The 60,948-nt window shown below is 35.0% G+C and overlaps 2 protein-coding genes across 7 annotated transcripts; one reads left to right on the top strand and one right to left on the bottom strand.

Moving 5' to 3' along the window:
- The first annotated feature begins 22,811 nt into the window (after positions 1 to 22,811).
- On the top strand, positions 22,812 to 40,126 carry Ogg1 (8-oxoguanine DNA glycosylase). 2 transcript variants are annotated; one of them, XM_073974871.1, is made up of 6 exons: positions 22,812 to 23,085; positions 23,144 to 23,482; positions 24,005 to 24,122; positions 24,175 to 24,540; positions 24,608 to 24,713; positions 40,013 to 40,126. In XM_073974871.1, the coding sequence occupies exons 1-5, from the start codon at positions 22,919 to 22,921 to the stop codon at positions 24,698 to 24,700; spliced, it is 1,083 nt and encodes a 360-aa protein (XP_073830972.1). In that variant the 5' UTR covers positions 22,812 to 22,918; the 3' UTR covers positions 24,701 to 24,713; positions 40,013 to 40,126. The 2 variants fall into 2 exon arrangements, with proteins under 2 accessions (XP_073830972.1, XP_073830971.1); XM_073974870.1 differs by lacking the exon at positions 40,013 to 40,126 and having other exon boundaries at positions 22,813 to 23,085; positions 24,608 to 24,822.
- On the bottom strand, positions 24,719 to 56,303 carry per (period circadian regulator). Of its 5 annotated transcripts, none has more exons than XM_073974865.1 (13): positions 55,966 to 56,303; positions 40,041 to 40,306; positions 30,389 to 30,472; positions 30,152 to 30,312; positions 29,883 to 30,079; positions 29,389 to 29,809; positions 28,974 to 29,330; positions 27,567 to 28,912; positions 27,335 to 27,496; positions 25,354 to 25,452; positions 25,151 to 25,291; positions 24,933 to 25,090; positions 24,719 to 24,854 (listed from the first exon to the last, which is right to left on the bottom strand). In XM_073974865.1, exons 2-12 carry the CDS (start codon positions 40,130 to 40,132, stop codon positions 25,025 to 25,027), a joined length of 3,126 nt encoding a protein of 1,041 aa, XP_073830966.1. In that variant the 5' UTR covers positions 40,133 to 40,306; positions 55,966 to 56,303; the 3' UTR covers positions 24,719 to 24,854; positions 24,933 to 25,024. The 5 variants fall into 5 exon arrangements, with proteins under 5 accessions (XP_073830966.1, XP_073830970.1, XP_073830967.1 ...); XM_073974869.1 differs by having other exon boundaries at positions 24,933 to 25,084; positions 56,110 to 56,236; XM_073974866.1 differs by having other exon boundaries at positions 56,110 to 56,236.
- Between the last annotated feature and the right edge of the window lie 4,645 nt (positions 56,304 to 60,948).

Raw genomic sequence — 60,948 nt, forward strand, 5'->3', positions numbered from 1 at the left:
TCTAAAACGTTGTTTATAATATTGTTATTTCTATTTTAGATAAATCAAATGGAAAATTTGTGCGGAATATCGATATTGTGGATATTGTGTCTGTTGCAAAAAATTATTGCATTGACAGCTAAATGCCTTTGGTGTATTATAAAAATATTGACCAATATTATTTGGCAAGATTTCCGCAAAGCCTATTCGTGGATATTGAAGATGAAAAAATTATTTGGATTTCATAAGAAATATGTCATTATATGGATGTTTTTTGTATTTCTTATTTATGTAATGCATATATTAGTAATTGTATACTATTTGGGCATATTGTATATCAAAATTCTTTGGTATTTATTTTGGAATTGTTTATTATATTTCCGTTAATACCATCATAATCTGTATGATCTGTTGTTGTTGTATCCATTGCTTTGTTTTTATTGTTATATGAATTTGAGAAATAAAAAAATTGACAAAAATAAAACAGATATTTTTTCTTTTTATTTTCTAGGCTTGTCAGGGATTGTCATTCAAATTAATATGGAATGGATATATACATCTGCGGGCTAACTTCTGGTTTTGATTCTGAAAATCATGAAATCAAATCTACAAAAAGGACACAACAAAAACTTGAAATATTAACGGGAAAAGGTTAAAGCAAGAAACCCGATTCATGTGGAAAACCAAGAAGAATGATTGTATCCCGTACGATGAGAAGAAAACTTTGGGATTTATAAATTGGATCATAATATTCCTTTAAAGGATTGGTATCAAGATGAAATCACATTTCAGTATAAATCTGTAGATGTTGCAATAAAATACGATATATTCCCCAAACTGTCTGAAAATTGATCAATCATTTGGTGTATCGTTGGGACTTTTTACTTCATTTCAAGTTCAAATCACACACGTCAATTACATATTTTCCATATTCCAACATTAAACAAGAGCATCATGTGGACATATGATTTATCATTTGTCTTCGTTCCTCATCACCCAGCCAAGTAATTGTTTGATAGTCGATTTTACGTTCCCACTACTAGTTGTCGTATCATCGCAATCATATGCCACAATACATAACTTATTAACCATCACAGATAGACGTACACTGGCCACCAATTCTAAAGCTTCCATAGTACCATTTTACAGCAGCACAACAACATGGGAAGTATGATATTGCAAGGGATCTCCGGGATAAAAAGAAAGTCAGCCCAAAAGCATAACCACAAATTACATATTTCCCCGTGACCATAAATCAAATTAATTGTTTCCTTTTAAGTACTTTAGCAAGAATTTCCTGAGGATCCAAATTGATATCTATAAAGAGAAGTAGGATAAACCAATGATGCACAAAATAATTAGAGTTGTGCCAAAGGAACTATATGGAACTATCTAGTTCACTTCGCAGTTCCAATGGCCCAAATTTTTTCTTTGGACAAACTGCGTATACTTAATATCACACGTTATATTTCATGATGTTACTCATACGTTTTGGAACTAGTACGAGGAACTAGGAACTAGATTACCCAACTCTAAAAATAATACATACCATGGTAGAATAAAGTAAAGGTAGGCCACAGCTCACAGCTGATTACAATTTTTTTCTTTTTATGGCCTAATGTGTCAAAAGCAGGGTTGACATTTTGTACTGTTTTTGTCATTATGCAATCATAAAGGTAGATGTATCGCTGAATTGTTCCAACAAAAAACTTGTGCTGTAACATATATCTTAAAATTGAAAACAAGGACAAAAAAAGTGTATTCGCTTGGCAAAATAAAATTGTTGATTTTTTTAGCAAAACTTACGAATGAAATTTTTATCAAATATTGATATTAAATTAAATTTGTTCCAAAAGTACGGGAATGTAAAAATTAAAATTTTTGTAAAATTTCTGCTGACATTTATCTGCAAATCGGATGCCAGCAATCACGATGTCAGATTAGCCAAACTTTTCAAGTAGAAAATAAGTGAATGACATTTTTCACTGTCATAAGTTTGGGAAGAACTTTTGCTATTTTTGGAACACTTTACCCACAAGAATATTCTGGAGCCTAGCTAAAGAAATGTTTTTACACTATATGGCACTTTTAACATATAAAAAGTGAAGCTCTAAGTTCCATATGTTTTTGTAATACGGGTTAGCTATGCAGGTACATCTACCATTATTATTGTACCATGCCATTTGACGTTTTAAGCCATGGCTGCAGGGTGGCATTTCTCAGTGATTTTCATACCTGGCCTACCTCTCCTTTATTGTACCATCCCAGCCAACAATTTTTGCCGAGGTCGTACCGAATTCGGATGTATTTTCTGCACAAGTTTCCATTTCTGATGCCGTAATCGCATGCAAAACAGGTCCGAATTTGTGTGAAGCGGTTCGCAGAATTCGGAACGTTTTGTCGAGGGAAATTCGGAAAGAACATTCTAGTTTCTACACGAATTCGTTTAGAATTCGAAAGATTTTCTGATAACACTCTGAAGAAATATTCGAAAATCTGAAGAAAAACGAATTCTTTTCGGAGATTTGTTTCGAGATTCTCAAAATTTTCGGAACAAATTCTAAAAAAATTCTAGATATTTTCTCCGTAAATCGAAAACTATTCTGATGTTTTATTAGATATTCTGAATATTTTCTCCCAAAATTCTCAATGTTTATAAGGATACGATTCGAATTTCTCATCGATTAAATTGGAACTTTATTTAAAATATTTGTTGAACTTTTTATTATTACAATGATGATGAAATAGTATTCGTCGGTGCTGCCCATGGTTCAATTATTAGAAGGTTGGGCAGGTTGATAAAATTTTTAAAAAACAACTCTGAAGCCAGTTTGCTTATAACTTCAAAATTAATAATAACAAATGCAACAATTGTTGTTCATTTGAAATGTTGTCAAAGTTTGTATTGTTTACATTTTGTTTATTTTATTTTGTTTGACTTTATTTGTTATTGTGATTAGACACTTGCGTAAGACTAAAGATTTATAAATTTTTCCGCGCCTCGGTACCGCAGGCCCTCTCTCTTTGGTCTCTTTTTCAGGCTGGTCTATTAGAAAATAAAAATGTTGGTGATGAGTACTTCAGCTGCATTACCAAGTGTTGACAGGTTCACCTAAGCTTTGCATGTTGCACGTATCTTGGTAATTGAACCACGTCTGGTTCTTGGTGTTGGTTCCATTGAAATGTCTTTGTAACACCTTTCGACTTGCAAGCAGTTAACTGACTTGAGAGCAAAACATGCTTCGCACTCGGGAGAAAGCGATTGTGTCTGGGAGAAATTGGCTGTTAAAATGGGAACCACTCATTTACATTTATTAAAATGCTAACATTAAATAAAACACAATATTTAAGAGAGACCTTTATAGTTTGGTACACAAGTTTGTATTACTCCTAGGATTTGCCCTTGAAAATCGGTTATATCGGTTTGCGTTTTGATATAGCCCCCATAGAGCCGTACCTCCCGTTTTTCGGCGTTTTTAGCGAAATGGCTAAAATTTAGTAACTTGGATACTATATCTGTTGGATATATAATATATTTCTGTGCAGAGTTGTCGGTTCAAGTTTTGATATAACCCCAATCATAAGGGTTATTTTAAAACGACGACTTTTAGCATAGTATAGTGCTGCGATAATGGCGTGAACGCGATGTAGTTGGTAAACCAGGTTAAAGCTTTTATGAAAACATAGACAATGTCTTTTGTGGTTTCGCCTGTCCAATCAACCAGATTGGAAGCCATTTATTTATGTCACTTTTTTACTAGGAATAATTGTCTACAAGTAGTCATTTAGTCTATCCTTTATCCGGTTGTATTCGGATGTTGATATGATGATTCAAATCCTCAAAATCGAGAAGATATCGAACTTTCTTTATTATAAATCAACATGTAAGATGGACAATGACAAAGTGAATTTCTCCAATCTGCATCGCAAAATGTTGGCCCTTTAACGTAGGTCCCCTTTTCAGTACATTTCGACTTTGGTTAGTTATTATTATTGTCCAGTTTAGGCTTTTTGGATCAGGGCTCCAGCCGGCTTGTCATCACATTCTCCCATATTAATTATTTCCGAAATGCTCTTGACAACATCACTTTTCAACTGATCACCATCCTCACGCACTGATACTTCGCCAGCGATGGTTACATTTCCATCGGTCATTGACTAGTTCAATTTATCCACTGATGTCATTGAAAGTTTTGTATAATTCATGAGGAATTCGTGTTTGGCCATGCACCCACTATAAAGTATCTCATCATCATTGAAATGCAACCAATTGTTGCAAATTTCACATTGCAACACAATTACTTCTGCTGTACGATCTGGATATGTGTAGGGTCTATGACAATTGCAATAAAGTTCCTGGAAATATTAATTATACAAATTATTCCGATTTGCTGCCACAACCTGTTTCACGCTAAAATTAAGATGCATCTGTTAGAGTTACCCATAGGTTCAGTTGGACAATAGCTGCGAAAATTTCTTTTGGTATACAAGTCAACCAATTCTAGGTTTTCGTGGATAGGTACATGCCAAACAGACGCCAGCACATTTGAGCAAATCATCATGCTTGTCGTTCAACGGCACACTATGTATAGGTGCATACCTTTTCGTCAGATGCTCCTAATAAAGCAGCATATTCTTCTTCCAAGACATCTAAAATTGTGACAATGGATCCGTCCAAAACAGTTTTTCCAACCTCCGGATCTGTGTCTCTTTACGTTTACCATAGCCCTGATATAAAACACAAGACAAATGTATTTTTCCCACCAAGCGGAGATTAAAGCACGTATTGAATTTAGTTTGCGAATTATCAAGTTTTATACAAAAACAACCAAATCTGTTTACATAAATTCAATAAATATTTGAATTCAATACATTTATTTTGTCGTTTGTCAACCATTGTCAAAACTGTTTTGACACAATAGGCGGACCTCAAGAAAAAATTGTAATCATATGTTTGCTGTGACCTTACTTGTAATGATTGTACCATGGGTGCTGCCCACTGAATTGCACATTTATAAAATCATAAAGCACAGTCCTTGCGAACAAATTTTCCATTTGATTTATCTAAAATAGAAATAACAATATTATAAACAACGTTTTAGAAAATGTGAATACAATCTTAAACTTTCATTTATTGAAAAACATGTGCCAATTTCATCACAAAATAACTTGTTCCGTTACGTCTTATTCACTTAACAGCTGCAAAATAACTAAAAAACAAGCAATATCGTGAAGACACAAAAAATCTGTCCCTTTTCTTTAAATCAACTTTCGACGAATGTTCGGCAATTTTGTTCCCGAGAGAGAGAGAGTAACGAATCAAAATTTCCCATTAGAGTATTTGCAGATTACTCGCAACATTTTCGAAAACAAGCGCACGAAAGTGTGCAGAAATTCTTAAACGAAATCTTGCTGAAGATCACTTCAATTTCTGAGGGAAATTTTGAGAATTCCGTACATTTTCTGAACAAACTTTGGAAAACCTCTTAAAAGAATCTAATATCAGAGCGCTCGGCAACAATTGTTTACTGGGATGATACATACTATGTGTCATGGTATAAGTAAAGAGGTAGATTTAAATGAAAAAAATCTATAGAAACCTAGTTTTTCCTGAATTCATAAAACTTCAAAATTAGTAAACAAAAGCTCTGTTCCAGAACTAAAAAGTTTTTTCAATTTTTACCACTTTTACACATTTTGCCTTCCCGTACACAAAATTTATATGAAAATCGTTTACGACTTTTACAACCTTTACGACTTTTACCACTTTATAAAGTACGGGAACAGGCCAAAAAAGGCAACAAGTGGGTTTGTTTACAAAATACCAATTTTGAGCATTTTGTAAAAAATGCGAAAAATGTATGAAGGGCCAAGGTTTCTTCACATAATCGAGTTGTGGATATGATAAAATGTTTGTTTCAATAATAAGCTGAAGGATTTCTTCCATACAAATGCTCTAAAAACAATTATGAAAATCATTGAATTCGATTGTTTTTAAAATTGTTGGCATATTATTCAAACATCACACACACATACAAATATTGTGTATATTGTTTTGACGTTTTAGGAACAGTCGAAAGAAAAAAATTTAAATTGACAGGCAGCTTTAGCTAACCTTTATTATTAAACCATGATATGTGTGACTGTAGTATTTGTGCCATGAATCGACGCTAGAGTACCGCTTTGTTCATTGCTGGCTTAAACCCTCATGGGGCGAGAAAGCAGTGATTTACGCCGCGTAAAAGTTATTAATTGTATTGAAGATAAGTGTTATTTTCAATTAAATTGCAAATTGTTTTTATAATTATTTTCATTGGCAATTAAATAACAAAAACGAACCTGGGACCCCAACAACCAAGTGACACGGTTGCAGGCGTCTTAGCGTTCTAAGCCACCATCAACTTGTCAAAGATTCCGATGACAAATATTGATGATCAAAATCTTCTGATACAGAAGAACAAATAAAATAAAGGTGGAAAAAAGCTGCCTTAGTATTTGTAATAAAGCATTGAAAAATAGGGTTACCAGCCAAGTCGGACTATAGGAAAGGTTTGGAATTAAATGACTAACACATGGCAGAATAATAAAAGGTAGTATCATCTGTCAAATTCAGGTAAATGCAACCCTGTATGTATGTACAAAACAACAATAATACGAATGACAGTCATTAACTAAAACAAAATATTGTTTGTTTTACATTTGTGTTTGTAATCAATTATATATGTACATATCAAATATCCCAACTAATTTTCCCGCTGCTATGGCGATCTAAAGCAACTACTTTTGCCACCATCAACACCTATGCATGCTTTGGAGCAGGAATCCACCACATTACCATGACATTACAAAAAATGCTCCCTTGTTTAAGTCTTTGTATTGGGAACTAATTTTTACTGCATGAACCAGAATTTGCAAGCCACACAGATGAAATTATCATTTGATTTGGAACAAAAAAGATGCCACAATATCCGTATCCGCAGCAGCAATAGCGAGCTTTGAATTGTGTATAGGAAGAAATTTGTCTTTTGATTCAGCGAAAGGAGTTGTCATAATTCAAAAGGATCACTTCAATAGTTGTGCCCCACATAATCCACTGCTGATACAACAAATTTAGCAAGTTTACCCCAAGATTAACAACAGCAGTTGCACCCACCACAACATTGTCCGTGGGTGTCCTATTTCAAGAACTACAAACTCATCTCCACCATTCCTAATCATAACCAAAGCTTTATATATGGAGTGTTTTTTTATTAATAAAACGTATAAGTATATGTAACAAATTGGACATACAACAATTATTCTCAATTTTTTACTTTATCCATTCTGAATCGGTTCCCATGCCGATTGTAGAGCAGCCACACAATATCAGATCATTTGAGCCTCGTTCGATTCTCATCAAGAGCATCAAATCAGAATCATGAGACAGGTGAGTTAGGTAAGTGGACAGCTAAAGAAATGCATCGTGTCATACGGTCCCAATCCACAAGCTGGGAATGTGTTGGGTATCGTGGCATCAATTCGGGCCCAATATGAATTGAGGCGGCTGCTTCGTAGGTGTTCCTCTGCTGCGGTGGATGAAGTTGTCTCCAAGTGTGTTACCTTTGTTATACCTGCGTAACTGCATCATTATGAATGCTATTTAAGTCTCACTTAATAGGCTCGTTGATCTCGCTTATATCTTATGACCTGCCTCTCTTCAGATCATGAAGAGCTCTCCCGACGTGGGAAGCATATTCAGTAGATCGTGTCAGGGATGCTCACGGCGGTAACTCAAGCCAACAAGATATCGATGCAGTACCGGTAAAATCATCGGCTCCTCGCGATAATAGTCCACTGGTGTTGATTTGATTTCATTTGAATATGAGAGAGTATATCTGTTTTTCTTCCCTGTTTGTCCATCAGAAAAAAGGACATTTTAAACAAAACATTTTTGTTTTGTCGTGAAAATAACATATGTATGTACAATGTATGTAAACCTTCATTCAGTGTCAAATTCAGTTTGGCAATGAATGTACTTCAAATTCAAAATTTGAAAAAAAAAAATTAAACAGCTGTTAGCATGAAACTACCTTTCTTCTTGTACCATGTGACTAACATTAAAATAAATAAATAATTCGAATATACAAATTTCGAATGATTTGTGATATAAATGCTAGTCTCCAAGCTTAGCCTTCGTCCACCCACTAAAAAACACCATTCAATATGCCTGATGATCGGTCTAACCACCCGTGAAACGTAGCATAGTGGTGGATTCCTAATTTTTCAATGTACCTATTAGGTCTAAATAGCTCAACTCGAAAGAGAATTAATTCAAAAACCATTTCCTCCAAGAACTCAGGCTCTAGCTATAAATGCAAAGCGAACAATGACTCCAAGCAATGCGATCTCGGCCTTGTAAAGGCCTGCGTACATAAGCTGCTCTGCCTGATTGCCATGCTTTCCTGCTTCATTTTTGACATAATAAAAATAAAAGAATAAAGAAGGCCGAGGAAATTTCGAACTGGGTTGCCCTTTTCTTTTTTATTCTTTTATCAGAAGTAAGCAAGGTAAGCAGGCAAGGCAGCTTATGTACGCAGGCCTTAAGTCCCAATATACATTAGGCGAGTTTACTTGCGGCAATTGTCAGTTTGTAGGTGAGAGAGGGGGCTGAGAGGCAATGTGTTACCATATGCCTCACCTCTCTCTCCATCAAACTGACAATTGCCGCAAGAAAACTTACCTAATGTAAATTGGGATTAAAAAAGTAGTAGTAGTGAAGGAGTGAGCTCTTTACTCTATAGCTGTGTTCCTTTACTTACCTGAGGTTACCATTTTTCCCATTTGTTACCATTTTTAACCTGCAAAGCGTTAGAGAAAAATTAATTATTAAAAATAAACTTTTGTTTCCGTTTCCTGGATTTGCACTTGTCTGAGAAAGTTTTAAGTCCCCGGCCGAAGGCCGTCTATTTAGAAAAAAATGTAATTTAGAAAGTCTTAAATTCCCGACCGAAGGAGGGCTATTGCGAACGAAAATTATAATTTAAAAGAAAATTTGGAACTTTAATGACCTATATCTCGGGAAGTATGGACTTCCCAGAAATGCTATATACATATATTTTTGTGTTGAGGACAACGAGGCCTACCTGTGCTAAAATTTTCAAAAAAATCGGGTGTGCGCGTGTATTCCCGTCTTGTTCCCTAATTTTTACTACTTTTTTAGATATCATAATGGAAAAATTGTTATCGTAGTAAAAATTAGTGGCTTCTTGCAGGTTCTGGAGCAGACCAATATTCAGTTCCATTTTTATTTGGATTATGTGTTTGTTTTTCGTGTCTTTTACACTAAAGTAAATCACGATATGGCATCTTAAAACTCTTGAACGAAGGAGGGATAGTAAAAAACGAGCGATGTTCCTCAAACAAAACAATGGGTTTGGAAGATCGAAATCGCTAGAAAGCAGCAACTGATGGTGACTTTCAAACTACAAACGGCGCGAGGTGGTCGAAAGCACTGATCTAGCGGTGCGAAATTAATAACTTGCAAACGAATTGAGATACGTAACTGAAATTTGGCAAACTCAGCTTGTACCTGTGGGTAATAATGGGCCAAATATGAACAATATCGGCTGATGTTTTGATATAGCACCCATATAACGGTACCTTATGATTTTCGGTATTTTGAGGATTTAAGCCGCAATTTCGTAGCAAATTACCTGTAATTTGGTACTTAGGGTTAGGGTTTGGTACCAAAAATTATGGACATAGGCGCACGTTTTGTTATAGCCCCCATGTAACCGTACCTCCTAATTTAAAGTATTTTGAATTACTTGGCTGCAATTTTGCATTCCGTGTTCTCACTGCGTATAAAATCTTCTTATAAAACATTTTCAACGCGGATTTATGTTTCGATGTAGCCCCTTTTATGGGACCCCCGATTCGTTGAATTTTTACTTGTTATTCCATATTTAATAACATATTTAGCTATAATATGGTATTTTAGTGTCTCCGGGGGTAGAAATCCTCCTTGCAAACATTTCTCAAGATAGGTTCATACTTTGATTTAGCTCCCATACAAATGCACAGCTAAATTTGTATGAATTTCATGCAAAATCCCTTATTTTAAAAGTGCAGTTTGAAGCATTGTGGCGTTTTTTTTATTGGGATAGCGTTTGCAATTACTAATAAAATAGTTGTTTTAAAATATTAAAACAACAACCATGGAATTAAGCCAGACTATTTTGAAAAAACAACATTGCAAACGCTATCCCACTAAAAAAACGCCACAATGCTTCAAATTGAAAACACTGGCACGACGTGTGTTGTTTTTGCTGTAAAGCATACCAACCAAATTTTGGTGTGTGCATTTGTCGAAATTCGAAGACACATACAAGTGGAAGAGGTTTGAATTGTTTTCGCAGACACTTTCGTCGGAGTTGTATGAGGTTGCCAAGGAAAAACTTCTCATTGAACTTTTTTCTTTGCTTACCTTTATACTTCGAGCTGACGATTGATGTTTGGGTATAAAAAGTTTCTTGTTCAAGAAGTTATTGAAAAATAACTTCGGTGGAGAATATCCACAAACAAGAAAGAAGGGAACTGATGAGATCCAGTGGCGTGGATCGAAACTATAGTATTCCCTGCCTTACCCCTTGGCGAACAATGCCAAATCTTTTCCACTAATAAAATAGTTGTTTTAAAATATTAAAACAACAACAATGGGATTAAGCCAGACTATTTTGAAAAAACAAAATTAAAAGTGCAGTCATCAAAAGATTTGCGAATATTTGCGGCCCTATTGTGGTCATTCCGTATTCAGAGAGTCCAATTTCATTCCCCAAAAAATCGAACCCAAGTTCGACCAAGTTTACAAGATGGACTCTATGGAACAAGCGAGTACAACCCATAAAAACACTAAAAAATTGAATGTTTTGAAAATTTATTGCTATATAACTAATTTAAATCACACTCTCTGCTATTAATTAAAAATAAATCTTGTCCACTTTCATTACGAATTTATTTAATATTTAAACAAATAAGAATTCAATTTTATAGCAAAAAATTTTTAAAATCTCATGCAGCAAAATTTCTTGTATTTGATAGTGAATAACTGAGTGAATATTTACAACAACAAAAAAGTAAAAACTACATTTTAGTCAGCAGAGTGTCTGTAATCGATACAATGAAAAATATTTCGCAATTTTATAGTTTGATTTTCTGACATTCGCGCCGCTAGATAAGTGGTTTCGACCAGCTTGCGGCGGGGCAAATTGAACGTTTTATTGAAAATAAACATTTGGTTTCATCCTGTACTTTATTGGAGCAAGTTGAATGTAGTGGTTGAATTTTAAACTTTTTCCACAGAAAGTTTCAAAAATTAAATTTGTGTCGAAAACGTTTTCCGAGAAAAAGTTGTTACCGTAGTTATTTTTGTTTGACGAGACAGAAAATACCAGCTCGAACTTGAACTGCTAAAATAAGTTATTGCAAATGAAATTCTCATATAAAACACAGCAAATGTTGGCATTTTACGTGTACAACATTAACTTCATTTGGTTTCTTTTTTCGATATACATACATCTACCTGTTTTTGTACAGTTTGACCATGGCCCAATTATAAAGGTCCTCTCTCAAAAACAAATGATTTTGATTTGAGCTGTCAAAATTCATATTTGTCATTTGAATTCGCTGTGAGGTAGAGAAATGTCAAACTGTAGAGGAACGGGTAGACCATGGTACAATCTTTTGTGGTTTCGCCTGTCCAATCAACCAGATTGGAAGCCATTTATTTATGTCACTTTTTTACTAGGAATAATTGTCTACAAGTAGTCATTTAGTCTATCCTTTATCCGGTTGTATTCGGATGTTGATATGATGATTCAAATCCTCAAAATCGAGAAGATATCGAACTTTCTTTATTATAAATCAACATGTAAGATGGACAATGACAAAGTGAATTTCTCCAATCTGCATCGCAAAATGTTGGCCCTTTAACGTAGGTCCCCTTTTCAGTACATTTCGACTTTGGTTAGTTATTATTATTGTCCAGTTTAGGCTTTTTGGATCAGGGCTCCAGCCGGCTTGTCATCACATTCTCCCATATTAATTATTTCCGAAATGCTCTTGACAACATCACTTTTCAACTGATCACCATCCTCACGCACTGATACTTCGCCAGCGATGGTTACATTTCCATCGGTCATTGACTAGTTCAATTTATCCACTGATGTCATTGAAAGTTTTGTATAATTCATGAGGAATTCGTGTTTGGCCATGCACCCACTATAAAGTATCTCATCATCATTGAAATGCAACCAATTGTTGCAAATTTCACATTGCAACACAATTCCTTCTGCTGTACGATCTGGATATGTGTAGGGTCTATGACAATTGCAATAAAGTTCCTGGAAATATTAATTATACAAATTATTCCGATTTGCTGCCACAACCTGTTTCACGCTAAAATTTAGATGCATCTGTTAGAGTTACCCATAGGTTCAGTTGGACAATAGCTGCGAAAATTTCTTTTGGTATACAAGTCAACCAATTCTAGGTTTTCGTGGATAGGTACATGCCAAACAGACGCCAGCACATTTGAGCAAATCATCATGCTTTTCGTTCAACGGCACACTATGTATAGGTGCATACCTTTTCGTCAGATGCTCCTAATAAAGCAGCATATTCTTCTTCCAAGACATCTAAAATTGTGACAATGGATCCGTCCAAAACAGTTTTTCCAACCTCCGGATCTGTGTCTCTTTACGTTTACCATAGCCCTGATATAAAACACAAGACAAATGTATTTTTCCCACCAAGCGGAGATTAAAGCACGTATTGAATTTAGTTTGCGAATTATCAAGTTTTATACAAAAACAACCAAATCTGTTTACATAAATTCAATAAATATTTGAATTCAATACATTTATTTTGTCGTTTGTCAACCATTGTCAAAACTGTTTTGACACAATAGGCGGACCTCAAGAAAAAATTGTAATCATATGTTTGCTGTGACCTTACTTGTAATGATTGTACCATGGGTGCTGCCCACTGAATTGCACATTTATAAAATCATAAAGCACAGTCCTTGCGAACAAATTTTCCATTTGATTTATCTAAAATAGAAATAACAATATTATAAACAACGTTTTAGAAAATGTGAATACAATCTTAAACTTTCATTTATTGAAAAACATGTGCCAATTTCATCACAAAATAACTTGTTCCGTTACGTCTTATTCACTTAACAGCTGCAAAATAACTAAAAAACAAGCAATATCGTGAAGACACAAAAAATCTGTCCCTTTTCTTTAAATCAACTTTCGACGAATGTTCGGCAATTTTGTTCCCGAGAGAGAGAGAGTAACGAATCAAAATTTCCCATTAGAGTATTTGCAGATTACTCGCAACATTTTCGAAAACAAGCGCACGAAAGTGTGCAGAAATTCTTAAACGAAATCTTGCTGAAGATCACTTCAATTTCTGAGGGAAATTTTGAGAATTCCGTACATTTTCTGAACAAACTTTGGAAAACCTCTTAAAAGAATCTAATATCAGAGCGCTCGGCAACAATTGTTTACTGGGATGATACATACTATGTGTCATGGTATAAGTAAAGAGGTAGATTTAAATGAAAAAAATCTATAGAAACCTAGTTTTTCCTGAATTCATAAAACTTCAAAATTAGTAAACAAAAGCTCTGTTCCAGAACTAAAAAGTTTTTTCAATTTTTACCACTTTTACACATTTTGCCTTCCCGTACACAAAATTTATATGAAAATCGTTTACGACTTTTACAACCTTTACGACTTTTACCACTTTATAAAGTACGGGAACAGGCCAAAAAAGGCAACAAGTGGGTTTGTTTACAAAATACCAATTTTGAGCATTTTGTAAAAAATGCGAAAAATGTATGAAGGGCCAAGGTTTCTTCACATAATCGAGTTGTGGATATGATAAAATGTTTGTTTCAATAATAAGCTGAAGGATTTCTTCCATACAAATGCTCTAAAAACAATTTTGAAAATCATTGAATTCGATTGTTTTTAAAATTGTTGGCATATTATTCAAACATCACACACACATACAAATATTGTGTATATTGTTTTGACGTTTTAGGAACAGTCGAAAGAAAAAAATTTAAATTGACAGGCAGCTTTAGCTAACCTTTATTATTAAACCATGATATGTGTGACTGTAGTATTTGTGCCATGAATCGACGCTAGAGTACCGCTTTGTTCATTGCTGGCTTAAACCCTCATGGGGCGAGAAAGCAGTGATTTACGCCGCGTAAAAGTTATTAATTGTATTGAAGATAAGTGTTATTTTCAATTAAATTGCAAATTGTTTTTATAATTATTTTCATTGGCAATTAAATAACAAAAACGAACCTGGGACCCCAACAACCAAGTGACACGGTTGCAGGCGTCTTAGCGTTCTAAGCCACCATCAACTTGTCAAAGATTCCGATGACAAATATTGATGATCAAAATCTTCTGATACAGAAGAACAAATAAAATAAAGGTGGAAAAAGGCTGCCTTAGTATTTGTAATAAAGCATTGAAAAATAGGGTTACCAGCCAAGTCGGACTATAGGAAAGGTTTGGAATTAAATGACTAACACATGGCAGAATAATAAAAGGTAGTATCATCTGTCAAATTCAGGTAAATGCAACCCTGTATGTATGTACAAAACAACAATAATACGAATGACAGTCATTAACTAAAACAAAATATTGTTTGTTTTACATTTGTGTTTGTAATCAATTATATATGTACATATCAAATATCCCAACTAATTTTCCCGCTGCTATGGCGATCTAAAGCAACTACTTTTGCCACCATCAACACCTATGCATGCTTTGGAGCAGGAATCCACCACATTACCATGACATTACAAAAAATGCTCCCTTGTTTAAGTCTTTGTATTGGGAACTAATTTTTACTGCATGAACCAGAATTTGCAAGCCACACAGATGAAATTATCATTTGATTTGGAACAAAAAAGATGCCACAATATCCGTATCCGCAGCAGCAATAGCGAGCTTTGAATTGTGTATAGGAAGAAATTTGTCTTTTGATTCAGCGAAAGGAGTTGTCATAATTCAAAAGGATCACTTCAATAGTTGTGCCCCACATAATCCACTGCTGATACAACAAATTTAGCAAGTTTACCCCAAGATTAACAACAGCAGTTGCACCCACCACAACATTGTCCGTGGGTGTCCTATTTCAAGAACTACAAACTCATCTCCACCATTCCTAATCATAACCAAAGCTTTATATATGGAGTGTTTTTTTATTAATAAAACGTATAAGTATATGTAACAAATTGGACATACAACAATTATTCTCAATTTTTTACTTTATCCATTCTGAATCGGTTCCCATGCCGATTGTAGAGCAGCCACACAATATCAGATCATTTGAGCCTCGTTCGATTCTCATCAAGAGCATCAAATCAGAATCATGAGACAGGTGAGTTAGGTAAGTGGACAGCTAAAGAAATGCATCGTGTCATACGGTCCCAATCCACAAGCTGGGAATGTGTTGGGTATCGTGGCATCAATTCGGGCCCAATATGAATTGAGGCGGCTGCTTCGTAGGTGTTCCTCTGCTGCGGTGGATGAAGTTGTCTCCAAGTGTGTTACCTTTGTTATACCTGCGTAACTGCATCATTATGAATGCTATTTAAGTCTCACTTAATAGGCTCGTTGATCTCGCTTATATCTTATGACCTGCCTCTCTTCAGATCATGAAGAGCTCTCCCGACGTGGGAAGCATATTCAGTAGATCGTGTCAGGGATGCTCACGGCGGTAACTCAAGCCAACAAGATATCGATGCAGTACCGGTAAAATCATCGGCTCCTCGCGATAATAGTCCACTGGTGTTGATTTGATTTCATTTGAATATGAGAGAGTATATCTGTTTTTCTTCCCTGTTTGTCCATCAGAAAAAAGGACATTTTAAACAAAACATTTTTGTTTTGTCGTGAAAATAACATATGTATGTACAATGTATGTAAACCTTCATTCAGTGTCAAATTCAGTTTGGCAATGAATGTACTTCAAATTCAAAATTTGAAAAAAAAAAATTAAACAGCTGTTAGCATGAAACTACCTTTCTTCTTGTACCATGTGACTAACATTAAAATAAATAAATAATTCGAATATACAAATTTCGAATGATTTGTGATATAAATGCTAGTCTCCAAGCTTAGCCTTCGTCCACCCACTAAAAAGCACCATTCAATATGCCTGATGATCGGTCTAACCACCCGTGAAACGTAGCATAGTGGTGGATTCCTAATTTTTCAATGTACCTATTAGGTCTAAATAGCTCAACTCGAAAGAGAATTAATTCAAAAACCATTTCCTCCAAGAACTCAGGCTCTAGCTATAAATGCAAAGCGAACAATGACTCCAAGCAATGCGATCTCGGCCTTGTAAAGGCCTGCGTACATAAGCTGCTCTGCCTGATTGCCATGCTTTCCTGCTTCATTTTTGACATAATAAAAATAAAAGAATAAAGAAGGCCGAGGAAATTTCGAACTGGGTTGCCCTTTTCTTTTTTATTCTTTTATCAGAAGTAAGCAAGGTAAGCAGGCAAGGCAGCTTATGTACGCAGGCCTTAAGTCCCAATATACATTAGGCGAGTTTACTTGCGGCAATTGTCAGTTTGTAGGTGAGAGAGGGGGCTGAGAGGCAATGTGTTACCATATGCCTCACCTCTCTCTCCATCAAACTGACAATTGCCGCAAGAAAACTTACCTAATGTAAATTGGGATTAAAAAAGTAGTAGTAGTGAAGGAGTGAGCTCTTTACTCTATAGCTGTGTTCCTTTACTTACCTGAGGTTACCATTTTTCCCATTTGTTACCATTTTTAACCTGCAAAGCGTTAGAGAAAAATTAATTATTAAAAATAAACTTTTGTTTCCGTTTCCTGGATTTGCACTTGTCTGAGAAAGTTTTAAGTCCCCGGCCGAAGGCCGTCTATTTAGAAAAAAATGTAATTTAGAAAGTCTTAAATTCCCGACCGAAGGAGGGCTATTGCGAAAGAAAATTATAATTTAAAAGAAAATTTGGAACTTTAATGACCTATATCTCGGGAAGTATGGACTTCCCAGAAATGCTATATACATATATTTTTGTGTTGAGGACAACGAGGCCTACCTGTGCTAAAATTTTCAAAAAAATCGGGTGTGCGCGTGTATTCCCGTCTTGTTCCCTAATTTTTACTACTTTTTTAGATATCATAATGGAAAAATTGTTATCGTAGTAAAAATTAGTGGCTTCTTGCAGGTTCTGGAGCAGACCAATATTCAGTTCCATTTTTATTTGGATTATGTGTTTGTTTTTCGTGTCTTTTACACTAAAGTAAATCACGATATGGCATCTTAAAACTCTTGAACGAAGGAGGGATAGTAAAAAACGAGCGATGTTCCTCAAACAAAACAATGGGTTTGGAAGATCGAAATCGCTAGAAAGCAGCAACTGATGGTGACTTTCAAACTACAAACGGCGCGAGGTGGTCGAAAGCACTGATCTAGCGGTGCGAAATTAATAACTTGCAAACGAATTGAGATACGTAACTGAAATTTGGCAAACTCAGCTTGTACCTGTGGGTAATAATGGGCCAAATATGAACAATATCGGCTGATGTTTTGATATAGCACCCATATAACGGTACCTTATGATTTTCGGTATTTTGAGGATTTAAGCCGCAATTTCGTAGCAAATTACCTGTAATTTGGTACTTAGGGTTAGGGTTTGGTACCAAAAATTATGGACATAGGCGCACGTTTTGTTATAGCCCCCATGTAACCGTACCTCCTAATTTAAAGTATTTTGAATTACTTGGCTGCAATTTTGCATTCCGTGTTCTCACTGCGTATAAAATCTTCTTATAAAACATTTTCAACGCGGATTTATGTTTCGATGTAGCCCCTTTTATGGGACCCCCGATTCGTTGAATTTTTACTTGTTATTCCATATTTAATAACATATTTAGCTATAATATGGTATTTTAGTGTCTCCGGGGGTAGAAATCCTCCTTGCAAACATTTCTCAAGATAGGTTCATACTTTGATTTAGCTCCCATACAAATGCACAGCTAAATTTGTATGAATTTCATGCAAAATCCCTTATTTTAAAAGTGCAGTTTGAAGCATTGTGGCGTTTTTTTTATTGGGATAGCGTTTGCAATTACTAATAAAATAGTTGTTTTAAAATATTAAAACAACAACCATGGAATTAAGCCAGACTATTTTGAAAAAACAACATTGCAAACGCTATCCCACTAAAAAAACGCCACAATGCTTCAAATTGAAAACACTGGCACGACGTGTGTTGTTTTTGCTGTAAAGCATACCAACCAAATTTTGGTGTGTGCATTTGTCGAAATTCGAAGACACATACAAGTGGAAGAGGTTTGAATTGTTTTCGCAGACACTTTCGTCGGAGTTGTATGAGGTTGCCAAGGAAAAACTTCTCATTGAACTTTTTTCTTTGCTTACCTTTATACTTCGAGCTGACGATTGATGTTTGGGTATAAAAAGTTTCTTGTTGAAGAAGTTATTGAAAAATAACTTCGGTGGAGAATATCCACAAACAAGAAAGAAGGGAACTGATGAGATCCAGTGGCGTGGATCGAAACTATAGTATTCCCTGCCTTACCCCTTGGCGAACAATGCCAAATCTTTTCCACTAATAAAATAGTTGTTTTAAAATATTAAAACAACAACAATGGGATTAAGCCAGACTATTTTGAAAAAACAAAATTAAAAGTGCAGTCATCAAAAGATTTGCGAATATTTGCGGCCCTATTGTGGTCATTCCGTATTCAGAGAGTCCAATTTCATTCCCCAAAAAATCGAACCCAAGTTCGACCAAGTTTACAAGATGGACTCTATGGAACAAGCGAGTACAACCCATAAAAACACTAAAAAATTGAATGTTTTGAAAATTTATTGCTATATAACTAATTTAAATCACACTCTCTGCTATTAATTAAAAATAAATCTTGTCCACTTTCATTACGAATTTATTTAATATTTAAACAAATAAGAATTCAATTTTATAGCAAAAAATTTTTAAAATCTCATGCAGCAAAATTTCTTGTATTTGATAGTGAATAACTGAGTGAATATTTACAACAACAAAAAAGTAAAAACTACATTTTAGTCAGCAGAGTGTCTGTAATCGATACAATGAAAAATATTTCGCAATTTTATAGTTTGATTTTCTGACATTCGCGCCGCTAGATAAGTGGTTTCGACCAGCTTGCGGCGGGGCAAATTGAACGTTTTATTGAAAATAAACATTTGGTTTCATCCTGTACTTTATTGGAGCAAGTTGAATGTAGTGGTTGAATTTTAAACTTTTTCCACAGAAAGTTTCAAAAATTAAATTTGTGTCGAAAACGTTTTCCGAGAAAAAGTTGTTACCGTAGTTATTTTTGTTTGACGAGACAGAAAATACCAGCTCGAACTTGAACTGCTAAAATAAGTTATTGCAAATGAAATTCTCATATAAAACACAGCAAATGTTGGCATTTTACGTGTACAACATTAACTTCATTTGGTTTCTTTTTTCGATATACATACATCTACCTGTTTTTGTACAGTTTGACCATGGCCCAATTATAAAGGTCCTCTCTCAAAAACAAATGATTTTGATTTGAGCTGTCAAAATTCATATTTGTCATTTGAATTCGCTGTGAGGTAGAGAAATGTCAAACTGTAGAGGAACGGGTAGACCATGGTACAATTAGAAAGGTAGATGCCTCAGCCCAGCTGATCGAATCTAAAACGTCAAAAAACTAGGAATTCGCCCATGGTAGAATAAGAAAAGGTAGCAGCAATACACAGCTGACTGAACTGGGTTGTAACGTTAGTGTCAAATTTCATATGACATTTTATACATTTATTTCTATTTCGATGTACATTAGGGACATATATTTTTTGAGAAAAAAATATATCATTCGGAAAAAACGATTTCCCAGAAAGACTTCTTCATATCAATGATATGTAACCTCCTCCAAGTTCAAACGATAAGCCGCGCAGTAAATCACCGCTTGTAGAGGCGATACAACGTTTGTTAATATGTGAGGTATTTTGTTAAAATTTAAAAAAATAAAGCCCAAATAAACATGTGCTTCTTTGATTTCTAAAACAAAACATTGAAACAGCTTCTCCTTTTTCTATGAAATTCCAGCGACCCCAAACTTTTCTGCAAGAATTCTACTTTCTGCTAGAATTTATGCATTTAGTGGAATGATGTGGAAACATAAAAATTGAAAATGTAACGAATTTTTATTCATGTTTTCCAAAATATTCAACCAAATGTGAAAAATTATTATTTTTTAAATTCCAATAATTTATAGACATTTCCTTGTTTTGTTTACAAATACAACTGGCAGTAACGTTACAAACAAAAACAAATTCCTTTGTGGTTGTTGTTCGAGTTGTATTTGTTGTAGTATTAACTTAACCTTGTATTTGTTCTACCATGGAATTCGCCATGAAAAATCAAAACAAAAAACCATATGATTCAATAAGTAAGAGATAGCATGTCTACACTTTATAGACGAACACAAGCGATAAAAAGAGATAACAAGAGATCATTTGGCGAAAATTTTGACAGTTTACATTACAAAAAAAGTTGCTTTGTTGTAGCAATTCGCCGATGCATCTACCTTTCTTAAGCTGTGTTCCTTTACTTACCTGAGGTTACCATTTTTCCCATTTGTTACCATTTTTAACCTGCAAAGCGTTCCTTAACCCCGAAAAGTGGCAAAACTGGAAGCAATTTTTAAGAGAGTGAGAGTGGAGAGAGAGCGAAAATGGCTTTCTCTTCTACCACAGGCTACCAGCAAAATTTCTGAAGGTAAAAAATGGCAGAACTGATTTTTCGACTTTTGTTTGACGATTATTTCACAAATAGGCGATAAACAGAAGAAAAAGTCGAAAGCTGACAAAACTAATGGCCTGTTCCCGTACTTTATAAAGTGGTAAAAGTCGTAAAAGTTGTAAAAGTCGTAAACGATTTTCATATAAATTTTGTGTGCGGGAACGCAAAATTTGTAAAAGTGGTAAAAATTGTAAAAACTTTTTAGTTCTGGAACAGAGCTTAAATTAAAAACTGTGAAATAAAAGACGAAAATTGATTTTTTATGTTTCTTTTTGATATTGCTGCCAGATATACCATTTTTCCGTTCCTTTACTTTTCTGGTAAAAATGTTCATGAGAGAGCAATTTTGAGCAACTTTGACACTTTTCTCTTTTACCACCCTTACCATTAAAAAAGTAAAGGAACAAAGCTTTATTGTACCATGGGGTAGACGTATATCGGAAAAAGACAACAAATCAATTTTATGTTGTACACGTAAAATGTCAAAATTTTTTGTGTTTTGTATTAGAATTTAATTTACAATAACTTATTTTGACAGTCAAAGATCGATCAGCTGGTATTTTCTGTTACTCCAAACAAAAATAACTGCGACAACAACTTTTTCTCGGAAAATTTTATGTATGCATCTACCTTAATTGACAATAAAGAAATTCGCCCCAAACATATTCCGTGTCAGCGAATTTATGAATTTTGACATTTCAAATCTTTGTTTTTGTTTGAATTCGCTTGAGAGAGGACCTGTATAATTGGGCCATGGCTGGTATTTTCTGTTTCGTCAAACAAAAATAGCTACGGTAACAACTTTATCTCGAAAAATATTTTGTATGTACATATGTATCTACCTGAATTGACAGAAAAAAATTCGCCTCAAAAAAATTGTTCGCCTCTGTTTATGAATTTTGACATTTCAAATCTTTGCTTTTCTTTGTAATTGGTAGAGTTCATGGTTTAATAAGAAAGGTTAGCCAAAGCTTTATGTGAATTTAAATTTTTTCATTCGAGTATGCCTAAAACTTCAAAACAATATAAACAAACTGTGTATGTGTGTGTGGTGTTTGAATAATGTGCCAAACAATTTTAAAAACAAACGAATTCAATGATTTTTAAAATTGTTTTTAGACCATTTGTATGGAAGAAATTGGTGAGATTTGCATTGAAACAATCAGTTTATCATATTTACAACTCGATTATGTGGAGAAAACTTAACTCTTCATTCATTTTTCGCGTTTTTTATAAAATGCTCAAAAAATACATTGTAAACAAACCCACTTGTTGCTTTTATTTTGAAGTTTTAGGAATTGAAGAAAAATAAGGGTTCTATAGATTTTTTTCATTTAAATCTACCTCTTTACTTATACCATGGTAGAGTTGGGTAATCTAGTTCCCGGAGCGGATCGATCTTTCTAGTTCCTTTTCCCAAAAGGAACTAGTTCCTTAATATAGTTCCATAGTTCCAAATAGTTCCGAGAGCGATATAGTTCAATGAATCTTTCTCGTTCATCGTTCTTTCTGTTTCCTTCGCTCCAAATAGTTGGTGGCAAAAAATGGTAAAAGTGGTGAACTGCTCTCATATGAATTGTATTCTTTTTAAAGTAAAGGAACGATGTGCAGGTTAAAAATGGTAAGAAATGGTAACCTCAGGCACGTTAAGGAACAGAGCAAGTTTCGAGAACGATATAGTTCCATGAATCTTTCTCTTTCACCGTTCTTTCTGTGTCCTTCGTTTAACAATAGTTCCGAGAGCGAAATATATCGTTCCTTTTGTTTTCCTTGTTTGTTGGAATTGACATAATAAATTTATGTCAATTCCAACAAACAATGCCAATTTAAAATAAGAAAAATTAACGCAACGAAAAAAGATCGACGTAGGTGAGGTGATACATTAAAGGAACGAGGTGAACAAAAGGAACTATATAAAAGAAAGAGCTGGATATAGTTCCAATAGTTCCTCATTCGGAATAGTTCCTTAGAACTAGTTCGTTCCGGAACTACACAACTCTAGTAATTGGGCCATGAACAGACCTACTCATTCATTCATTTAACCGATTGGCGGGGATGCGAATGTTTTCGATTCAATTCAAGAACGTAGTTTGTCTTCCATTTATTGTTATTCCTCTACATTACTATCAACCAAAAAGTATGCATGCCGTGCAAGGAAAAGTTGCGATAGATGAAAACCAATTAAATTTGGATCTGACATTGTTGGGTGGTCAAAGTTTTCGGTAAGTATGATATATCATTATGTGGGCTTCTATATTATGTGAATTTCTATATTTTTAGATGGGAAAAGCTAGACGTAAATGACTGTGGTACGTTATGGAAAGGTGTTGCATACAATTCTTATTGGGAATTAACACAGGATTCCAAAAACATATATTACAAAGTTTTTGCTGACCCACAAGAGAAGAAATATGTTAACGATGTTAACTTCTATAACAATTTACTGAAGTGCTACTTACGACTGGATTTCGATTTAAATGATCATGTTAAAAAGTGGCGTAAAATGCACCCACACTTTGAAGAGCTATCTACTAAACTGAAAGCTGTACGTGTCCTACACCAGGAGCCATTGGAGAATATAGTTTCGTTTATATGCAGTCAGAATAATAACATAAAAAGGTATGTACCTATATTTATTTTTGTTAACAAAAACTAATACTACTGTAAATGTTTAAATCAACACTATAATGCCCATTATACCCGTTAATTACCCTGAGGTTGATTTCAGTTAGATCTCATAAAGTCTTCTGCAAATTACGAAGCTTTTTCTTGTCAGTAGCAGCAATTGCAATAGAACATCATTATATTTTTTCAAGAGAATAAGATATAATTATGAATTTCTTTCAAAAATTCTTTACATTGGGTGTGACATTGTTTTAATGTTTCGGGAGTTTGCCTCAGATGTAGATGGTCGTGCTTCCAAACGGCAACGTGATTTCATATTTCAGCAGTATGTAATTTCTATACAACCTGATTTTTATGTTCGACGCGCACGGACTCAGACATGATAAATATGTAGGTAGGGTCACTACATATTTATCATGTCTGAGTTCGTGCGTGTCGAACATAAAAAACCAGGTTGTATATACATATATATCATTGAGTTAAAAATAAAATCGAACTATAATTATTTCATTCCAGAATATCATCAATGATTCAATGGCTATGCTCCACATATGGACATAAAATTGGACATTTTCATTCCAAAGACGAGTACACGTTTCCATCATTAGAATCCTTAGTGAAACACCAAAAAGAGGTACTGTTTAAAAATATATTTATTTTATATCATTAAAAATGAATTCTTTCAGTTAGAAGCCCAATTACGTTCTGCCAAAATTGGATATCGTGCTAAATTCATAGCTCAATCTGTAGTTAAAATACATGAATTTGGTGGTAGCAAATGGTTCGATAGTCTTCGAAAAATGTCATATTCCGAGGCACGTAATGAATTGGTTAAATTGCCTGGAATTGGTTTTAAAGTAGCTGACTGTATATGCCTGATGTCACTGAATCACTTAGAATCAGTGCCAATTGATACACATATTTTCAAAGTGGCTCAAAGTGCATATATGCCACAATTAAAGAATGTTAAGGCGGTAACTCCAAAGATATATGAAGAAATTGCAGATAACTTTAGAAATATATATGGTCCATATGCTGGATGGACACAGGCGGTAAGGATGATTTGTAACTCTAATATATGAACTTACTTTTTATTTGTAAAAACTTTACTTTTTCTAGGTACTTTTCTGCTCTGAATTACAACAATTTCAAATAGAAACAAAGGCAGAAATTTCACCACAGAAGGCGAAAAAGAAACGCACCAATAAATGAAATAAATTTGGCCGTAAGTACTTTTTTAATAATCTTTGTTTTATTTTCTCTTAAAATACAAATGTTTCCTTAAGTTAAAAATAGCCAACTGTTAACAAAATAGTATATAGTAGAAAACTGCTATTACTACATGTATCCAAAATGTTTTTTAAAACTGCAAGTAAATGAAATGAAAAGAAAAAAATAATATTTTATATATGTAAATTAAACGAAAATTACAAGTGAAACTTACTGCAATCCATCTATGCTGTTTTGTACTTGAGCGACCGTCCAAAGTGCTTGTGACGAGAGATGTCGTTATCTCGTAACGTTACCATTTACAATTTACAGTCCACCATGCTGTGTATCATCTTCTTCAGCATCTTCCATTATTTTCTCTTCAGTCTGTACCTTTAACAATTAAAATTGTTCAAATATTTTGTTTGATTGTGAATTGCTAGCGTTGATTACCTTGAATTTCCTAGCCTCTTTACTGTTTTCATTCTCTTGTGGGCTATCCGATCCATCTGTTGTTTTAATAAATGACGAATAAAACGATGAAAAACTGGAACCATCCATATCATCACTATTACCATTACTATCTGTGTTGGGCTATAAGTAAAGATGTTGTTAGCAAGGATAAATTTTAAACTGTTTGATGTAAAAGTGTTTACCTTAAGTGTATTTTCATTATGCTGATCGGAAACATAGTCACCCATGACCGATACAATAGGAGATCCAGCAATGCCCTTCTTAGAGGAATCTGATGGAGCCTATTAAAAAAAAATTAATAATAATTAGTTTTAGGGCAATAATAAATGGAAATATATTGTGGAATTGTTTACTCTTTCCTATTTTCTGATCATTTGTTTTTAGATTTGTACCCAAAACAGTTAACATATTTGACGTGGAGGCAAAATAGATCCTAACTAAGGAATCCATCGTTCATGTGAGCTAGCCGAATGAAGATACATACATACAACAGGGCACCGTATCTTTAAGAGATATAAACATGTTCATACTTATGGGGCTTTATAACATTCTTCCAGCTTCAATGCCCAATCCACATCTATTGTGAACACTATCGGTGGTGGCAACTTCAGAATCCACTAAAGGAATGTCTTCTATCTATACAAAACATGTAAAGTTCTTGATGTGTGGAAGGGGTTCTATTTATAAAAGAGATGCGGATGGTCTTCCAATATAAGATCTCTAGGAAGTCGTTCATCTTCAGATATTTAGACCTATAGAAACTCTTCTGTCCATAGAATACCTTTAGAAGCTTTTCTGTCTAAATAATACCTTTAGAAGATCTTTTGTTTATAGAATACCATTAGAATGGATTCAGTCTATAGAAGATCTTTGGAAGGTCTTCTGTCTATAGAAGACATTTAGATGGTCGTCTGTCTTTAAAATAACTTTAGGTCTTCTGTCTTTTTTAAATTTTATATCTTGTATTTTATACATATATTATATATTTTATAATTTTTATTTTGTATTTAATGTTTTTTATTTTATTTCATATATTAAGTTTTATATTTTTTATTTTATGTTCTATATTTTATATATTATACTTTATATTATGAATTATATTATTTTTTAATTTCTTTCTTTATTTCATTTTCTTACAGTCTACACTGTGTGTAATTTTTTAAATCATTTTTTATTAACTATATTCTGACACCGCAGTGTGATAGAAACCAAAAAAGAGAAGACACGTGTCTCGCCGTTTTTCCCCTATTTCACCAACTTTCGCGGTTTTAGGCCTCCAAAGTTTGAGGCTTTGATGCCAAAAGGCATAATTTTGTCAGTATCATATCTTCCAAACCGTTAAGAAATTTGACTTACAGAGGCAAAGTTGTAGCCCATGCCCTAAAGAACAAATGTTGTGAACACTTAAAATCCACAAAACATAATCTGCAAGGACAAAATCAGCAAGTTCAAATTTAAAAAAAAAAATTGTCGGGTTGTTTTCTACAGATGTCAAGATTGATCAAGATTGAAGCAAACAACCAACTACAAAAATGTACCTTAGATCTCAATAGACAACTTTCTAGAGAATAGGAGAAACTATTCTTAAAGGTCAAAATAGCAAAACACATTGGCCTTTATCTAGTTTGCTCTGATTCTGGTCCACAGATACTAAACCGTTCAATATTCAAGAAAACAATCAACTACAAAAATGTTGCAAAGATATTAGTAAACAACTTTTTGGAACATACGAACTGTAAGTGAAAGGTTCTTATAGGTCAAAATAGCAAATAACTTTAGAAAATATTCGATTTTTATACTTTTTTCTCCGATTCTCGTCCATAGATACCAAAGAAGACCTATAGAAGACCTTTAGAAGACCTTCTGTCTATAGAAGACCTTTAGAAGATCTTCTGTCTTGAGAAAAACTTCTGTTAATAAAAGACCTTTAGTCATTCATCTGTCAATTCCTTTGTGTATACGTCAAATGAAAACTCATCTGAAATCGGTTGGATTTCATTTGACGTTTGAGCAATGGAATTGACAGTTGAAATCGAGTGGATTTCGTAAATGTAAACATAGTATTAGATGGTCTTCAGTCTATAGAATAACTTTGAAAGGTCTTCTGCCTATCGAAAACAACCCTATACATTTCCATCAGCTCGACTTTAACTCCAAACCTACCATATTCGAACCCGGCTCTGCCTTGACTGACGTTGCCTGTGACGATGGACGTTGTAATTGTACTGGTGTTATTGAATGGAAAGCTCCCTGTTGTTGCTGATGCGGCAGCTGCTGTTGTTGTTGAGACTTGGAGCTATTTGGGACCATCATTAGATTTTGACTCTACAAAAATAAGCAAACATAAAAATCACTTAATGAAGTTTGTGCAAATTTTTTTCTATTTCCTACTTACCGTTCGAAAATCTACTGCCGATCCGATACTTCTTTCCGGTGCCATGGTTATATTGCTGGTCACATTTGAAAATGAAACTGGCTGGTACATCATAGCTGCTGCAGGATGTGTATAAAATAAAGGCGGATGTGGATACATAACACCTGTCATATACTGCAGGGGCAATGTTTGATTTGAAGTACTTGGTATATCGGCAGGATTGCGTTTAGTTTGAACCACGGCTGCTGCAGCAGCAGCTGTGTGGCCGTGTGCGGGGATATAGTAAATAGTGGGGAACATACTGTGCGGGGGAGTAAAACTATTTTGGGCTATGGGCGATGTGTGGGTGGTGTGTGTAGACAGGCCCACCGAAAACGGAGGCCATAAATTAACATTGCGTGTATAATTCAGTCCAGTGGTGTAGGGAATCCTTAGGGCAGAGCTATCCAATGTTGTTTGCCGATTATTAAATACTTTATTATTGTTGTTGGTATTACAGTGATCCACAAAATCACGTTGCATATCCACAAGATTGGTATGCTGTTGTTTTGGTCGATTCGCTTCTCCCTCCCATGAATGGCAACCAACACGTTTTATACCATGCCCTGGTCCACTAAATTCCATTGTTTTATCTGAAGATTTCTTATTCTTCTCCCCACCTCCTCGACCCCGCGACTCCCTGTGTTTCTTTAGCATAAATTTTTCCATTTCATCGTTGTGTTTCTTGAGCAAAGATTCAGTAAGGGTAACAAGGGGAGCACTGCCCGAAGAGGTACCTGTGCCGGTGTTACTGGTGTTTGTAACGCTTCCCATATTTAAATTGCTACCCGAAGTACAATTCCTTGATGATCCACTGCCTCCGCTATCCTCGAAACATTGTATTGGACTGAGGTTACTGCCAGTGTCGGCTGGAATACTGTAGGATTGTTCCATTTTAATGGGATCCGTTTCTACGGGTGCCGTAACGGGCTTGCTGTTAAAAAACCGCTGTAAATTTTCATTGTAATTCAATTGATTGTAAGAAGGAGGCGTCTCAATGGAACTTTTACTGTCATAGTAATCATGATGCGGTGAAATTTCTCCCAACATAACGGAATCTCTTTCGGAAACAGTTAGCTCGTTTTCATTTGGCAAATCTAATTTGAGATCTTGTCGAGCCACTTCATTCATCAGAGGTTCCATAAACGAGGCCAAAGCCTGACAACGTCGGGAAACTTCCTGCTTAACAGTATCACTAGGACGGGAAATAGCTTCGGACAAAAGTTTAAGAATATCCTCCTTTATGCGAGCTATGCGTTGAGTGGCCTCCTCAGAGAGTTTGGGTTTGTTGGATGGAGGTGGATCAAAGACATTCAGATTTTTGGGACCTAAAATAGAAACGTATATAAAAGATATACTTCTTTAAATATTATTACTGCACAAAATTACCTTGGAAAACCCGATGATGTCCTATAACGAACTCTAATTTTCTTGACCATGGATTTACAAAACTGGTCCATTCCGTGTCTAAGAGTACATAACAACCATTCTGCACAAGAAACCTATAGGGTTTACTGCAAAATGAAGCACCGGCTGTTTGACCTTTCTTCATAACTGTCTCGTAGATTTCCTTCAAAACAATGAGATCTTCATGATGATAAAAGTCCAATATGGAACGACCAATAAGGTCCTGTGGCAAATATCCCAAGGCAGAAACTGCCCCATTGTCCACTGTTGAAATACTACCAGTCTTTGTATGGCGTATAGCAAATTTAGGTGTCTTGCGGGAAAGCAATTCATCACATACTGTAAGAAAAACATATTAAAGAAGGTCGGGAGAAAGAAGATTTTTGAATAAAATTACCTTTATAAGCACTTTTTATGGGTGTGGCACAAATAACGAGTAGCATATTAGTGCCACTGGGTAGAGAATTATCTGATCTTGCTTCTTCTGGAGCCTCACGAAATGTTAAACCCAAACGAAATGGCTCATAATTAACCGAACGTCCAACAACACCATAACCACCCGATTTTAAGCCACGATAACGCCTCAACATTACACAGCATGAGCTACGGGCATCTTTAGGTATGCTACTTCTGGACTCGGCAATTGGTATACCCGTTGTTATTTGGCTAGCAAATGTGGCACGATCTTTGGGATGGACAAAATCAATAAATGAACGCCCCAGCCACATATCCCTTGGAAACCCGAGTACATCTGTAATACTTGGTGTGGTATATAAAACAATGCCATCATGCATTGAGATGACACAACAGAAACTATCCTAAAAATGAATATTATAAATTAGACGTTTTCTTCATAAGATATTTTTCTTTTTGCACATCGACAATATTTACCTCTTTGAGTTTTTCGGTTTTACCCGATGTTTCCAATTTACCAGGGGCAGATTCACATGTCTTCTCTGATTTTACACCTTGATTTGTGGTTGCCGATAATGGCGATGGTATGGGCGACTGTAGAGATTTCTCTAATTTTTGTTCATTACTTTCTTTTTCCAAATTTTCTTTATTTTCCTTTTGTCGAATACCTTGACCTAGATGCAAATGGGAAATGGGATATAAGTTAACATTTTGGACAAGAAAGATGAAGGGTGTAAACCACCTACTCATTGTTATATCATTAAGTGCAATTTCCTCATCGGCCTTGGTTTCACTGGTTTTGGCAACATCTTCTTGTGAATCCAATGTATTTCCCACTGTCGATGAACACTTTTGTTTCTTTTTCTTTCTGCCTTTGTCCTTTCCCCTCTTGGTAATGTGAATTTCACTTTGTAAGATTAGAAGAGGATACAGTAGATGATTAGTTTTGAATGAAAAATTAAATCAAAATCTTAAGTTTTAACCTGCTGGTTTGTGTAGATGGTTTGCCGCCATATCCACTGCTTCCGGAAGAATGACTTCCACTAAGACGGGATTTTGAACTGCCACTGTAAAAGATAATTGCAAAATATTACATAAAAGATTTATTAAATGCTCTGTCACAGAGTAAGTAAATGGTTTTTAATGTTTTAAAATCCTATTTTATGCTCTCAGCCTTTAGGATAACGTGGGTATATGGTAAAAACCAAATTTATTTGCAATTCAATTTGAAAAAATTTAATTTTTTTTGCGAGCACGTCTGCCTTTTTTTGGTATACAGGTTGAGAAAAAATGCGTTTTTAAATCCGTTCGCGTTCACAAAATATAGCGCAAAAGTTATAGGGTTTTTTTTATTCTCATATAAAGAAAAAAATATTTAAAAATGTCTTATTTGTTTTTATGAGAAAATGTATGCATAAATCGTTAACAGCATTCCATATCCATACGTAGATGTTTAAATATTTGCAAAAAATATATTTATTTTCGCGGAATATCGAAAAATAATAAAAAAATCTTGAAGTAAATTCAAATTGTCATGCAACAGAGTCCGAACAATTCTTAAAAAAAATTAAACATATCTAGAGAAACTAGATAATGCGTATAAAAATATAAAACCAAATTTATAGAGATTGGGTATATAAATTACATATTATAACAAAAAAGGGATAAACTAATTTTTTAATTAATTTCTCGTTCGAGTCGAGCTTAATGACCTATGATTTTTTTGCAAGTGGAAAAGGAAAGCCTACGATTCGAACCCACACAACAACCACCATTATGTGACATGTTTCGCTGTTGGTAGCAGCTCATCAGACATATCGGCTGTGGAGTGGCTTCTCTGTCATCAAACTTTTCATTTCTCAAATGCAAGTTGTTTACAGTAATGAGATTTTTTTCTCATTCAGCCTGTATGACTTTCCACGACAAACTCCTTTTAGGGCCGCCTTCGGAAGTTATGAGTTTGGTTTGGTCCTTAACAACCCTTAATAATCAGACTCTTTTCACTATTCCAGACAATTCCTTGGCGTTAATCTCTACATCTCCTACACTCACTATCTCTATCCTATCATCCTCATCTCATCAAGCTGCATCAACATTCTATCATCTCATTCATCTTTAATCATCTCAACAACACACCTTCATTATCTATAAATAGTCATCTCCGTCATCTTTAAATAGCCTACACAGGATGAACACAATGGACCAACGGTCTCCGAGTGAAGCAGTCACCTATTCTAATAGAGGGCTGCGCATCCTTAAACCTAACCTAACCTATGAGTTTGGCTCTAAACACTAACACGCCATGAAAACACTTTTTTTCATACCGTCTGCTACTCACGAAAAGGTGGTAAGGCCACTATTTTTGGAAATCGCTTTTTCGGTACAGAATGATAGTAAAAGTCAAAACACGTCGTATGATATAAAGAAAATGGTATTATGTCGGGGTTTTCTATATGTTTTGCCCCTATCGGAAAAGGTCGTAAGTCCACAGGAAAAGTTTTATCTTGAATAAATACTACAGCTAATGTAGTTCAGATATAATGATGGGTACACTGTAGAGTAGCAGCCCACAACTTTGGACGATAATCGAATGATATTTGGCGGAGCCAAAGGACCGAACTTTTACATAAAAATCTGATAATATCTATTTAATAATCTTATTATTATTTTGCAACGAAAATGTATAATTGACAGCTACTTTGCTTAATAAGCGCACTGCTTATGGAAGGTGGACTCTTGGCCTTTTCATTGATGCCAATTGTGATGATGTATGTGTTATAATACCGCGCATACTGGAAAATATGTAAAAATCTAAATTTTTATTGTTTTTTGTCGTATATCTTACTTAAAGTTATACGAGGGGAAATAGAAAACTTTCTGGGCTATGCAGCACGCAGTGTGGCAGGCGTCATTTGACATTTTTTGGAAAGTTTGACAGTTTTGAGCCTAAGCGTACTCAGGACAGTTTGACATACGACCTCGTGTTGGGTTATTTACCGTGGCTTGATTGAGACACCTCAAAAACATGGTTTTTGGACGCTTATACATCATCTTCTGGTGATTGCTGCTGCTTTTTTCGGGTTCATACGCATATTTCCATGATTTGTCACCTGGATCCATATTATAAACGTCTTTAGAAGCACCGCGGTGGTTCACACACGGCTTAATTTTTTCTTGTACAACGGTAGTTTTTAGACGACCCTCAGGAAATTATTTTTTTTTTGCGAGGGTCGGCCACGATTGAATTCATTAAACCAGTTTTTCATAGTACTATAGGATGGTCCTTTATCGCCATACAAAGATTTAATTTGATCGATGCACTCTTGCATTCACAACGTCTAAAGTTGTGAACAATGATCGCAAGATAATCTTCACAAGTAAATTCGATTTTTTTTATAAATTGATTTTTTTAAGTCACTGTAAACAACCCAACACATGGTCGTATGTCAAACTGTCTTGAATACGCTTAAGCTAAAAACTGTCAAACTTACCGAAAAATGCCAAATGACGTCTGGCGACACTGCGTGCCCCTCGTATGTGGTGCTTATATGTAATACGTCCTTTGTGTTTTGCTGATTATATAGGCATTTGAAAAGCAGCCCGTCATAATCTCGATCCGTATGATCATACATTTGTATGTATTTGAATCATATATTTTTAAAACGTTCCATTCGGATATATGGCTGGCACATCTGATATCCAGTGGATTCATTGTAGAAAGTTAAACAAAATCGACCGATGATGAAATGTCTTCATATATGGGATGGACCTATTGAGGGGCCTCCTAGGCGAAATCTGTGGGGGTAGGAATATATTGCTATTGCAGGTAACTAGAGCATTGGCTTGGCTATCAGAATATGCTGATACCCAATGGATTCATTGTAGAAAGTTAAACAAAATCGACCGATGATGAAATGCCTTCATATATGGGATGGACCTATTGAGATGCGGCAACTCTAAGCGGCTGAATGTGTGCTGAAACACGATTTTCGTATGCTTTGACTTTTGACTTACAGCCGGAAGAACATGCAACTTAATGAATTAAGCCAGAAGTCCTCTTATGTGACTAGGCCTTAAGGGTATCAAAATCCACTATTATTCTTCAGAAAGTCCATCAACAACTTTAGTTCATTCCTAAAAAGATTTTCGATCCTCTTATGCTTATCCACTGTGGTGGTGGTCAGTCAGATCCTGACTATAGCCTTTGCTTAGAAGGCTTAGAATTTACATTATGTTAAAGGGTTTTCTGAAATCTCCTTTTCATTATAATAAGTCGAAAATAGACATTATTTTCTCAGAATAAAATTATATGTATGTGTTTTGTTTTTAGATATTGTTTTTTTTTTTTTTAACAATTATTATAAACAATGTGTTGCATTCTGGTGATTTTGTTGCAGATCAGTTATCTTTTTAATAGGAATTTGCCTTTCAATATCATTATATAAAGTCCAACCACCCAGTCATTTTCAATCCCACGGCAGCGGATTCTTTCGTACCGGATTGACCCGAAACCATATGCTTCTACGTAGGTTTTTATGCTGCTACAACAACAACCCAGTCATTTTAATTATGTATTCATTTTTGTTTGTTTTAACTGCATGTAGTTATGACATGGAGGCAACATGGAGACAGAGAGAAGATTGAATTTCGAAAGCAAAGATTGAATTAAGAAATTTAAGTCTGGCTAACATTTTTTAAATACTTACAGATTAAAATTTGTTCTCTACTTAAATGGACAATAACAAAACTATATACAAGGGCTTGCACAAATGAGTAATGGGTCGATTATGCAATGCCACCAAACTTGAGTTGCGTTGTCAATTGTCAGCACAAAAAAAACTATTTTAAAATAATAAGTTCAGTGGAATTATTTTTGATGATGAAGAAAATGTACAGGACATGGCTTCTATTAGAAGAAACTTGAGGGACAAGTCGAATCCATTGGAATTGTCATCTGCCCTGTAACTTGAAGTTGATGTTGGAAAGATCTGTATAATCAGTAAATTATTTTAGGTTTAAGGCGTATTTTCAGCTGAAAAGGATGTCGTAGTTTACATTGTGGAAACGTTAAAGGATGACTTCAAAGTAAGTTACAGATCAACAGCAATATCCCCACTTTTAAAAGTGTGCGCTGCGTTGAGATTTTTTGCGGAGGAATGTTTCCAAAAGTCCCATGACAATTGCATGGCTCAATCTATATTGTCGAACGCATTGAAGGAGGAAAAAAGACAAAACAAAAATAATTTTTATTCAAAAACGAAATTCCCTGGTTTGAACGAAATCCGTTTCAAACAATTTGGAGTCGATTTAGCCGTGTTCGTCCGTCTGTCTGGCTGGTGCACTTCGTAATATTTTGCCCAAACTTATTTTAAGTTTGAAGATAGGCCATATCGGTCCACACCTTCGGGTACATCCCCCACCAAAGTTCTAAATACGATAACTTTCTAAGGGGGCAATCGAATTAGTCCAGACTTTGCGCATCGTATTATTGCTTCCAGATATAGATTGGTCCACTCCTTCGTTTACCTCCCTCACAAAATTCGAAAATGTGAAGTTTAAGACCTCTTCTCGGATCATTATGAAATTTTTTCAGCAGGTTGTCCTTGCGGTCCCCTTTACAGCGGTATATTTTTTTTATAACCTCAGCATTTATCCTAACGAGGGTATTTACACTTTCATACGGGCAAAATGTGCCTCATCGAAATAATGGTTTTAGACCCCTAGTATGTTTGGACGAAATCCATTTCAGACAATTTGGAGTTGATTTAGCCATGTCCGTTCGTCTGTCTGGCTGGCTGGAGCGCACGATAACTCTCGAACGGATCCACCGATATGGCCCAAAATTTGGCTTTCGTAATATTTTGTCCAAACTTAGTTTAAGATATAGATCAGATTCGAATATGGACTATATTCCTCCTTCGCGTAACTCCCACACAAAATTTCGGATAAGTTCACTTTAAGACCTGCTCTCGAATAATTGTAATTTTTGTTGAAGCAACTAGCATTCGCAGCCTCCATTACGACGGAAAAGTTTTTTCAGTGGCAAGTCCATACTTCTTGAGAAAACAGACCGAAAGGTTAAAAAATGGCTGGAGAACTTATCAACCGGTTTGGTTCAAATATTTTGTCCAAACTTAGTTTCAGTTCGATGATGGACAATACCGGTCCACAACATCCAGTACTTCCCCCCAATATTTTAAAAGGCGACCTGACTTAACGCCCAAGGACATAACGCCCAAAATTTAATTTGGGCGTTATGTCTGCCCTAACCCCGGACTTAACGCCCAAAATAAAATTGGGCGTTAAGTCCGACCAAAAAACGGACTTAAAGCCCAAATAAAATGGGACATAACACCAAATTTTTTTTTTGGGCGTTAAGTCCGGGGTCAGGGCGGACATAACGCCCAAAAAATATTTTTTGTTTTTTGATAATTTAATGAATTACTGGTAATATTTTGGGAAGTAGGAATGTTGTAATGCAGAGCCGGTGACAAAATAACGGTTAATTGGATTTTAAGAATGATTTGAGTGATGCGTAAAGTAGCAAACATCATTCAGTTGTTTCTGAACTAGTGACAAGAATGGGTGAAAGCATTGAATTTGAATTTGTTGTAGGCGCGCGCCGCAATTGTAAGTTATTATATACCCCAAGTTAATAAACAATTACACAAATTTAAAACTACATATAAAAATAAGAAGGGGGAGTGCATAAGACGCTATATTTGTTACCAAAACAATTGCAAGGCATTTGTACAACTTATTAACAGATAAGTTTGTATTTCGCCGAAAAAAGATAATGTGCACGCGGATCATGGCGAGCAAGAAAAAATTATGAAGGAATTTCAATTAAAGAATTCTATTAAAAAAGGTGTTTCCAAAACTAGTTTGGAAACTAACAAAATTCGTACCGTTTTTAACGCCGAGTGCAGAAATGCTAAGGACGTTGCGGAACAGGTGGTTTTCAACAAAATGCAAAGACACTTGAGGCGCATAAAAAGTAAATCAATGCCGAAATCTCCACAAAGCCCTCAGGAATTTATTAATTTATTTGCAAATACTGAATACATGAGGCAGTACGGAATGTGCGAGAGCGTGTCAGATGAAGCATTTTATCAGAGAACAGTTTTGGAGAAAGACTTTGCCTACACTTTGTTTTGCTCCACACCAATGGCAAAATGGATCATGACAATCGAACTATCTTGTTGATGCGACTTTTGCTGTGGTTCCATCAAGTGGCTACAAACAACTACTTGTAATATACATTGGATACGAACGTCACGTAAGTTGTTAACTTAAATTTTATTTGGTATATACAATTTAAGCCTTATTGTAAATTACAGATTGAGTCGTAAAGCAAACCTAGGGATGTTGAAAGGGATTGAGCAGAAGTCTAAAACGGTATATTTTAAAAAATCGCGCGCGGTTTTCTTTGGGATTTTCAACAGATAATTAAGCAGCAAGAGTTTCAGAAGTATGTGGATTTGAAACAAATCTTGGACGGTGTTGCAGACATTTCACAACCACCAAAAAAACGAAATCGCGAAAAGAATGAGCAAGTCAAAATTCTTACAAATCAGCTTGCGAATAAACAAATAACAACGAAGATGTTTCTCCAGATGATGACTAATAAGATTAATAATCTCGCCCCAGTGGTTTTAAACCAAACAATTTCCGATGACAGTGAATCCGAAGATGAATGCCCACCTACCCCTCAGGATGGGCTTTTATGCGAAATTTGTTTTAAAAATAAAAAAATGTATGCTATTGCAGCCATGTAGACATGCAAAGATTTGTAAATCTTGTTTCGAGGAAATAAAATAAAAACATGAAGAACAAGGTACCTTAATATTGTGTCCATTCTGCCGACAAATTGTTGGAAAAACCATTGAAATTTTTATTTGATTTCTAATTATATCTCGAAATAAATCTTAAATTGTATATGAACTGGCAAAATCTTTTATTTCGGAAAACGGACATAACGCCCAATGGGCCTTATGTCCGCTATGGAGGAGGACATAACGCCCAATTTCATTTTGGGCGTTAAGTCCTGGGTCAAGGCGGACATAACGCCCAAAATCAATTTTGGGCGTTATGTCCGTTGGGCGTTAAGTCAGGTCGCCACCTTTTAAAAGGTCACTAAAATGGTATGCACGATATTTCTTGAACGGGGCAACCAATTTGGTCCAAACTTTGGCTCTCCTAATATTTTGTCCAAATTTAGTTTAACTTCATAAAAATTGCCCATATCGGTCCTCTCCTTAGAATAACTCCCCCTCAAAAGTTCAACATTTGTGTCTACGTGAAGTTTAGGGTCTGTTCGAAGATCCTTTGGAAATGTGTACCGATGCTGTTCATTGTGGTCCTGTTTACTGCGATATTATGTTTTCCGTGGACAAGTCCATGCTTCCTGGCATACTGGTCCAAAATTTATACGATGACCCACTGAAATGACTAGTCGGCGCGATATCTATCGAAAAGATATGACTCCCAAAATAAGATCCACTTTCAAAATGGACTATGTTCGTCCCTTCCTTTAAGTACCTCCTCCGCAACACTTTTTTTGTCGGCAAGTTCAAAGGTTCCAAAGAGGACACAAAATTCTGAAAAGACCCAAAATACATTCGATCTGTCCGTATATGAAAGTTTCAACTCACATAGGCTGAGGGTATATCTCTGTCGGCAAAGCCGACTGATACTTTTTTACTTGTTTTGGGGCAAGTCCATACCTCCTGAGATAAAAAGCCTAAAAGCTCCAAAAAAACCTTGACGACGCACAGTGGTCCAGAATCGTTTTTCCCAGTCAAAATTCTGTAACTTTTGAACGGATAGAGATATTTTCACAGTTATTTTTTTTGTTAGACAGATAACACAATCAGCTTTCCGGTGAATTATAAGTGGTCAAATTCGGTCTGTTAGTTTCAGAGGAATTCAAGGTCAAAGTTAAACTTTTGAATTTTTTTACTATTTTTCATCAAAATAACAGTGTTTTTGTGTTTTTATATCTTCTTATATATTAAAGATGGTCAAACGCCGAGAAATAAACTATAAAAATACCAAAAAAAAACTAAAAAATTCGAAAAAAAATCTTTAAAACAAAATTTCACAAAATTTCACAAAAAAATACAAAAAAATTAAATTTTTTCAAAAATTAAAATAAAATGCTCCTTGGGTTTTTATAAAACTTATATAACTCATATAAAAACTCGTATACTCTAAAAAATGTTACTTTGTGTAAAAAAGCTGTAATTCATATGGAAAATGGTATGGAAAACACACACATTTTTACCCATGTAATTTCAATAAATTTAAAAAAGTGTTAAACGGACAGAACGGGACGGGAACAAAAGTATATATGGACTGAAAGAGGAGACTCTCGGACATATTTCGGTCAAAACAGAACATTGTTCCAAGTTGTTCCACAAAAGACGAACATTTTTCCCATGTTTGAGAAATACGTCATTTTTGAAAACTTCTGGAGAAAGAAATTGCTATTTTTCGGAAACTATAACATAAAATAGCAATTTCTTTCTCCAGAAGTTTTCAAAAATGACGTATTTCTCAAACATGGGAAAAATGTTCGTCTTTAGGGGCACCCCACGCCCGCTCCTTCCAATATTTTGACCAAATTTTTTGGTTTCCTTAGTTTCAATATGTTTACTATCGAGTCCCATATAGAAATTAAATATCTGCGACAAAACAAAATTTTGATTTTTGGCCAGGAAAATCGTTTCTTGAACCATTGTGCGACGTCAGCACAGCTGACTGATACTATCCTAAATGTTAAATAAGAAATATATTGTAATAACAAGAGAATACCAGAATTCGCCTTCTGCTTAACCTGTCATTTGCATCAGGGTCAACACCAATACATTTCGTATTGAATTTAAGGTCATAGGTCCTATATTCGTTATCAAGTTTTTCAGTTTTGCGTCCAACAGAAGCAGATGGAAAAATTTCTCAAATTGAAAATTGGGATAGCTGAGCATCTTTTTATATATCTCTAGTATTTTACCATTTTTAAAGCAATGAGATACCCACACAATTTCTGTTTTTTCACACAGTTGCAATTAAGAGGTTACCTCTACTTATCACTTTCAAAAAAAAACGAAAAAAATTTATTGGCATATTTTGAAGTACAGGTGGTATAGAGAATGTCGCAAAATTTTCAAGTCGATCGGAGCAAAATTGGCAGAGATATGACCGTTCAAAGTGAAGAACCCGTTGTGGTTTATGAGTAGATGCGCAACTTTAAACGCGTTTTTCTCAAAATGACATTTTTGAAGTCGGTACCAACGATAGCTCGAAAACGAATGAAGCGAGCTTTATATAATTTGGTGAGCTTATTAAATACATAAAATTCTTGTCTTTAAGCGAGACAGGTTTTTTTTTGATTTTTTTAGCGAGACAGATTTTTTTTTGCCGAAACAAAATTTTGAGTTTGACAATTCAATATTTTTTTAAAAATCGATTTTCGTCATTGTATTTCAGTATCTGCTATTCTTTCATTTAAATTAAATTATTTTAATTATATTAAATTATAATTATATTAAATTATAAAATGTGCATCAAGTTTATTTTTTCGATAATGTTTTTATTTTTTAATGCAGAATTTAAAAGTGAATAAAAAATACAAACCTTCTCTGGGATTGACTGTTACTGCAACTGTTGGAATATGCAGAATCGGACACTTTGGTGTTGTGTGTAGATTCAGTAGATTCGCCTTCCATTTTTACTTTGTTGTTAAATTTTTATGCACTTTTATTGATATTACAAAATTATTTAAAAAAAATAATTTATCTTTTCAATTTCTTTGTAATTTTAAAATATTCTCAAAAATAATGTTGTTTTTCTTTTGTGTATATCACTTATTGTTGTGTAATACTTCACTTGATTATCTTTTCCTTTATAAATAAAAGAACAACAATAAATTAATTTTTTATTTTTGTTTATATAACCGTTATTTTATTTATTTTTTATTTTATTAGAACGAATTATTTTTTGTTATTTTTATTCATTGTTTCCGTTGAACATTTATGTTTACACTGAGCGCAGCTATATAAAACAATTTGACTATATCAGACGTGCATGCCGAATGGGATCACGTGTCACTGCCAGTGTTTGATGTTGCACATGTTCTTCTGGGATGTTTTGCGTCGTTATGATTACACACTGTCAATATCATCCACCCACCACCCAATCACCATTATTCCACAATACAAAAACAAATATTACCATTGCCATCGTCACCATTTAACCATCGTTTGCTGTGTCGCCAGCACGACAATGGCCAATGTGCCAAGCCAACCAGCCAGCTGTATTCGAGCAACAGCGCTGCTAAACGTTATACATGTGATGTTATGGAATTCTTCTTTTTGAAGAAGGTATCATCATTACCATCATCATTGATGGCGTTGTTTGGTATTGATTTAGTTTGTTCCAGAAAATGCGAAAAAGTTTTTGTTTTGATATTCATATCCCCCCTCCCTTAAAATGCGAATGTTTTGTGAAAGTTTTATGAATCATTTATGACCACTTCGTTAAATTCTTTGCTCACATTTGCATGAGTTATGTTTATTATTACTGTCGATGAAAACGTTTTTGGGGTTTTGGGAGACACGTTTTGGGATGTTGATGTTTTTTTTTTGTTTTTGTTGAAAATTGTTGAAATACATTTTGTAAGAAAGTTCAAAGTTGAAAACTAAATTTTTTATAAAGTACATGTTTTCTTTGAAATGGAAGATAATTTTGCAGAATGGAGAATTGCAAAGTCCTTAAGAGGCTTTTGTAAGTTTGAAACAGGTTAAATATTGGTGAGAGTCTGGGGATTTTTGAGTGAAATCCGACACATTTTTAAGATGAGGTTTTTGATTTTCTTTATTTTTTGCTGTGGTTATGCTGCTCATCAGCAAAACATTTTAGTATATTTTCAGAGTTTTTTGACTAACGGTTGCAGCCTTAAAAAAGTCAAATTCTGTAAAAACTATGTGCAAAGAAATACTCATAACTTCTTTAACACTGTGCAACATTTTTGAGGTAATCTTGTGCAAACAATTTTAGCTCAGGATTTTTTGAAAGTACAGACCGAAACGACTAGTTGGGTTTTGTTGTGTCAGATCCAGCTTGGATTTTATGGCCCCTCTAAACATTGTTAAATTTTGACTTTTTAAAACAATTCTAAAAAAATATCTGAAACCTATGTTAATCCTCATCTGACCTCTAAAGCAAATTTGTAGATAAGGGTAAGAATAAACAAGTAAAAAAGTATTAGACGGCTTTGCCGACAGAGATATACCCTCAGCCTATCTGAATCGAAACATTAATTTACGTACAGAATTTTGTGGCTTTTTTGGACATTTGAACTTGCCGACAAAATGTGGATTAGGTTTAAAGTTCAAAATGTTGGGGAGGAGGTACTTGAAGGAATGGACCGACATAGTCCATTATGGAAGTTGATCTTACGAGTATTTTGGGGGTTGTATCTTTTCGATTGATATAGCGCCCACTAGTCACTTTAGTGGGCAATCATGAATAAATTTTCCGTGCGGAATTTTTTCCCTTTCCCCAATTTTACAATTTTTAATTTCCATATTTATGTCCAAAAAGGGAATATTTTTATCGATTCGGGGAAAATATTTCATAAATAAGTGATTCTAGTAGGTTTTCAACGTTTTAAAATATTGATTTTAAGGGAATATAATTTTTTAAAAATATTTTCCGTGCGGAAAATTCCGAGGGAAATATTCATGATTGCCCTGTATCAGGGCATCTCATCAGGCATATCTCGCTGTAAACGGGACCATAACGAACAGCATCGGTATACATTTCCCAAGGATCTTCGAACAGACCCTTCGAACTGCACTTAGACATAAAGGTTGAACTTTTGTGGGGGAGGTACCCTAAGGAGAGGACCGATATGGACCATACATCGGTATACATTTCCCAAGGATCTTCGAACAGACCTTTCGAACTGCACTTAGACATAAATGTTGAGGTACCCTAAGGAGAGGACCGATATGGACCATTTTAGAGGTTAAACTAACTTTGAACAAAATATTAGGAGATCAAAAGTTTGGACCTAATTGGTTGCCCCGTTCAAGATATATCGTGCATACCATTTTAGTGACATTTTTTAAATATTGCCCATATCCGAACTGAAACTAAGTTTGGACAAAATATGACGAAGACCAAATTTTGGACCAAATCGGTTGATCCGTTCGAGAGTTATCTTGCGCTCCAACCACTACACACGGTGTCATAGGGGTTTTTTGCATCTTTCAGGCTATTTTCTCAAGAGGTATGGACTTGCCTCTGAAAAAAAACTATTGCCGACGTAAAGGAGGCAGGCAGCATATGCAAGTTGCTTCAACAGAAATCAAAGTGATTCGAGAGCGGGCCTTAAAGTGAATTTAACCGACATTTTGTGTGGGAGGTACCCGGAGGAGTGGATAAACATAGTTCTGATCTATATCTAGCAGACATAGTAGGATGTATAAAGTATGGGCCAAATTGGTCACTCCCATCAAGAGTTATCGTGCGCACAATTTTTCCGAACACTTTTGAACTTTTGTGAGGGAGGTACCTGAAGGAGTGGACCGATATAGCTTATCATCGAACTTAAATTAAGTTTGGGCAAAATATTACGAAATGCAAAGTTTGGTTCGAATCGCTTGATCCGTTCGAGAGTTATCGTGATCACCAGCCAGACAGTCCGACGGACAGATAGCCGGACTCTAAATGCTAAATCGACTCCAAATAGTCTGAAACGAATTTCGTCCAAAAATACTTGAGGTATAAAAACTTTACTTCGATGAGACAAATTTTTTTCGTATCAAAGTGTATATACCCTCGCCAGCCTAAAGGCTGAGGATATAAAAATGTTTGGCTATTGCTTCTGTGGCTTTCTTTAGTGATGGCCGATAATATCGATATGTATAAAAAACTATTTGTCGATATTGGCGTAAAAAATTAAGTATCGATAATATCGATATTTCCATCGATGGTTTCCCAGCTCTACTATGAACATTGTAGTTTCAGAAACCGCAAACACTTTCCAGGTCTAAGCACCTTTTATTAAAATTTAGTTAAGGCGCACCGTGTTTGGTATAGGAAAAATTTCGCCCTGCTGTATAGGAATTCTGTGGGTACCACCGTGGTGCAATAGTATGCACACCCGCCTTGCACACATAAGATCGTGGATTCGATTCCCCGGCCAGCCAACTTCAAAACACTTTTCAACTGCGGCAATATACCCCTCAGTAATGATGGCGACATTTCCTGAGTATTTAGACACACCGTTCGGACTCGGCGATAAACTGTAGGTCCCATATCATTGAGCTAATATGAATCGGGGTGCACTCATAGATATGAGAGAAGTCTCCCTTGTCCCTTATGGGATGTTTGTGGAACATATTATATATTATATACATATTATATATTATAGGAATTCTGTAACTTTTATCGATTAAAAAGTTGTTAATAAAATTTCTTTTGTTTTTGTAACAACTACAAAACATACAAATGAAATTTTTGTAAAATAAACAATGAGTGAAGTTGTTAAAAAGTTACAGAATAGGCCTATTGCTTTATGATATTCGTGTAGCATAGAATACGTGTCGAGACATCATCACTGCAGCATCCGCAAATTTCCCACCGAAGGTGACTACATACTTAATAGTCGTCAAATAACAATGGTTTCCATTTCTACAAAAAACACTAATATATGTATGTGTACCTAAAGTCAGAGGATATCACGTTTCAGTGTGAAACTCAATGTTTCGTCCCAGAAGGATTGGCGTTTTTAGCCTTTTTACAACGAAAATGAAAACAAGAAAATTGAAAAAATGGCAACAATGACAACCATTCATTTACCGCACATTTAAAACAATGCCAACCAGCCGACTAATAAATAAAGCTTTTCTCTTTTTTGTAATTCACGTGCATTGAACATATGTTCGGCGACTGCAGAACTGTAGTCAATGTTATAAAAAAAATGTGAGTGTTGTCTATACGTAGCCGGTCGTCAACAAGTCGTATTGTGAGATTCAGATTAGATGTAAATAAAAATAAAAGCTTTAACATAAACATTCAACAATAAACTTATTCTAGACCAGGGATGCGCCCCTACAATTTGTGATTTAGTTGCGAGCGTAAAGAGTATATGTTTGCTTCATTAAACCCAGTCATATACAACGAAGGAGAGAAAAACGTGTGATTTGTTGTCACGAAAATGAAAAGTTGTAGGCATATCTGTTGTTCTTTTCAGTTCTGTAATGAATGAGGTACGAATATACGTAGTAATGAGAAAACTGTCATATTGTCCAAGTCTCAACCGGAAAACACTGCACCTCTATATAATTACAAAGCTCTCTCCGGTTCGTCGGGGGTACTTTGTTGTGTATTTTAACGGCATTTTTGAATGTCATTGTTGGTAGACTCTACACATGTTTTATGCTCTCAATACATGTGACTTGTACTACTTTTTGCTAGTCGGCCGCATAATAATTTTCTGAGTAATCCGAAGATCAATGAATGTCTGAACGTGATGTACTCAATTATGTTAACGAGAAAAAAAGAAAACTAATTATAATTGAAAATACATATGTAGGGAAATGCTGTCAGGGTTAAGAAATATATTTTTTTCTATCAATATGTACACATAGCCCAGAAAGTCTGCGTTCACCTTACTAATCAAAAACGATGCTAAAACTTTAATAAATAGGTAAATGAGATCATTTTTTCTTTCATAAATATGTTATTGGCACTCTTTACTACCAGAATAAAAAGAAAAATTCCTGAAAATATATTATTATTAGGAAGATAACGGTAAAAAAGTGTTACAACTGCTAAATTAGAGCCCCAAAAAGTCTGCGTTCACTTTGTATGTTGCAATAATACCGTTAATTTTTTTGATTTTTTTTGCAGTTTTCTCCCATTTTTAATCAATTTTGTCACAACTGGTCATTCTGTGAGGTCGTTTACAAACTTAACTTAAAAAAGTAAAATATTTCAAGAATGGAAAACAAGGACAAAGAAATTGGCATCGATAAAAGGAAAATTCTAGGTAAATAATGGAAAAAGCTATCGAAATATTGGCGAAACTGTAGGTAGAAGATATTAGTCTATACATAGAGTGATAATTAACTATAAAAAAATCGGAATTTTTAAGTCAATGCCCAGATCTGGACGGTCAAAGCTCAGTTTTATCAGAACGGGAGGAGCGTAACATAACTAATATAGTTAAAACAAACAGTCCGATAATTACTTCAAAAATTGTTGAAAATGTGAAAATGGCATCCAAAAAAAGTATTTGTGCACAAACCGCCAGAAAAATACTGCATAAAGTTGGATATCATGGTATAGTCGCACGGCGAAAGCCGTACATATCACTAGTGAACAGGCAGAAGCATATTGAATTTGCTAATGAATACATAAACAAGCCTCCAAGTATTCCGGAATCAAGTCATATTTTCGGCCGAAAGCATGTTCCATATGTTTGCAATGAAAGGACTTCAAACTGTTTGGAGAAAGCTCGAACAGCGCTTGAAAAAACAAACTCTTGTTTTACACTGTAAAAACTGGCGAGGGTGCTGTTTTGGTTTGGGGTGTGTAGCAGCTTCTGGAGTGGGCCAACTTGTATATATTGAATCGACAATGGACAAGTATGGTTACCTAAACATCATGAATCGCAATTTGAACCAAAATGAAGAAGAACTACGAAATTTTGGTTGCAACAACATAACGTTTCAAAGCATACTGCTGAGACTGTAAGGTTTTGGCACCTATATAATGCCCAGATCTGGGTTTTGACGTAAAAATTCTGGTTTGTTTATAGTTAATTATCACTCTATGTATGGACTAATATGTTCTACCTACAGTTTCGCCAATATTTCGATAGCTTTTTCCATAATTTATCTAGAATTTTCCTTTTATCGATGCCAATTTCTTTACCCTTGTTTTCCATTCTTGAAATAATTTACTTTTTAAAGTTAGGTATGCAAGCGACCTCACAGAATGACCAGTTGTGACAATATTGATTAAAAATGGGAGAAAACTTCAAAAAAATTCAAAAAAACTAACGGTATTATTGCAACATACAAAGTGAACGCAGACTTTTTGGGGCTTTAATTTAGCAGTTGTAACACTTTTCTACCGTTATCTTCGCAATAATAATATATTTTCTGGAATTTTTCTTTTTATTCTGGTACTAAAGAGTGCCAATAACATATTTATGAAAGAAAAACTGATCTCATTTACCTATTTATTAAAGTTTTAGCATCATTTTTGAAAAGTAGTAAGGTGAACGCAGACTTTTTGGGCTATGTGTATGTACGTATACATGCATACAGTGAGTGCACTGTGGTCCCAACCTGCGATAAAAATCGAAAAATCGATATCAACAAATTTCAATGACAATTCCGCAAATTATCTCTAAACCAGCATCCGGCAAAAAGGGACACACGTGCCATTGATGAGAATAACAACAGAACAGCCCCCATTCAGTCTTCGTTTAGAAGTCAATGAAGCTTCTGCTGTCGCTTGTTTCAATGATTTTTAATTTCAGCAATGCATTAACGCACACGCTGTTTGTGGAGAGAGTCGTATGCGTGACACCGGAAACAATGCGTTTGTATTAGTGCCGATAATAATAATAAAATAAAATAATAATTGTTCCACAAACATCCCAGATGGGACAAGGGAGACTTCTCTCATATCAATGAGTGCACGCCGATTCATATTGGCTCAATGATATGGGACCTACTTTTTATTGCCGAGTCCGAACGGCGTGTCTTACGACACCACTTGTAGAGAAGTTTTTCATGGCTTAAATACTCAGGAAATGTCGCCAGCATTACTGAGGGGGAATTTTGCCACCGTTGAAAATTTGATGTTGCTTGGCCTGGGATTCGAACCGCAGACCTTCTGAGTGCAAGTCGGACGTGCTAACCATTGCACCATGGTGGCCCCCATTAGTGCCGATACCTGCTCTAAACCATGGGTGACCATGAAGAGAGCAGGCGTAAATGTATTAAAATATAGCATAAGTGTGTTAGTAAGTTTGTATGCACGCAGGCTACAAAACAAAAACAGATCAAAACATTTGTTATTTTTGTTACGCTCGGTTTAAGGCAGGGCTGAGCAAAATCGAGAGATAGGGAAATTTAAGGGAGAATTAATATTTAATTTTTCTTGATGCCGACAAACTTCGGCACCACCGTGTCGTGCATAATCGCCTATGCTCTAAACCATAGCCGACCAAGAAGAGCGAGCGCTTAAATTGTTTATGTGTGGGTAAAATTACACTGACAGAACAGAACAGGGTGATGATTTTCATTAGAGTTGGGTAATCTAGTTCCTAGTTCCTTGTACTAGTTCCAAAACGTATGAGTAACACCATGAAATATAACGTGTGATATTAAGTATGCGCATTTTGTTCAAAGAAAACATGTGGGCCATTGGAACTGCGAAGTGAACTATATAGTTCCAAATAGTTCCTTTGGCACAACTCTAATTTTCATATTGAGTATGAAATGAAAAACACAGGAAAAAAGTTGTCACGGCGTGTTAGCGTTCAGAGCCAAACATAGTGGTGGGTGTGTGGGTTCGAATCGTCGGCTCGATTAATAAATTAAAAAAAATTAATACTAAAAATGATCTTCGCCTAAAAAGGCAAAATTTTCAAATAGAAAAAATATATTGTTGGCGCGTTCGCTTTATATGACTAAAATTAAAAATAATATACAGTGAATCACAGTCAAAAGTATCCACTTCAGTTTCTTTTATTAAAACTGTGATTGCTAAGAGTTAATGATAGCGAGTTCGTTCTTTTTTATATTTTTACATTAGGGTCTTAACTTAAATATAATAAAATAAAATTAACGAAATTCGCGTAAATTTAGATAAAAAAATAAAAACATCGATTTCTACCTCACAGTGAAAATTATCCACTCTAAAAGTTTTACGAAGCAAAAAGGATTTCTTAGGGGTTTAGCACTTGGTATGACATCCTTTGTTATCCTTTATAGCTTTTAGCCTTTTTGGCAAATACATTTTCAAATTCTTCCCTTCACATATTTGCTGTACAACTGCAAAATCTTTTCAGTGTACCAAAAAAAGCAAATAAAGCGGCATCAACCTGCTTCCATGACATTCAGTACAAGACTGAAGTAAAAAAATCAAAACATTTGCTCTCTTTGCGTTCGGGTCGCGTGTGTGTGATTTGCCGAAAAACTTCGTAACCATATCAATACCAACGAACGGGTTTGCTCTAAACCAGTGCCGCCCAAGAAGAGCGAAGCCACAAATACGTATGTATTCAAATCATTGGCAATTTATGACAGTGTGTTAGTAAGCTACAAAACAAAAACAAATCAAAATATTTGCTCTCTCTTGCACGCTCTTTCTTGGCGTTCGGATCGTATGTGTGTGAATTGCCGAAAATCTTCGTAACCAGCGACAAATGGCTGTTCGGCACTGCTCTAAACATATCATATTTTAATTTTCCAACAATGTTTTTATACCCTCCACCATAGTATATGGGTGCCAGCGTGGTGCAATAGTATGCACACCCGCCTTGTGGGTTCGATTCCCCGGCAACATCAAATTTTCAACGGTGCCAAAATACCCCTCAGTGATGTTGGCAACATTTCCTGAGTATTTCAGCATCTAAAACTTCTCTACAAGTGGTGTCTTAGGACACGCCGTTCGGATTCGGCGATAAACTGTAGGTCCCATATCATTGAGCTAATATAAAGCGGGGTGCACTCATTGATGTGAGAGAAGTCTCCCTTGTCCCGCCTGGGATGTTTGTGGAACTATTATTATTACCATAGTATAGAGGGTACATTAAGTTTGTTTTTTCCGTTTGTAACGCATTGAAATAATAAATTGCGACCCTATAAAGTTTATATATATTTTTGATTAGGGTAAAATTTTGAGTCGATCTATGCATGTCCGACCGTCCGTCCATCTGTGGTAATCACTCTAGCATCCACAAAAACGCTGAAGTTTTGGGAAGATGCGATTTCAGGTATTTTGACCTTTTTAGTCACAAACCAAATTAGCAATAATTTGACATTTAGGGTTCTTAGTGATTAACAAACTTATATTCCAAAAATTATGGGCATAGGTCCATGTTTTCGGTATTTCCTGGATTTTTGCTAAAATTTTAACACAAACTAGCTGTAATTTGACATTTGAGGTTCTCAGTGGTCACGAAACTTCTCCACCAAAAATTATCAATATAGGTCCATGTTTTGGTATAGCCTCCATATAGCGGCACCTCCCGGTTTTCGGTAATTTGGGATTTTAACTACAATTTTTAACCGAACTAGCTGTAATTTGATATTTGTGGTTCTCAGGGGAAACGAAACTTCTTCACTAAAAATCGTCAGCATAGGTTCTTTTGTACATATAGTCCCCATATAACGGTACCTCCCGATTTTCGGTATTTTAAGGGTTTTAGCTACAATTTTTAATCGAACTAGCTGTAATTTGACTAGGAACCCTAAATACCAAATTACAGCCAATTCGGACCGAAAATATAGATAAAAGCTTGAAAATACCTTAAATCGAGTGGTACCGTTATATGGGGGATATAGGAAAAACTGCACACATATTGATGATTTTTTCGCTAAAGTATTTTTTACTTCTTTTAAGCATTTATTGAAAATTTCATATGGAAAGTTTTGTACCCCAAATGAAGATTAATACCAAATTTCAACAATTTCGGTGGAATATTGATGCCACAAACTTCAAAATACTGAAAATCCGGAGGTACCGTTCTAGAGGGGTTATACTAAGGCGTGGACCTATACCGACAAATTTCATATGGAAAGTTTTATACCCCCAAATTTTAGAAATTTCGGTGGATTATTCTGGCCACAAACTTAAAAATACTGAAAATTTGGAGCTGCCGTTCTATGGGGGCTATATGAAGGCGTGGACCTATACCGACAAATTTCATATGGAAAGTCTTATACCCCCAAATTTTAGCAATTTCGGTGGATTATTCTGGCCACAAACTTAAAAATACTGAAAATTGGGAGCTGCCGTTCTATGGGGGCTATATGAAGGCGTGGACCTATACCGACAAAACTCTGGCGGAAAATTTTATACCCCCAATTTTATAGCCACAACCTTCAAAGTACCGAAAATCAGAAGGTATTGTTCTATGGGGGCTATATGAAGGCGTGGACCTATACCGACAAAATTCCCCGAAGAAGACTAAGTACCAAATTTCAGCCATTTCGGTGGATTATTGTGGCCTCAACCTTCAAAGTACCGAAAATCAGAAGGTATTGTTCTATAGGGGCTATATGAAGGCGTGGACCTATACCGACAAAACTCTGGGGAAAAATGTTATACCCCCAACGAAGACTAAATACCAAATATTAGCCATTTCGGTGGATTATTGTGGCCTCAACCTTCAAAGTACCGAAAATCAGAAGGTATTGTTCTATGGGGGATATATGAAGGCGTGGACCTATACCGACAAAATTATTGGGGAAAGTTTTATATCCCCGACGAAGACTAAGTGCCAAATTTCAGCCATTTCGGTGTGATAATGAAGCTAAAACCTTCAAAATAACGAAAATCGGGTAATACCGTTCTATGGGGGCTACATAAAGGCGTGGATCTATACCTATACAATTCTGATGGAAAGTTTTGTACCCCTAACGAAGACTAAGTACCAACTTTCAGTCATTTCGGTGTGATAATGAAGCTAAAACCTTAAAAATAACGAAAATCGGGGGCTACCGTTCTATGGGGGCTATATGAAGGCGTGGACGTATACCGACAAAATTCTGGGGGAAAGTTTTGTACCCCCAACGAAGACTAAGTACCGAATTTCAGCCATTTCGGTGTGATAATGAGGCTAAAACATTCAAAATACCGAAAATCGGGTGGTACCGTTCTATGGGGGCTACAAAAAAACGTGGACCGATATAGGCCATTTGCAATACCAAACATCCTAGGAGTAATATAAACTTCTATACCAAATTACAAAGCTCTATCTTAAAAATGGCGAGCTGTATCTTGATTTCAACAGACGGACCGACGCACACTGGTCGAAACCACTGATCTAGCGGCGCGAAAGTCAAAAAATCGAACTATAAAATTGCGAAATATTTTTCATTGTATCGATTACAGACACATCGCAGACAAAGATTTTGTTTTTTTTTCATTTTTGTTGTTGTAAATATTCACTCAGTTATTCACTATAAAATACAAGAGTTTTTGTTGCATCAGATTTTAAAAAATTGTTGCAAAAAAATTAACTTCATATTTGTTTAAATGTTAAATAAATTCGTAATGAAACTGGACAAGATTTATTTTTAATTAATAGCAGAGGGTGTGATTTAAATTATAAAAATTAGTTTGGGGTCTGGATGTACTTAGTTATATAGCAACAAATTTGCAAAAAAATACATTTTGTAGTGTTGTTATGGGTCGTACGCTCTTGTTCCATAAAGTGCATCTTGTAAACTTGGCCGAACTTGGGTTCGCTTATTTTTTGGGGAATGAAATTGGACTCCCTGGATACGGAATAACCACATTAGGGCTGCAAATATTTGCAAATCTTTTGATGACTGCACTTTTAAAATAAAGGATTTTGCATGAAATTCATACAAATTTAGCTGTGAATTTGTGTGGGAGCTAAATCAAAATATGGACCTATCTTGAGAAATGTGTTTAAGGAGGAGTTCTACCCCCGGAGACACTATAATACCATATTATAGATAAATATGCTATTAAATATGGGATAACAAGTAAAAGTTCAACGAATCGGGGGTACCATAAAAGGGGCTACATCGAAACATAAATCCGTATTGAAAATGTTTTGTAAGAAGATTTTATACGCAGTGAGAACACGGAATGCCAAATTACAGCCAAGTTGGTTTAAAAATGAGGTCATGATATTCAAAATACCTTAAATTGGGAGGTACGGTTACATGGGGGCTATGTCAAAACGTGCACCTACATATGTCCATAATTTTTGGTGGAAATATTTTGTGACCACTAGTACCAAATTACAGCTAATTTGCTACGAAATTGTGACTTAACTCCTCAAAATACCGAAAATCGGAAGGTACCGTTATATGGGGGCTATACCAAAACATTAGCCGATATTATTCATATTTGGCCCATTATTACCCACAGGTACAAGCTGAGTTTGTGCAAAATTTCAGTGACGTATCTTAATTCGTTTGCAAGTTATTAATTTCGCGCCGCTAGATCAGTGCTTTCGACCACCGTGCGACGGACGGACGGACAGATGGACATGGTTATATAGATGTTTACCCTGATCAAGAATATATGGGGATTTCTGAGTGAAATCGGACACTTTTTCAAGATGATGTTTTTGATTTCCTTTATTTTTTGCTGTGGTGATGCTGTTGATTAACAAAACATTTTAGTATATTTTCAGATTTTTTTGACTAACGGTTCCAGAGATATCGCGCCTTGAAAAAGTCAAATTCTGTAAAAACTACATGCAATAAAATATTCATAACTTCTTTAATATTGGTCCAAATTGAAAAAATATTTTTTATTATAAATAAAAAATAGCGAAAAAATTGCACGGTGGGCTTGGATGCTATTTTCGCGATTAAATATTTAAAATCAATTTTTAAAGATGTTCGACCCCTTCGATTTTCTTTAAATTTTTTTGTATTAAACTACGTTCAATTACAAACATTTTAAGTCCTATGTGGTAATGGGATTCGGACCATAAGTATTTTTTTTTGAATTTTTTAAGATTTGTCAGTACAAATTTTCCTTTATACCTTTGTCCAAAATTTGTATTTCCTGTATTTTTGAAGCTAAGAGTACATATTTATCATTATATATTATATATTTATCATAAAAAATAGAAAAAAATGCACAGTGGGCTTTAATGGAATTTTCGCTGATGCATTTTCAAAATCGAAAAATGATGCCGTTTTTAAGATGTTTGAGATAAATTCATAAATATAAAATCAAAACAAATGTTTAAAAAAAACTTTTAATTTTTTTAATAAATTAATACATTTTGCACAAAGTTATAAAGGAAAAATTGAATTGACAAATTTTAAAAAATTCAGAAAAAATAGTAATCTTCCGAATCCCATTACCACATATGACTTAAAATTTTTGTACTTGAACGTAGTTTAATACAAAAAAAATTAAAGAAAATCGAAGGGGTCGAACATCTATAAAAATTGATTTTAAATATTAAATCGCGGAAATAGCATCCAAGCCCACTGTGCAAATTTTTTTGCTATTTTTTATTTAACAGCTGATAAAACAACAAAACATACAAAAAAAGATTTTTTCAAATTGGACCAATATTAAAGAAGTTATGAGTATTTCTTTGCATGTAGTTTTTACAGAATTTGACTTTTTCAAGGCGCGATATCTCTGGAGCGGTTAGTCCAAAAAAATCTGAAAATATACTAAAATGTTTTGCTAATGAGCAGCATCACCGCAGCAAAAAATAAAGGAAATCAAAAACCTCATCTTTAAAAAGTGTCCGATTTCACTCAGAAATCCCCATATATATATATATATATATATATATATATATATATATATCGAGCCCTTCCCGCGAAAATGATGTAAGCGACATTTTTTCGATTTTCGTTTTTTTACGGAAATCTATGAAGAATATTCCAACACACCATCTCCCAATTTTTTAGAACTCAGCCATGTACCGTTACGAAATTAGAGCAAAAACAATTTTGATGTAAGCGCCATTTTTGCTTTTTGTGTACATTTGTTTGTGACAGCGAATTGTCGCTTACATCAAATTGCACATTTACATACCATGTCGTTATTCAACTATATTACAATAAATACGTTTTAATCTTATAATTCTTCAAATAAATACTTGCTATAAAATTAGTGTGCTTTGTTTTTAAATTGTAGATAAGAATTACTCTAAAAATGATTTGTTTCAAATAATTTTTTTTGATGTAACCGCCACTTCTCAAAGTAAAAGCCTGATTGCGTGACAGCGAAAAAGATGTAAGCGACACAAACTACCGTTATATTGAAGATATTCCACAATTTTTTTATTTTTTCAGTAAATAGGATTTAATAACAGAACTATACCAAATTTGAATAAACAATTTTGGTTATATCAAAAGTTATTTAATAAAAACCGTCTCCTGTAAAATTAGCTTTTTGTCGCTTACACCTTTTTCGCGGGAAGGGCTCGATATATATATATATATATACTTTATAGAGTCTCCAATGAATATTTCGATGTGTTACAAACGGAATGACAAATTTAATTATATCCTCCATATCATGGTGGAGGGTATAAAAATGTTTTTAATTAGGAATGATGAAGTGGGTACTTTCTATATTTTATGGATCTAAGAATCTATAAATTACAACAATTTTCTAATTAATTATTTGAATTAATCGAGCTAACATGACCTAAGGAATTTGTATTAAAAAATTAATTCTAGCGAAGTACCAGCTCATCATGCATATTTTGAATATAAATGGCTAGAAGACAAAGGCTGATTTTGATAACTTCTATTTATACAACCATTTTTAAAAAATTTTAGATATGTAGTACTTTTTGAAGTCTTTTTTCTACATCAAGTCACCCTAGTGTCTTTTGTAGTATATAATTTTCCATCATATACAAATATGCAAAATCCGAGGTCTACTAATGGCGTATTTGACAGTACATTTTGTATGTTTTTATTAAACAAATGCGTTATAAATATTTGCAATAATTGTGTCGGGTAGATGCAATATGAATAGGTCTTTTTACTAAAATATTAAATTTTTTGAACATTTTAGTCAAACTCTCTCACTGTTTGCTCACAAATCCCCAATTCGAAATTCATTCAGAATGAGGGGACATGGGAAAAAACACCCAAACAATTTTATTCAGAATACGAAAATGTGAGAGAGGTAAAAAGTTCACATCTTCCACGCGTTCAGATATACATACAAATAGGGTATGGTCGTCGACCCGGTTCCCCGTTATGACCTTACCTTACTTAAATCAAATAATCATGCATTTTATATGGGGTCAAGTATGTTTTAACATTTTTAGCCCCATTATTATAAGTCATCTTTTGTTATAGTTTGGATTTACCGAACAGATTTATAGCGTTCCGGTTTACTTAAAGTTAAAAGTGATGATTGAATTTCAAGGAGGAGCTTCTTTTCGTTAACTTTCAATGTAAAAATTATATTTTTAATGCCTCCAAATAAGTTTATTTTGCGTTTTCAAATCCATCAGATAGTAAAAGAACACATGTAATAATGGCCCTTAAAGTAGTAGTAATAAATTTTATTTTAAAATTTAAAGAACAATTTTTTTAAATTATGCTTCCACTGTGTAAAGTCGTTACTCTGTTTATTTGTAACATTACAATGAAAAGCTTTATTAATGAACTTTTCCATCAAAACAATGTTAATTCATGATGGAAAATGGTGGCAATGGCAGTACATGCATATAATTTAAATTAACACTTTATTTTAAACATTTATTTGAATACATATCATTAAATTAGCATTAATTGAATATTGAAAAAAACAAAACATTAAACCATACTTTATATGTGTTTGAATTTCATTGATATTTGTGTGGTTAATTTATTAAATTTACACACACACAATTATTAGATTAAAAAATTATTAATGTATTTTCTTTCTTCTTGAATATATTTTCTGTGATTTTTTTTTTAATTTGTATTACTTTGTTTTGTTTTAATTTGTTTATGCTTTGATATTTATCTGAGATCGTTCGCTATTGAGGTCTTCACTCCGACAAATTTGCACGTAAACTGATTGACAGTGAATAATGCATAGAATAAATTGTAACTAAATGTTCCGTAAAAGCTTTAACAGACCAAAAAAACGTGTGTTACGTTGAATGTCTCTGTGTGTGATTGTGTTGTTCCACGTTTGAGTGTTTGGAAATTGAATTGGGGAAACCGTCAGAAGAGGAACGTAAGAGTACGAAAAATCATTCTCAAGAAAAATAATGGTAATGGTTGGTAGAAGTCCAAGTTTTTGATGACTTAAAATGTTGAATCAATTTACAAAAATATCAAATATGTATAGTCTTGATTAAATTTGTTATATAGTTGGGCTGAATAATGCCGTTTAAATTCCATGATAGCCAACGTAACCCAGCAAAATTTGAAGGAAGGGGTTCCATGCGATGACGTGATTTCATGGTATCTTTTGCATTTAAACGAAGTCGTGAAAGATCTGATCTTTTCATTAGCATTTGAACCATTTTGAACCATTCATCAGCATTTGAACCCATACAAAGGAACTCGTGAAAGATGCGATCTTTTTATCAGCATTTGAACACATTCCATTGATCCAATAGAGATGAATTTAGTGTCTATATTTATACAAATTTTTCTAAATATATAAGATTAATTATTTACAATAGGCTTGATGTTGTCGGAGACTCGAAATCACATCCAACGTTGTTAAAACTCTCGTCGTAATGATAATGTCATTGCAAAGCTTTGGGGAAAATGACATGCCAAAGCATTGGTGAAAATGACATGTCAAAACATTGGAGTGAATGACATGCTTTGGATCCAGAATGAATAGCATCTTTTGGGGTCCACGCCCATATAAAATTCATCGATGAAGATGCTAAAGAGATCACTTGCACCCATGATTGAGCTTATACAGATCGCGCGTTAGACTAGGCACAGTGATTAAAAATTTGATTCTACTGGCCAAAACCGAAAAAATTGCACCGCGAGGACAACCTGCTGCAAAAAATCTGATCTTTGTAAGAAATTTGACAAGGATTAAATGTTGGACAAAATCGGTTAACCGCTCGAGAGTAATTGTACGCACCATTTTAGTGAAAAATTTTGAACTTTTGAGATAGATGTACCTGATGGGTAGACAGCGGAATCCTATGCAAATGCATATGGTTAGGATGGTCGTAGAGAAAATCTGATTAGACAGAAAATCGTTCTATCACAAAATAAAACGTATTAGGCCCAGAAATTGTTGCATATTTTGACATATTTGCATAAAATGAGCATATGCAAAAATATATACAAGAATTATGGTACGTATTAAGTCTTCGTTAGGGGTATGAAACTTTACACCTGCAATTTGTCCGCATGAGTCCACGTCTTCAATCTGAAGACACATCGACACATATCACCTTTTTGTCGATTATAAAGCAGCTTTCGACAGTCTCCTCTGATCAAAGGTATTCCATGCAATGTCTGAATTTGGTATCCCCGCAAAGCTCATCCGGCTTTGTAAGATGACTTTAACTGACACTAGGTCATCAGTTAGAATTGGAAAGAACTTCTCCGAACATTTTAGTACCAAAAGAGGTTTCAGACAAGGAGACAGCCTTTCGTGTGACCTATTCAACATTTTGCTGGAAAAGGTAATACGAGATGCAAATGTCAAAAGAAATAGCACGATCTACACCAATAGTCACATGTTACTTGCTTATGCTAATGACATAGACATCATAGGACGATCAGTAAAGGAAGTAACTGATACCTTAAGGAAGGTCGAAGGAGAATCTGCGAAAGTGGGTCTGGCGGTAAACGGCGAAAGACCAAATTTATGGTGACGACGCGCAAAGCGTCCATAGAGCTCGGACCAACTGTGGAAGTTGGTACCTATAATTTTGAGGTAGTTAAAGACTTCGTCTACCTCGGCACTGCCATAGACACAACAAACAACATCAGTTGTGAAATAAGAAGAATTGTATTGGCCAACAGATGCTACTATGGTTTAAGTAAGCAATTTAAAAACAAAGCCACATCTCGTCAAACAAAAATAACACTATACAAAACGCTGATACTGCCCGTGCTAATGTATGGCTCCGAAGTATGGGTACATGCGCAAGCAGATAAGGCCGTGCTTGGTGTGTTTGAGAGGAAAATTCTTCGAAAGATCTACGGGCCGATTTGCGTTGACGGTGAATATCGACGTCGTATAAACCTCGAGCTATATCAGCTATACAAAGGCATGAATATCGAGATGCAACGATTGTGTTGGCTAGGCCATATCATAAGAATGAACGATGATGAACCCGCTAAAAAGGCGTATGAATACATGCCACATAGCGGTGCACGCAGAACCGGCAGGCCGAAGCTTCGATGGAGCATACAAGTGGATGAAGAAAGGAAAAGTTGCGGTATTCCAAAAAGCGAAGCGAAAAACAGAGATGATTCGAGATTTTTTCTTAGTTCGGTCTATGGAACAAATGTTCTGTAATGGGCCAGCTAAGTAAGTAAGTAAGGGTCCACGTCTTCATATAGCCCCCATAGAATGGTACCTCCCGATTTCCGATATTTTGAAGGTTGTGGCCTCAAGATCACACTTAAATGGCTGATATTTTGTATAAAATCTTCGTTGGGAGTATAAAACTTTCCACCTGAAATTGTTCAGTATAGGTCCACGTCTTCATATAGCCCCCATAGAACGGTATCTACCGATTTTCGATATTTTGAAAGTTGTAGCCTTAATATCCCACCGAAATGACTGAAATTTGGTATTTAGTCTTCGTTGGGGGTATAAAACGTTCCACCTGAAATTTTCACGGTATAGATTCACGTCTTCATATAGCCCCCATAGAACGGTACCTCCGGATTTCTGGTATTTTGAAGGTTGTGGCCTCAATATCCCTCCGAATTGGCTGAAATTTGATATTAAGTCTTCCTTGGGGGTGTTAAAACTTTCCACCTGAAATTTGTCGGTATATGTCCACGTCTTCATATAGCCCAAATAGTGCGGTACCTCCGGATTTCTGGTATTTAGAAGGCCTCAATATCCCGCCAAAATGGCTGAAATTTGGTATTAAGTCTTCCTTGGGGGTAAACAACTTTCCACTTAAAATTTGTCGGTTTAGGTTGAGGCCTTCATTTAGGCCCCATAGAACGGTACCTCCCGATTTCCGGTATTTTGAAAGTTGTAGCCCCAATATCCCACCGAAATGACTGAAATTTGGTATTTAGTCTTCGTTGGGGGTATAAAACTTTCCACCTGAAATTTCTCGGTATAGGTTCACGTCTTCATATAGCCCCCATAGAACGGTACCTCCGGATTTCTGGTATTTTGAAGGTTGTGGCCTCAATATCCCACCGAAATGACTGAAATTTGGTATTTCGTCTTTGTTGGGGGTATAAAACTTTCCACCTAAAATTTGTCGGTAAAGGTCCACGTCTTCATATAGCCCTCATAGTACGGTACCTCCCGATTTTCTGGTATTTTGAAGGTTGTGGCCCCAATATCCCTCCGAAATGGCTGAAATTTGGTATTAGTATGGAGAATACAACTTTCCACCTAGAATTTGTCGGTTTAGGATCAGGCCTTCATATAGCCCCCATAGAACGATACCTCACGATTTTCGGTATTTTGAAGGTTGGGGCTGTGGTTATACATTTCTCTATTTTATTGACTTGTCACGGTGCTCTTGAATCAAATTTAAATGGAAGGTGCTTACACTTGGGAAGTTTTTGCGGGTTCTGAAACTACAATGTTCATAGATGAGAAAAATCAAAAAACAAAAAATAAAATCGCCGGAGCGCTTTTTAAATAAATCGCGATTCAACTTGGCATTTTTAGGGGTTGTTCAGGTTTTCACGATTTTGCTTAGAAACCGCAATTCCTATCAAAATGAGACTGAAGAAAATGTTGTAACTATGAAAATTCTCTACAAGATTGACCTTTACGGTATTTTCGTAGGTTGTACCAGAGAGATATTGAAGTTTAATTTGGGACAATGCACTGACTGTATCGCCCCCTTATAAAACAATGTCATGAAGAATGCGCCTTAACTAACTTTTAATAAAAACCGCATACATAGGGGAAGTTTTTGTGAATTCTGAAACAGCAATGTTCATAGATGAGAAAAATCCAAAAACAAGAAAAAATCGCTGTAGGGATTTTTAAATAAATCGCGGTCAAAATTCACATTTTTAGGTGTTTTTTAGGTTTTCACAATTTTGCTTTGAAACCGCAAGTCCAATCGAAATGGAGCTAAAGAAAATGTTGTAGCTGTAAAAAATCTCCACAGGATTGACGTTTATGATTTGTTCTCAGGCTGTACCATTTTTGAGATAAAGAAGCTCAGTTTACATTTTTAGGTTTTTTTGTTACGGTTTCGCGATTTTGATTGAATACGACAAGTCTTATCGGCATGGAACCTGAGAGAATCTTATAGGTGTGAAAATTCTCTGCAAGACTGGGTTATGTAATTTTTCCTAGGTTGTACCATTTTTTTAGATATATAAGGTTATATATTAGGTTATCCCTGTGTCATATTTTGATAAGTTTGTATTTAAAATAAATTCTTACATACCAGTTGATTCAATAAAAAACTTCACACACAAAATGATGTTAAAATTTGTATACCCTCCACCATAATGTGGTGGGTATAATTACATTTGTCATTCCGTTTGTAACACATTGAAATATTCATCGGAAACCCTATAAAGTATATATATTCTTGATGAGAGTAAAATACTAAGTCGATATAATCATGTCCGTCTGTCCGTCCGTCTGTTGAAATCAAGATACAGCTCGCAAT

The sequence above is a fragment of the Musca autumnalis genome, unplaced genomic scaffold (genome assembly GCF_047663935.1).
Source record: "Musca autumnalis isolate F117 unplaced genomic scaffold, ASM4766393v1 scaffold_3, whole genome shotgun sequence".
NCBI lineage: Eukaryota > Metazoa > Arthropoda > Insecta > Diptera > Muscidae > Musca > Musca autumnalis.

Excerpts from the sequence above, each read along its gene's own strand:
- Ogg1 (XM_073974871.1), top strand. The coding sequence starts at position 22,919 with ATGCGAATGTTTTCGATTCAATTCAAGAACGTAGTTTGTCTTCCATTT. Across the intron at positions 23,086-23,143 it reads TTGGGTGGTCAAAGTTTTCG|ATGGGAAAAGCTAGACGTAA; the intron begins GTAAGTATGATA and ends CTATATTTTTAG. Across the intron at positions 24,541-24,607 it reads ATGCTGGATGGACACAGGCG|GTACTTTTCTGCTCTGAATT; the intron begins GTAAGGATGATT and ends TACTTTTTCTAG.
- per (XM_073974865.1), bottom strand. The coding sequence starts at position 40,132 with ATGGAAGGCGAATCTACTGAATCTACACACAACACCAAAGTGTCCGAT. Across the intron at positions 30,313-30,388 it reads CCATCTACACAAACCAGCAG|TGAAATTCACATTACCAAGA; the intron begins GTTAAAACTTAA and ends AATCTTACAAAG. Across the intron at positions 28,913-28,973 it reads ACATCATCGGGTTTTCCAAG|GTCCCAAAAATCTGAATGTC; the intron begins GTAATTTTGTGC and ends TTTCTATTTTAG.